General features: G+C 40.8%; 1 protein-coding gene across 1 annotated transcript; it reads left to right on the plus strand.

Annotated features, from left to right (window-relative positions):
• The first annotated feature begins 12,244 nt into the window (after positions 1-12,244).
• SCML4 (Scm polycomb group protein like 4) lies at positions 12,245-54,530 on the plus strand. The gene is made up of 7 exons (XM_026726487.2): positions 12,245-12,452; positions 21,168-21,297; positions 22,957-23,157; positions 25,131-25,322; positions 30,648-30,917; positions 46,329-46,474; positions 51,136-54,530. The coding sequence occupies exons 1-7, from the start codon at positions 12,252-12,254 to the stop codon at positions 51,259-51,261; spliced, it is 1,266 nt and encodes a 421-aa protein (XP_026582272.2). The 5' UTR covers positions 12,245-12,251; the 3' UTR covers positions 51,262-54,530.
• Positions 54,531-72,089: the final 17,559 nt, after the last annotated feature.

Here is a 72,089-nt window from a genome sequence, read left to right on the forward strand (position 1 = left end):
GCGCAGGCATCTTGTAATAAATGCTTGTCAGTATCCATTATGCTTGAATTGTTCATGTAGGTACCTTCTCTCAAGTTAGCTTGCTGGGTACTATAGTGAGTTCTCACTCTGCCATATAATGTTCTCACACAGCTCTTTTTGTGTGACAGTGGACGAAATTCAATCATCATTATCCTGAGACACATATATTTGCCTTCATTTGCTTCTAAAAGAATATGCACCTATATGCATGCAGATACTGGTGGAAGGCTATTAAAAATGCCATTGTGTCTTGGTCCACCTGAAGACCTCCCAGAAAGCACCAAGGGTTCATTACCTAGAGCAGGGGTCTCCAACCTTGGCCACTTTAAGACTTGTGCACAAGTCTTATAGTGGCCAAGGTTGGAGACCCCTGACCTAGAGAATGGCAGGCAGAACTTATCTGGACTCTCTCAGTATCAGGACCCTGGAGAGTTCAAGGCAGTAACTTTATAACCTGGATTGACAATCAAACTATGGCTCCAACATCTGTTATGGTCTAAAAAGACTCTCTAAGTGAAAGATGCAAGATATTAGAACACACTTGAAAAAAATAGGGGTAATACTGCAAAATTTGGCTTTCCATTGATCACAGAGCTCTGATGTCTTTGAAAATATTGCCTTTATTTGTAATATGCATTGCAGATCTATTGAGTCTAAACAGTTGGGGAAATGAGCATCTATATCTCTTGCTCTAGCTCAAAATATCAGGAAGCCATGCATTCCATGTTGCTTATCCTCAATTTGATTAATAGTCATTGGCTTTTATCTGTACTGACAGAAAAAAATCTATGGTTTGGAGTTTTGAATAAGAAGAATATGTTCATTTGTACAGTAAATATTTGATGATCTATTCCAGAAAAATCCATTGCTGTTTTCAAGTTTGTATTTGTACATTTTATATACAGTGAATTTCAGTGCTATACAGATATGAAAAATGTTATAAATGTTATAAGTGTCTGGGCATCATCAGTGTGATTCCATGACACTTTAAACTATTCTAGCTATTTAGCATGATGTTCAATACAGCATGGCCAACACCACTCCTGGTTACATTTAACTTGTACATTAAACCATGTAGGGGCTTCTGACTATGATTAAGAAAGCCATATAGGACAGAACTAAGAAGGTTGTAGACAAGTTCACATTAATCAACCAGAGTGGGTTAGTGGAAGTTGCACATTTTGCTGTATGAATGTGTTATCTGGAGTTTTGCAAAGGAAACAAAGAAAAGTATTTAAAACACTTCAAAACCAATTTGATACTGAAACCAGAATTTTCCCTTGATATTCACTAGGACAATACTGAATTACAGTTTAATTTTACATGATTAGCTTTTGCCTTTTTCAATATTCATTTTGCAGAATTCAAGTGGTGTTTTTAAAGTTCAAGATGTTTTCCATACAATAGCAAACTAATAATAGTTAACATACAAACACAATTAGAGGATATTAGTTCCAAATATATACATTCTTTCTGATGATTATTTCTCCTAAATCAGCCCAAGAAGTGTTTATTCAATACATTTGAACTCGATGGTATTTATTTCCAAATAAATGTGTTGGATGGTTGCAGCGTTCAGATTTAAGCCACTGAGCTGATGTTAGTTCAAAAAAAGACAACAAACACAATAAAGAAAAGGCAGATAAATTTCAAGGAGGTATTTATGATTTGCAGATTTGTGTTCTGGGCACAGATAATAAAAGCTGTTAGGTCTTTTGAAAAATACAGCACCATTTATTTTTATTTATTTTATTAGCTTGCTCAAACAGTGCTCTCACAGAGCAACGTAAATTATGCTGACACACTATGTGATTAAGGCCATAATAAGGTCCTTCGTGCTTGTGGTCACTTGACTGAGAACATGAAATGAAGCTTAACCATACAAGCCTTCCAATTTCAGTAAGATATTTTACAGGTCAGGTAAGGTTAAGATTTAAAGGCCAAAACTCTGTTTGTTAAAGTCCAAGTAGCGCTTTCATTTCAATGTCAAGTCATGAAAAATAACTGTCTTGGTTAAGTAAATAGTTCTGATTTCTTTCTTAAAAAGGCAGATGTTTAAGGCTGGCCCAGGAATTTAGTAGATGGGGCATTTGTCTCAGGTGTCAACCTTGACATAAGCATCCTTTAATCAGTTGTGAGGAGTATCCAGCTCCCAAGAATATATTTTTTATCCTTGCCCATTCATCTGTGAAATCCTGTTTCTTTTGGCTTCTCTTTTGGCTGCCAAATTTCTATATCTGGAGTATTTGCTTTATAAGATACCTTGTAATTATAAATAATAATCAGGGTTTCATTCTAGATGCACAGACCATCAACCATATATGGAGGTCATCCTGGTGGTTAATGCACCAGGCTAGAAAGCAGGAGACTGTAAGTTGAAGTTGTGCGATAGCCATGAAAGCCAGCTGGGTGACCTTGGGCCAGTCACTCTGTCTCAGCCCAATTCACCTCAGAGGTTTGTTGCTGTAGGAAAAATAGGAGAAGGAAGGTATGTTGGATAGTTCATTACATTGAATTATTTGTAAAAATAACAAAGGTGGGACACAATCAACATCCATCCATCCATCCATCCTGCTGGCGCACAGTTTTCAAATTCAAAAATAAATCATCAAAGAGAAGACCAGAAAAGAAAGACCAAGTCCCCAATCCCCAGTCAAATTCCCACAGAATAGGAAACAGCATCTTGGCAAAGCAATTCCTGTACTCCAACATTACATCAGCCTGAGGTTTAAGCTTGGGAACCAAAATAGAGTCTTACAACCCATTCCTGAATTAAAATGTAAAATCATAAGTTGAGCTGACTCCTGGGACTATACAGAAGCAGCTTGCTGTTACCTGTTCTCAGGGTTTTATTCAGCTTGCCAGACTACTCTACAGCCTTAGATGCTTTTTCGATTTAGTGATGGTGAAGACAGCTCTCTTAATGGTAAATACTCTGGTGGCAACAGTTGTCTGTCCATTTATTGCTATAGTGTCAATGGCATTATTATCTTTCTTTTCAACAGAATTCCTGTAAATTCCACCCCCATCCATGTTGGTGAGACTTAGTTTCTTTGACAGAGCAAAAAGTTCTGAATTATTGGTAGAGAAAAATTGTGCTTCATAAACCAAAGAGTTGCATAGAAAATACAAAGAGTCCAGCTGGAAATAGTTGGGAGTGAGGACTAGTGAGTTGAGCAATGAGCAAAATGACATCCTCAACAAAGTCTATGGAGATTCTCATCTAAGCCATGGTTGTCCCAAAGGTGCTTTTTCAAAAGGCAACTGGACTTCCTTTGTTTTTCCTTGAAGACATTTCTCTTCTCATCCAAGAAGCTTCTTCAGTTCTATGGATGAGAATTGAAGAAGCTGCTTGGATGAGAAGTGAAATGTCTTCAAGGAAAAACAAAGGAAGTCCAGTTGCCTTTTGAAAAAGCATATCCAGGATCATCAACAAAGCAGAGTAGTTGCTCCTTGTTACTGTAATGGAAGGTCATATGAGCTGAAGAGTAAAGTGATAGAGACATAATGTGAAAGAAGTATAAATAATCTATAGCCAGAATAACAAACCAGCTATAATCTAAGCTCTTTGTAGCTTCTTGCAGCTGTCAATGTGTTTAGAAAGTGCTTAAAATTCCAGCACTTCTAGTGCAGCCTGGTTTTACAAGACACTACATTTAGACCAAAAACATGGTCATGCGGGTTAAAACATATTTCAAGATAATAGAGTGAGGCATAAATGTTTACTCTGATGTGAAATCTCTGAGCTGTCCTTACACTTCTCCTGCATGTCTTTGTGAGTATGTGTGCATATGTGTACATGTATATGTATTTTTGAATAGCAGAGTGCTATAACAGAAAATAAACCTTGGAACTAGCATTGTGCTACACGTTTTTTAAAGACATTAAAATATCAGAAGATCTTCTGAACCTACATTTAGTGTATTTAATTTATAATTTTATACACATAGGTGGGTGGGTATATCTGAATTTGCATCTGTTTTCTTGTCATCCAAAGTAATGACTGAACATTTATTGAGCATTTATCACTGATTTTTTTAAAAAAAATGAACCAATAATTTTGTAATGAGCAATTTATTCAGATAACTTTTCATCCATGTATAACCTTCATAAGGGTGCATTCCAGAGCTTTGAATAAAGGTATAAAGGTAAATATTTAACATTCAGAATGAAAAGGCCTTTTGAAGAGTACATAAAACTATTGGGCAGAAATACTTGGTGAACACAGTCACTATTGTAATGTTTAGACAGAAAACATTTAAAATGATTAAATTAGCCTTATATTTACAGAAAACCAATAAAGGAAACTGTTTAGTTTGTGGCCTGAAATACTGACTCTATTGATTGACTGACCCATTGATTAGATTTAGATTCTCTTTTTACCTGAAAACAGCAGTCAAGGTGGCAAAAAGAAGGAGAAAATCTTTAAGACAAATTAATCCGCAACACAGAAACACAGAACACTGTCTAAGCTTTATGTGACCCTTATTAGCAGCACAAGGTTGTTTTTTTCATTTTAGTTTCTCCAACAGTGGTAAACTGTGAAATTTCAGGAAAATCACTGCTTTCCCCCCATCACTATCTATGAATACTTTATTGTCTTTCCATTAAAGGCTGGATACAGCCTCAGAGCCAGGCTGTCCAAATGTGGCCCGTTCCCTGCTTAAGTATAAATAAAATAACAATAATTTAAAATAGCAATATTAAAATAGTCATGAAAAAACTTTTGATGAAATTTTCTTGTAACTGAAGAAGGAAAAAAAACCATATCCTCTTCTTCCTCTTCCTTTATGTCCCTAGTAATATTGGTATTCATTATATATATATAAAACACAAAGATGCTGAGATGGTTTCTTCTTTAAATATTTTCTATTTTTACGCTCTCCCCCCCATGCATGGCAAGCATAGATGTCACCTTGTCAGCTATATTTTTAATATATTTACTTTTTATTAAAAAAAAAAGATTCTGTCTGCACCTTTCTTGCCTGTAGACTTTTATATCATCAATTCATCGCCATAGGCTGCTACTCTTCAATAAAAATGTCAGACCAAAAGAACAAAGGTAAATCTGCAGCGGTGGAAATTGGTCACTTCTACTCCTCTGAGTCTCTTCTTCCAAAGATGCTTCCCAGCTCTTCTGGCTCATTAACCAAACTTTAGTGAGAAGCATATTCAGTTGCATCTCTTCTTTCTGTCACCTGAATGTCATACTTCAAAGAAGCATCTCCTGAAGGACAGCAAAGTGTCATTGTTGGTGAATATGACTTTTTTAAAAAAAGTGCTGCAAAATGTCACCAAGGACCAGGGATGGTATTCAGCAGGTTCTGACCAGTTCTGACGAACCAGTAGCGGACATATTGAGTAGTTTGGAGAACCAGCAAACACCACCTCTGACTGGAGATTTTACAGTATCCTTCCCCTGCCACGCCCACCAAGTCACGCCCACAGAATTGGTAGTAAAAAAAATTGAATCCCACCACTGCCATTTTGTTCTGATTCCCTTCCACCCTGAAGAGCAGAGCAGAGATGTTCAGAAGTAATCTATCAGGAAGTCCTAGTACATCTAGGGAAGATTTGTCCTCCTTGGGTGTTGGGATGACTCGCCAGAGTTTCAGCTTTAAAAAAATCCTTTAATTGTGAAACCTGGGAGTGGATCCAGCTTCAGTACAATTACAGAACAGATGATTGGGGACCCATGCAGTGAAGACCAGAAAATACTTGTTAGCCAAGCAAGAAATAATCCAACACTGCCCAGGTGTTTGAAAGATCCCAGTGGGATCATAGAAAGCACCCCAGTGACTAGTTTAATTTTGGTAAATGGTCCTTTTAAGGCCAGTCATTCCTACCATGGCAGCCATTTTATAAACAGCAGCCATTTTTGAATGTATCTGTGGTAGGTGTTTAAATTTCCAAATATCCATTGTCCCCAAAAGTTGCCTATCACCCAGTTAGCAGAGAATCTGTGCAGAAGCCAGTTGGAAATCCATTCCTTTGCCAATGGGTTGTAACTCATCTTTGGTTTTGCAATATATACACAACAATCTTCATGTCTGCTGGCTGCTCTGGCTGAATGCTGCTGCTTGTTTTATTTTATCTCCTGTTAATTTTATTCTCCCAAATAAGTAAATACCCAAATGAAAATAGCTATTCCCAGTAGAGAGAGCTTTTTGCTCAGCGAATTAATTTTAGCTGCCTTGTCTACATGTGTTACACTTCACTATTCTACACTCACAGGGAGCTGTGCTCATGTTGGAATTGTAAGAGGCGAAGCTCTCAGTGTAGTGTCAATGTGCTTGGAAATTGCCAGTCAACCATGCAAGCACAATATGGGACTATTTAGCATTTTCTTAGGACTTCAGTTCTGGTCATTTGCTTTGTGTGCATCCCATTAAGTTAAAAGGAGGGGAACTAAATTGCAACAAGGAGGAAAAACTCATGGAGACACAGTGCATCTTCTCGTCAATAAATTACCAGCATCATATTTTAACGAGCTATGCCTGTACTGTGCATTTTCTCATCTGAAGATCTGAAGTAATATATGGTAGAAACCAGCCAGTCAAATATTTTGACATGACTATGTTTTAAAAAAACAACACCACAAACTCAACATCTTTAGGAAAACAGGAAATCTGGCTTGCATCAGGAGGAAGCCAGAAACACTGTGGCTGCACATCTGTCATGTACTAAAACAGTTGAATGGGTCAGGCTAAAATAAGGAGGAAATCACTGGTTTTACCATACGGACTGTCCCCCAGTTGAAAAATTCATAGTGTAAGTGGAAAAAGCTATTAAGGATGAAATAAAAACAAATATAATAGATTTTTCCCTACATTAGATCATGGGAGATTTCACAGGACAATGTGGTGATTGTAATTACTTCTTTAAAATTAATTTTCTGAAAAGAAAAATTAAAAAGGAGAGCTGCATACCTTCCAGCAACAAAACATCTGTTAGAGAATACGAGTCACATTTCTCTTGCACATGAATATAACCTTGAAATAAACTGTACTTTTCTTTGTTTAATATTATGGGATTTTAAAATGGCTGCAACATATAGACCTGTTTTTCCTCCCAGTACTTATTAACTAAGACCAAAAAGCAAAGAAAAAGAATGCACAAAATTGCAATATAATAATAAAGCTGTAAAAATAGAGAAACAATTCATAGAAGACATATAATCATAGATTTACATTACATGTGTGATGTACAGTAAATTGTTCAACAAATGGAAGTCATAATTCATTACAATCATCCCTAGATAATCTATATTGATAAGATATTGATTTGTAATTTGCTGCTAACATCAATTCTGCAGACTACTGAATATTGGAGCTACAGCCTTTGCAGCGCTGAACAATAGGTCTTTCAGCTGCAGGTAAAGTATGGAAAATCCCCATTCTTTCACCAGGTCAACTCCCATGTGATAGAAATAAAGTTCCAAAGAATATGCACATCTGAAAATACTGAATCTTGAAATTGAGTTAATGCATGTAATAACTTCTTTCCCCAAAGGAACAATTGCTGGACGTTGTAGAAACCCATATTTAAGTAAAGCATTAATTTCACTGCCTCTCCAACAGCATAATCATTTACTCAGGCTTTTCTATAGAAATTAAATAAAAGTCCCTTTAAAAGATATTATTAAGCTTCTTTAAATGTCTTCCCTTAGTAATGGGTTACTGTGAATCATATGGTTATGCATTTAGTGGAGGTTTCCCAATCTTGTCACAAGTGGATCTGGTGATATTTGCATCTAAATGAAGACCTTGGTTAGAGGACAATAATTCTGAGAGGATTTTCTCTGGCTGCTATTTTAAATTCTGTATCTCTTTGTTTTTGTCACAGCTTCAAATCCCATACAAATCCATCAGCATATTGGGCTACCAAGGGTTCCTTCCCAAAACTATTTTCAGATATCTATCTGTACATATTGGGGAGAGGGGGCTTAGCAAACTTCAGCAATCCTAGTATTTGACCCTTTAAATTTATGAATTAGCACTTTAACAGTTGAAAGATTAATGAAAGCTTGAGCAGAAGGTTATTATAGCTCATTTATAATTCCACCATCGACCTTTTGCGAATGATATCAAAAATCCATTAAGCCATTAAAGCTACCTATTACAACAGGTTAATTTATATAGCACTATTCACATTCATGAAATTCAGGAACATAAATGGAATACTCCTTTCATGTATTATTTTCTGCATATCAGATTTCTTGTCCTTTAATTCTGTTACACTAACTATATTAAAAAAAATCCCTGAAACAGAATTTCAAATTTAACAGTCTCTACCTTACCAGATTGGCCCTAAGATAGTTTTTTTAAGCTAATAAATGGCAATGTTTTTATTACTGAAAATTTGTGTTTACAGCAGCTTCAAACTGGCATATTTAAAAGAAAGGAGGAGGAAATAATGTATCTGAATGAAGGTTTGATTTTGAGGAGTGGAGTTGATGAAGTGATGTGGGGGTGTGAAGGTTTAAATATAATTACAAATGAAAGGGCAAAATTGTATGCCAGAAAGTATGAATGTGTCACTGAGATTGTTGTAAATGCATGTGAAAGTGGGAATTACTATATTGATGATAGCTGCATGTTACGTTCCAATGAATGGTAATGTAACAGCAACAGTAATAGACTTGGAAGGGACCTTGGAAATCATCTAGTCCAGCCCCCTATCCAGTCTCTTTTTAAAAGGCTTCAGTGTTGGGGCACACATACTCTAATGGAAGAACAAGAGTTCTCTAAATTCCATTAAATTATAATGGAAGAACAAAGGTTAAAATTTGTGCAACACTCTGAATGAATTGAGTTCAGGAAAAGTAATCATGTTAGATGACCTAAATGAGTACATGGGAACACAATGAGGGTACAGAAGAAAATAACTGGATCATTAGGAAGGCCAAGAATGAATAAATAACAGAGATTCTTTTGTAACTATTTTTTAAGTCTCTTTCTTCCAACTGCATAAGGCAAGAATAAGCCTGTATGTATATGTGTAAGTATATGATAGAGGTGGCAAAAGAATAAATGTAAATCTAAAAGCATCATTGATTGTTTATAAAATGGAATACTAATATTTAAGTAATTAGTGAAAGATAAAAGGTAGTTGGGGCCTTAGTTGTGGGATAGACCATTATTTGAAAGTATTAAAAATGGACCATGAGGAAATAATGGACATGGAAGAAGGAGGAAGTGAAAGAACTAAGAGTAAACTAGAACAATTGCATGAAGGTAAAAAAACAAGTCCTGTGTGGAAAATTATTGCAATTAATCTGTGAATCAAATGAATGGAAAGTAGACTGAAAAAAAGGGAAAGCGGACAATTTTTAGAATAGCAATTAAAAAGTTATAAAGTGGCACAGTACTGTAAACTAGGAAGGACAAAGAAGGATGTTTGGAGGAATGATGAAGAGAAAGAGGCTATGGATGAGTAAAAATGTTGAGAATGATTGTTAAGAAAATAGGGATGAAAGAAAGATGCTGCATTATGTGTACAGAGAGTAAAAGTTAGCTGAAAAGAACATAGTCAAACAAACCCAAACCAATATTTAAAACAGGCAGAAAAAATATGGATCCATTTTGGTGAAAATAAAAGAAAATGTTTCAGAAGTGGGTAAAGAGGATTAATCAAAATACCTCCAGCAGTATGAATGAAATAATAAATGAGCATGATGCAGTGGTTTGGGATGAATCAGAAATGAGGGAATGCTGAAATAATCTGCATGGGAATTCTGAGAACTATGTCTAAGGCACAAGGTTAGAAATGAGAAGATAGATCTAGTTATGCCTTAGGTACAAAACCAGTTGATGACTTTGGGCCAGGGGTGGGATGCTATTGGTTCTGCATGGCTCTATAGAACCGGTAGCTCTGAAGAGCAGCAGACACTGAACTGGTTCTGTGTTTGCTGCTGTTTGGCCCATCCGCCCGCCCGGGCTCTTACCTGTCCTTTTATTTCATGCTTTTTCAACCTCAGCTGTTTTGCATAGCACAGCTGAGGTTGAAAAAGCAGGAAAAAAGAGGCTTTTCAAATGCTGTGCACCTGCACACTGCGCTTTTCAGCTCTCCGGATGGCACAGCTTAAGGTTTTTTTACACACACACTCAGCAAAACGTATTCACCAAACTGGTAGTAACGCCGGTTGAATCCCATCCCTGCTTTAGGCCAGTCAGTCTCTCTCAGACCTGGGATGGAGACAAGGGCAAACGATTTCAGAAAATCTTATCAAGAAAATTGCAGGGACTTGTCCAGCTTGGAATCAAAAGGGAGGTAGGAATGTTAGTGAAATATATGCAAAAATATTAGTGTCCATAAAGACATCAAAAAAAATGTGAATGAAGACTCCATATAGGACAGACAATCGGAAATACAATGTTATTGTTCTCCCCATCCAAAGGGACGGCTAGCATGAGCAAAGGCAAAAACTGCATGGTAATGGCTAATTAAATGTGCCTGGGATTATATTTGGCAGACTTTGGATTGAAAGGATATGACTGATGGCAAAGAACAACCTTTAGGACATGCAGTGTAGCTTTATGTCAGAAAGGCAATGAGCAAGTCAAATTTTTGCTCTTCGGTGGGTCACTGAGAAGTAAGTGAAGGTGAGAAGGACAGTTTGTTGTTCATTTTTTAATTTAATTCAGGCAAATGATAAACCAAATGGGCTTGAAGTACAGAATGCGTGGAATGAATATGAAGTTGAAAGTTGATTGCTAGATGTAATAACAGTTTATCTGATGGAAATAGGGCATTTGGAGAGATAAACCGAATGCTTAACTAAAGGGTTAATGTTGAATATGGGCTAAGTCAAGTATTATGTTTGATTATTTAATATATAAAGAATGCTTGTGGTGACATTAGAGAGCCACTTGTTGGAGACATGAATATACAATTTCTTTTGTAGGCCGAAGATGTCATTTCGTTGGCTGAGAACCTGAACAGCAGATATTAAAGAAATGTATAATCCAACAACGAGTATGGATCTGAAAAAATCAATGTATCAAAGCACAGGATAATGTGGTTGTGTTTGACAGGGAAAACGATGAGCAATTGCAAGTTATGTATAAATGGTGAAAGTGTATACTTTGGTAGATTCTTAAAGATGAGAAAATCAGTGGAAAAATTTGAGGATGCACAAATGCTGTCAGAAAGATACGAAGTGGAATGTATCTGTTATGAGGGATACATGGCAAAAAAAAAAAAGAAAACTGATGGATATAAGAGCAGGTTTCTGACTACTTTATACCAGGGGTCTCCAACCTTGGCAACTTTAAGCCTGGAGGACTTCAACTCTTGCTGGCTGGGGAATTCTCGGAGTTGAAGTCCTCCAGGCTTAAAGTTGCCAAGGCTGGAGACCCCTGCTTTATACCATGGAAGTGAGGGTATATGTAGTTAAACATAAGCTGAATGTGGCGGGGAAAGAGTTGTTAAGAACTGTTAGTTGTCAAACAAGAGAGACAATCAAGAATCCAACCTGAGTTATTCACCGCGAACAGAGGTTTAGGCTTCAGATTTGTGCTGGACCCATCCTGAGGGAAATTCTGGTAAGAGAGAAGTTCCCTGAGGATGGGCTCCAGCACCAGTCCGAATGCCTAGAAGGCTAAACCTTTGGCCCCGTGACTGACCAAGATTGGATCCTGCACCACTATCCTGGGATACCTACATTCGCCTTGATTCGTGAGGATCAAGAACAGTGTGCGCTTGTTGAACATTAATGAATGTCGATGAGTGATCAGTACAAAAGGAATCTGTGCAGATGGTTTAGTCATATGGAGAAAGAGAATGAAGAGCAAATTGCAAAATGTATGTGCGAAGAGACAGTGAATGGGTTGAGAAGAAGGGAGACCAAAAATGGCATGGTGGGATAGAATGAAAGCGAGCCACAAAACGAAAACAAAACAAAAGACAAAAAAGTTTACAGGATAAAATTAGTATTTCAAACAGGGTATGGACATGATGAAAGAATGATAGTTTGCAAAGATCAAAAGAAACGGAGAAGTATAGTAATGACATCTGTGTGAACTGAATTTAGCTATTTCCTTTCCTTTTTTAAAAAAAACATGTGTCTTTCTTTTTCTTTTTTCTTTTGCTTACTACAGTATTTCTTACTCTTTATTCACAAAATGTCACCTATCATGCTGGGGAATAATGATGGTTGCATTATGCATGCTAAATATATCCTCACTCCTCAATGTTTTTTTTTTTTTAAAATTGCAGCTCCTTTACTTATGAATCATTTGCCGTTCCTGCCTCCAAGACTGGATTCTGTTGACATGCAGTCTTCTAGAATTCCAGGCCGAAAAAGAGGAAGACCTCCGCTCCATTCAAGCCCTATGAAAATGACAGTTCATAATCTTTACTCTTCATCTCCTGGTTCTCTGCCAGTTGTGAAGATCCCAAAGAAGCGAGGGAGAAAACCTGGATATAAGGTACAATATTTTCTACTTATTTTGTTGTTGTTGTTGTTGTTGTTGTTGTTGTTGTTGCTGTTGTTATTGTTAACTTCTGCTTAGATTCAGTCCTTGTGCAAAGCTTTACCAGAGTACTTTGTTCAGGGTATTATCAAAAGATGTAAAGGCTTCTAGCTGGCTTGCCCAGATCTAGGAAAATTTGTAACAACCTGTCTGTTGTGTTTTATTAAACCTTCCAAAAATGGTTGTATAGTAGAAACTACCTATTCTGCATGAATTACAATTAGTGGCTTAGGAAATGGCATAAAGATATTTCCCTCCACAGGACAATTTGCTGTTGCTGAACAAGCTTTTTGCTTCTATGACCCCCAGGCCATTTGACTTTCTTTGGAGCTGAGCTAGTTGTGTAGGGAAAGAGGAATTGGTTTTCAGCTGCAATAAAGAGAGGGGAGGGTCTCTGGAATTTGGATGCAAGCTGCTTCCCCATTGAGGGAATTCATGCCTCAACTTTCTTCCTCAGATCTGAGGTTCAGCTGCCCTAGCAAATTGTGTTGTGAAATGTTGGTTTGACAGTTCTGCAAATCTTACCTCAGTGATTCAGGTGAAATGAGCAGAGGTGAAATTGACAACATACTGCTCTTCTCTCTCTCTCTCTCTTTTGCAAGTATCAGGCTAGGTATTAAGCAGCAAATTGCTTTGGTCTTCCTTCCTTCTTTGGGCAAAGAAAGGCATGAGGAAATTAGTTGTTATGAACTGTGGAACAGCTTGGGCAGTGCGGTGTCCTTGGCAGGTCATTTGTAAAGGTTTTGAGGGGCAGAGGAGTGTACAAGTGCCATTAATATCTCTGCATAGCCATTGTTGAGACTAGTCATGAGCAGTTCTCTAGAGCTTCAAACAAATGGTGTGTTTTTTCAGCTCCATTTGCCATGAATTCATTTTGAGACTTTCCTACCACCAAACATGTCTTTGTTTTCTCTATAGTATCTCAGATTGCTGAAGAAGCAAAACACTACTTTAAACCAAATAAGAGTTCCTACATTTAACAATAAAAATGCTATGGTTACAACTATCTAATAAAGCTCTATTTTCTGATCAGATAGGAGAAATTACTTATTTTGAACTGTGGACCCGCCAAAAAAGTGTGTGTGGCGGGGGGGAAATGTGATATTAATTCTGCCTTTTTCATCTGGTTTTATTGTACCTTATTCTGAACTTCCAACAATTACCAGATGTAAAGATGATCAGAAAACAAAACAAAACAAAACATGTATGGATATTTATTTAGAGAATCAGTTTATGTGATCACCCATGATATTGCACAGCAGATGATTTAATAACAGAACACTGATTTTAATGGTAAATCCAGACTTTGAAAACAATGAGTTACTTCTAAACTAATTTCTCATCCAGATGCCATTGTTCCATTGTAGGAAGATTTTTTAATATGTGGAGTCCTTGGTACTCTGTCAGCTGGGTTGCTTGCTTGCAGACATTTCATTACCTGATTAGGTAGCATCATCAGTGCAAGTGAAAGTGGAGTTTGGTACCTGTTTATATATAATAGTTTGCTCTGCCAGCGTAGGTGGGAATGTGTGGTTTTCCTTGGTAGCTCCTTGATTAGAATATCTCATTAGTTTTGTCTGTTTGATTGTCTCCTTGGTAGCTTTTTTATTAGAATATTGCTTTCTGCTTGATTGTTTGTTTAGTATTAATCTCTGTTTAGCTGTGATAACCACCCCACCACTACACTGGCAGGGCAAGCCATTGTGTATAAGCAGGGAGCAAACCCCACATTCACTATATAACTGATAATATTAGTCAGACAATGAAATACCTAAAGGAAACCACCAAGATCAGAAAGCAACAAGAATTCCTCAGTTCAACCCTGAGCTACATATATTCTCTTCTATACATACTTTTTGATATATGAAGATGTCTAAGGCTGGACAGTAGAACTTGTGTTTTATAGGGAACAACCCTCAGTATTGTGGAGGCTTTAAGTTATTTTAGCACCTAAATCTTACTAAGTAAATTTTTACAAAGCTCTTTATTTTATATGGATTTTTAAAATATGTAATTATCTGATTCAACTTTTCTGCCTTATATTATTATTATTGTACCTATAAAAGGCTATATTATTTTGAAATTGGTTTGAATTACTACATAAAATCTGGTGATAGTCTAATTTGGCTGTAGATAAATTGGATATTGATGGTGCCGTTGCAAAATTCTTGGCTTCGTTGAGATAGAATCCATCCTCTAATCTGAAAGAGTACAATTTATGGCCACAATGGAGCCCAACATTTCTGTTGCTATGTAAGACATTTGTTAAGGGAGTTTCATCCCATTTTATGACCTTTCTTGCCATAGTTGTTAAGTGATTCACTGCAGTTGTTAAGTTAGTAACGCAGTTGTTAAGTGAATCTAGCTTCCCCATTGACTTCGCTTGTCAGAAAGTCGCAAAAAGTGATCACATGACTGCGGGATGCTGCAACCATCATAAATATGAGTCAGTTGCTAAGTGTCTGAATTTTTATCATATGACCATGGGGATGTGGAAAATGGTTTTGTGAAAGTCACTTCTTTCAGTGACTTTGTAACTTTGAATGATCACTAAAGGAACTGTTGCAAGTTGAGGACTACCTGTACTTTTCTGTTATGATATCTAACAACTCTTGACAGAAGAGGTTTTGACAGAGATTGTGTGCATCTATAAGATATAAAAATGCTTGATCGTGGTCCTCCTGCAAGGGACATATACAGCTATAAAAAAAAAAACCTTACATTTAGAATATGTGCATTACTGTTTACTTTGATTTCCTCCTATGTTGTTGGTAAAATTTTGTGTTAATCGCTTATTTTTTTAAAAAAACTGTATATTATGAGTGTTTTATTGCATCAAATATTACACACTTTTCAATTTATTGTTCAGTGGGTTTATTATAGATCCATTGTTAATCACCAAGTATCTTTCTGATTACAATGTGCATAAATTAAAACAAACAAGTAAGTAGGCGAGAATTTTATTGTTGTGAGTAAATGATGATCCAAAATGTTGCCAATTGTTCCAGAACACTGATATTGAATAAAGTAACTTCAAGGATGACTTATCATGTATTTAGTCTGTCTGTTTTTCTGTCAGTGTCTCTGTCTGTCTGTCTGTCTATCTATCTATCTATCTATCTATCTATCTATCTATCTATCTATCTATCTATCTATCTATCTATCTATCTATCTATCTTCTACCTACCTAGCTACTTTGGAAAGAATTGTAGACTGTTGAAACTCTTAAGAGTTGGACTGGTAAAAAAATAAAAAGTCCTTCCATTAATATTCCTTAACTTAGTTTTAGCTGTAACCATTCAGATATGCAGGGCATCCAATTTGGAATTGCCCACATTTTATTTATTTATTTATTTTTTCCATTTCTAAGGTCATCCATTCTTGGCTGTTTACAAGAATATTAAAGATATCAGCAGAAATGCAAAGGGAACTGTTTCCTAATTATTTCATCAGCTTGTCCCTACAATCTGATTTCACCCTAGGATAATAGGAGTGACAATTTTACCTACACATTTGATTACCACTTTGAGGATGTTATTTCTAAAACCAGTTCTGTTTTGATAGGCTATTGTTTATTTTTTTCTTGATTTTATTATCTTCTGCCTTTAGGATAGAAAAGCACTGTTTTAGTCGCTAATATTCAGCAAATTAGAGAAATTCTCAGGCTCCTCAGAGTACAAAAACCATTTTGCAAAATAACCGAATGACAATGTGAAGCACACAAGTTTACAGTTACAGTTGGATTCTGGATCTGCATTTCTGTGCTGCATTGTAACACATAACTGTACAGGTGCTATTTACAGTAGGTGGTTTTACTTCTTCCTTGTGAATTGATTTAACAATTGCATGTTATGAGGCATCCATGCTTACACATTTTAACACCAGTTTTGGCAGAAGATTTTTTTTAGCTGAAGGAATAAACATTTTCCCACTTTTTAGTTCAGTATATAATCACTATGAATGTTTGCCATTGCCTTCATGGTTTCCTTTAGTTCCCAAACATTGATTCCCTGGAAGCCAAAAAAAAAGCACTCATTTTGGTGGTTCTGCTGCATGTTGTTGGTTTTTTTGTCTTGCCACCTTGTGCTCTCACTTGACTGGAGCAAGTGCGTGAGTGTGTGTAGCCTTTTGTGTTGCCGTTCTATTTGTAAATTAAATATATCGAGAGTCACATCCCATCCACATTAAAACCACAAGTTCATCTAATCTCAATTTGGGGGAAAGATTTTAGCTCAGCTGACAGGGTTATATGCTGAGCTTTGCTCTCAAAGTTTTGCTAAAATAGCTTTTCACAAGCACCACTCTGGAGATCCAGATTTATTACACTTTGCCCCTTATCTACATATTTATGAAGCCGTCTGTTCCCCACTACCATCTCCACGCTGCTTATGCATACCTAATGCTATTTTCGTGGAGAAGCCATGTTTAATAAAGTAGTCTATTTCACTCCAACATAATAATTTCCAGTGACAATGATGGAAGAATGGCAATCTAGTTGAAGGGAAGGCTAAATGGGTCCATAACAACCTAAGAGAGGGGTTTCTATATCCTTGGGGGAAAGCATGTAGCAGTCTATTCATAATTTAAATAAAAAATAAAAATGTTAATACAATCCTTGTTCCCTCCATTCCCACTCTCTCTCCCTCTGCCCACTTTCCAGCACATTTATTGTCAAGTAAGCAGTGTGATTCACAACCGAAGTAATAGTTCTCCAAAGGGAACCACTCTAAGACCAGCCCAAGCTTCCAAGTGATCAGGTGGTACCACTGAAGCTGAAGAATAGTTCTGACAAATATGATTGTGCGGCAGTATTTCACTGAAATGTTTGTGCATGTGTATGTTTGTGTGTATATGGGCAGTACTTAGCATCATTTTCCAAATGTCTTCATTCAGGACCAAAGCTAAGTGAATGATTTATGCATTTCCATGAATATAAGAGATGTGGTGACTCAATGGTTTAATGACACCATGGAGGATGGTGTCTTTCTGCTTCAGCGGTTCAACTTCTGGTACTATGTGGTGCTCAGTGCAGTCAGTCAGATTCCTGTCCTCTGAACCTTCCTGATTGTGGCATCTTTTTGTGAGGCAGCTCCAGGGGAGGGAGGAGGCCTTGGATGATATGCAGGAAGACCATTTACTAGGTGGTGAATTTTAGATTTCGGAAGAGATTAGACCTACCATAAAATACTACTTTAAGTGGGTCCTTATCTTCCTAGAAAAAGCATTTCTATGTTTCTTTATGTATATGCACTCACATGAGAATGAGCGAGTGCAAGAGAGAGTATGTTGACTCAAGGGACAAATAAAACTGGGGTTCAAGTTGCATAAGTTTAAAAAAAAACCTATATGAGGTTAGGCAGAAGCATGTAAAGACAGATTGTTTGTATCTGGTGATTTTCATTTCGGCAGACAAAAGAGATCATTTCATTTATTGATTTACTGTGTTCTATAAACTCTACATCAGATCTAAATTAGGACTTCTAACATGCAATTTTCTTCTCCATTGCTTTTGATTGTCTCTGTGAAAGTCTGTTTAAATCAGACAAGGTTCCTTCCCCCTCCCTCTTTACTGGTCTGGATTGGTTTTGTGGGTTTATAGCTTTATTATGAAAATATTTAATTTTTTAAAAAAAAAGAAATATAAAGCTTAAGGAGTCAGAAAAATCAAGTGCCGTTACAAAGGGTTGGACTTTATTTCAGGATCTTCATCCTTCATTTCTTTCATGGAACAATATAAAGTCACAATTTCTAGACTCTACGTGGATCTTACATAATACTTGTCTAGCCCACCATTCATTGTAATTTGTCACAAAAACAGTTTCAGTGGAGGTCTATGGAGATTCTCATCCAAGTCATGGTTGTCTCAAAGGTGCTTTTTCAAGAGGCAACTGGACTTTCTGGCTTTACTTTGAAGACATTTCGCTTCTCTTCTTGCTTCATTTCATGAAATATATATATGGGTCTTTTTACCTGTATATATTCTGAAAAAAGTACCATTGGCCCAAAGCCAGCTGGGTGACCTCAGGTCAATCACACACTCTCAGCCCTAGAAAAGAGGCAATGGCAAACCATTTGCCAAAAGACTTTGCCAAAAAATATATAGGGGCAAGTCCAAAACAATTGCCAGGAGTCAACACATGAGCATGCATTCACACACACTGAAAACCTGGATAGGAGGAGAGGAAACTAGTTCTTTCTTTCTTTCTTTCTTTCTTTCTTTCTTTCTTTCTTTCTTTCTTTCTTTCTTTCTTTCTTTCTTTCTTTCTTTCTTTCTTTCTTCTTTTTGCAGGGAATGTGACTGAATACATTTTTATTTTTCAGGAGATTTGGCAGTTCAGGGAGTAAGACGCAGTATTCTCTGGTGGTTCTCAGCATTTCTAGCTGGGTAGAACTGATACTGATTAAAAATCTTCTGCAAATTTTGGATTTTGTGAGGGATTAAGGGTGGAAATAGAGTGAGAAGCATGCTTGGTGGAAGTGCCCTTTAGCTGCAATATTATTGAAAACCTAAAAGTCAATCTCTTTAGTATAAAGTCTAGACCACAGGTGGGGAACCAAGGCCCCTTTATGATTTGTGGAGTTCAACTCCCAGAATTTCTGAGCCAATTTCTGATGCCGGCTCAAGAATTTTGGGAGTTGAAGTCCATAGGTCATAAAAGGGCCCTAGTTCTCTACCCCCAGGTCTAGGTGATTACAGCCTACAGAATCTGAATGGTGGCCAAATCCGACTCAGGCTCAGCTACAGTTGAACTCGAGCTGTAGTTGGATATGGCATTTGTATTCATCTTGGACTCATTCATACTCTCGCAATAAGGGGTAATGTCAACAGAAGTTAAGAGCAAGGAAAGAAAAAGCTGCAGCAGATCCTTCCAATTTGCAGACGGAGACTGTCTTTGCCAAACTGCAGTGGGTTCAAATTCATTTTCTCCATCCTTGATATATGAAAAGCTGTTTCATATTATCCTGCTTTAACTTATGATATAATCTTGGCTTTGGATGCACATCTATAAATTACGTATTTGCTTCCCAAGTCCATCTCAGTAAATTGCTAAATGTGCCTGTTGTTTATAAAGATGTATGTCTTGTAGCGTTTATAGAAGAAAAAAACAGATGGATTTAATCATATCGGCTTTATCACTATTACTTATTGACACTTGTGGCAGTATAGTGGAAATATATTTACAGAAATTTCATCTAGAAGGATGTGGGGATTATGACAAGCATACAGTTTTTAACTAGACACAATATCTCTGTTTTGAGTAGTTCACACACTGTGCCAGACTGACATTTATAAAAGGGGGAAATACGTCTTTGAACATGTAGATTTTACATAATTGACTTTTAATAGGTCTCTTAGTAGCAGCTACATTGTATACCAGTATATATGAAAATAATTATGTTGATAAGAGTAATTGCAAGTTAATGATACTTTCCAACTAAGATATACATTGGGAGTAAGACTATAGGGAACTTGATGATTCCTCACTGTCCTTTTTATAAATTCTGGAAGAAATAAATTCTGGTACGAATTACATTTTAAGGTAGTGCATAATGTGCATGGTAATTTAAAATGCAATTTGTTTCTGTCTTCTTCTTCCTCTTCCTCAAATTAATCAACTGTCAGCAGATTTGAACATTGGGGCTTATCTAACAAACTGAAATTCAATGTAGAGCAGGCCTGTCACATCCTGTGGGCTGGATGTGTCATGCACAGGCCACACCCACCTTTGCAAAGGCAAAAAAGTCATGATATATCACATGACGTGATTGAGTTTGACACCCGTGATATAGAGAAAGAAAGGTTTTACATTTAAGCAAGAACAACCAAATGTACAAGTACAGTTTAGGTGAAACATGGCTCAAAGCAGTAACTGTGAGAGGGATCTTGGAATCCTAGTATAGTAGAGAATCATTTTCATATGAGCCAGCAATGCAATCCTAGGCTGCATTAACAAATGGGTAGAATCAAAATCATGTGAAGTGTTAGTACTGCTTTATAAGGACTTCGTAAGACCACACTTGGAATACTGTATCCAGTTTTGGTCACCACAATGTGAAAATCAAGTTGAGATCTAGAAAAAGTGCAGAAAAAAAGCAAACAAAGATGACTAGGGGGATGGAGTTAAAACTGGAGTTAAAAGAATGATTGCAAGAATTGGGCAGGCTTAGTCTAATAAAAAGAAGGACTAGGGGTGCCATTAAAGTTGCCTTCCAATATTTGAGGGGCTGTCACAAAGAAGAGGAAGTCAACTTATTTTCCAAAGTACCTGAAGGCAAAACAAGAAGCAATGGATGGAAACTAACCAAGGCGAGAAGCAACCTAGAACTAAAGAGAAATGTCCTGACAGTGAGAGGAATAAACCAGTGGAACAACTTGCCTTCAAAAGTTGTGGGTGCTCCATCACTGGAGGCTTTTAAGAAGAGACTGGACAGCCATTTGTCTGAAATGGTATAACGTCTCCTGTTTGAGCAGAGGGTTGGACTAGAAGACCTCCAAGATCCCTTCCAACTGTGATGTTTTGTGTTTTATTTCAGGGAATAGAATTTCTATTTCAGGGAAAGAATGCCATGCCACAGAATTTTGGGAGCTGAAAGAGCTCAAAGTTGTGGTATAACAGAATAGATTTGATATGTTTTTTTTCATGACCAACATCTTGTTGTGTCTTCCAGCTGAAATCTCGTGTTCTAATGACTCCTTTAGCAATCTCCCCACCAAGAAGCACCCCAGAACCTGATATTAGTTCAATCCCCCAGGATGCAGCTACGATTCCCAACTCGGCAGCACCACAAGCCCTCACAGGTATGTAGAATCAAACCCACCAAAATGAAAGCCTTTTTTTCACATTCAGTGTTTTTAAGAAAACTTATTTCCCTGTCCTTTTGAGAACCCCAAAACAGCTTTTCAATTAATTTGCCAGCTGTCTTTCCAAACTGATGTTTTCCTCTATTTTTGTTTTCAGTATTATTTGCTTCTTTGGTTGTACATAATAGAAAAAGAGATGCGCAGAAGTAACTTGTGTACTGACTGATTTAAGAGATCCTGTGCCACAGGCTGAAAGTAAAATATGAGTGCTTTTGAATGAATAGATTCATCATCAGAACTTAGAAAAGCCATCTGTGTCCCTCATTTGTGTTTACAATGGGTTCTCCTGCTTTGTTTATATCTTTCGCTTTGTTATGTAGGCTTTTAGTGGCTTACAGAGCTATGTGATGCTATTATTGCCATTATACCCCTATTTATTCAGAATAAAATGCTTTGAGACTTTTTATTGTTCAATCTGAGTAGCTGTTTAACACTTCAAGTACTACATTTTTATTATGGTTATAATAATTATGTATTATCCATAGCATTACACATCTATCTTCTTTGCTATGTAACAATTTCTTTGTCACCTTTCTAATTTCTGTCACAGGATGATGATATATGTTCTGAATGATGACAACTCTAATACTTTTGTGGCCAGCAATAATAATGTGTCTTGTTTTAATATGACTGAGACCAGGTCTCTTAAGACATAGTCATAAATAGACCTGCATACAATAGAGTATCTTTCTTAAAAGAAAAAAAGTTCTGGTATATCAACTGTTAGCATATTTATTCCAGAAAAGACCCAATATTGATATTATAAACTATTAATCTGTGCAACTAGATAATAGATTGGATTAAGGTAATTTTGTATTTTTAATCATAGTCATAAATTGCACTGAAAGTTTAAAACCAAGTAGTATGGAACATAGATACTATGGAAGCCTCAGTAACGGTCTTTATGCTGGCCTCTGGGATAATTAGAGAAGCATGGATGAAGAAAGAGTCACAATCTTCTTTTTTCCTCAGGAATTCTAACTTTAAAAAAGACAACGTTATTTTATAAGATTTTAACCATTTTGATTTCTTGCTTTCTTTCACATTTTATACTCATGATTTTCTTCATTATATAGAACCAAGGTTTTCATCTCATTCTATATGCCTAAATTTCTGGCTTCAGTTGGAAATCCTTCAGAATTGTAGACTGTTCTCTGGAAAGAAATCAACAAATACACACACACACACACACACACACACACACACACACACACACATATGGAGATTCTCAGTCATCCAGGTCATGGCTGTCCCAAAGGTGCTTTTTCAAGAGGCAACTGGACTTTCTGTTTTTTCTTTGAAGACATTTCGCTTCTCATCTAAGAAGCTTCAGCTCAGAGCTGAAGAAGGTTTTTGGATGAGAAGTGAAACATCTTCAAGGAAAAGCCAGGAAGTCCAGTTGCCTCTTGAAAAAGCACCTTTGGGACAACCATATTTCTATAGTTATCAGCGAAGCATTTCCCAATCTGATGTCAGATACACAGGATCTGCAAAGGCCTGAATCTCCAGTTTACAAAACAAAATCAGGATCACAGAAAGGAAATGATGTTTTATGAAGTCTTTTGACAATGACAACGACTTTTTCCTTCCCTGCAGTCTGCCTTTATGTCAACAAGCAAGCAAATGTGGGGCCATACCTTGAACGAAAGAGAGTGCAGCAACTGCCAGATCATTTTGGGCCTGAACGACCTTCCATGGTGCTACAGCAGGCAGTTCAGGCATGCATTGATTGTGCCCACCAGCAAAAGACTGTCTTCTCACTTGTCAAGCAGGGCTATGGTGCAGAAATGGTGTCAGGTAAAATTGGAGACAGTGTATTGCAGTAAATGTGTTTCTGCTTGCAAGAATGCTAACCAGGACCTTGAACAGTCTTCTATCCAGCATTCATTATTAAAAAAAATTAAGAGTAGAGTTGGTAGGGCTTTGTTTTATGCCTGTAATGATATTCCCCTGCATCAATTCCATATTTGGAAAGTCTGGTTTGGTTATAAGTTGCCTAGAGCAGTGATCTCCAACCTTGACAACTTTACGACTTGTGGATTTCAACTCCCAGAATTCCTCAGCCAGAAAGTCACCTCTGGGAGAGATGGGTGGCATATACATTCAATAAATGAATAGGTAGAACAAAGTCTGAAAAGCTGTTCACCAATGGAAATTCCTCTCCACTTTGAACTGTCATGCTATAAACATATAAGCAGTATGTTTTGCATTTCCAATCCACCTGATTTCATTGTTCAACTTGTTTCTGTGCCCCATGCCTGTTTGTTTGTGACAGTGAATAATTAGGCAATTCCACATTTATAATGTGCCATTGTTAAGGTAAAGTGTTGAGCTTGACTCCTTATGGCTATATGAAAAAGTACTTTACTTGTTTGTTCTCTTTTCTGATCTATCTTACAATCCTTGGATTTCTTAGTAGTATCCTAGTAGTACTGCACTAATCTGCTCTTACTCTGCTCAGCTTGTTGACATAAGCTAAGGTCAAGCAGATACAGTCACCTGCTGTGACAGAGGCAGCCATTTTATCTACCCTCAACCACAAAAACTCACTGAGTGACTTTGGACCAATCATTTTCTCTCAACCCAACTTACTCCAAGGGTTGTTGTGAAGAAAAATGGGACAAGGATATGTTGCTTCTACTGTTTGGAGCTTCTGACTAAAGATGAAATGAGATATAAATCAAATACATACATACAGACATACATTACGCTGATTAAAAGATCACCAGTGAGCACTCTAACTGCTATCCCTCAGATCATATTCTCTTTAAGAGATATTATGTATTGATTATACAATACTGGAATACTAGGATACTGACTCCTGTTTTTTGAAGTGTTTTAATTCACATTTCATGGCTTTAAAAATTAATCATATTTATAAAAGTTTTTAAATACATGCCTATGGAGATTCTCAGTCATTCAGGTCATGGTTGTTCCAAAGATGCTCTTTTCAAGAGGCAACTGGACATTCTAGTTTTTTTCTTTGAAGACGTTTTGGTTCTCATCCAAGAAGCTTCTTTAGCTCATTACTGTATTTTGAAATGCAGTAATAAATCACAATATTTATACCGTCCTTTTAAAAAGGATGGAAGAATGCTTTAAGAAATTTTTTTTAAAATATTGACAATTATCTTCTCCATTAACTCTGTTTTACTTCACTACAAGACTTGTCACGTTGTACAATTCTAAGCTTTATCCCACAGTGCAATATTGATTTATATTCTGTTTCCATTTTTGTTTCCCCTCTGGGCATTTTGGTCCTATTTGCACCTGGACTGAAAGAACAAAAAGCTAAACATACACATACAAAAAACACTTTAGCTGAATCCTGAAAATATGCCAGGTTGTTATATCTAGTAAAATTATTATTATTTTCTTAAGGCTGAGTTCCTATAAACGTGAATGCAGCGGCAGTTCTGAGATTCTGATTAGACTCAGTTCAATATAGCAAAAGTGAAATATAACCTCTGCTTTTAAGATCTCTGACATCTTTTTTGTTTCCATCAAAATTGACAGAATTGAGGAACCACTATAAACTCTAATCCAAAAAATTCTCTTACACAAGTGGTAGTATTTCAATAACGTAAATCAACATGAAAAAATGTATAGTTTAGGAACTGCTGATAGTGTAAAAATGGCCATGCTGACAGGAGATCATATTAGGCTGATATAGGGCATAATTTCACTATGCCAATGATGGGGAAGTACTCAGTCAAAGGGACATCAGCTTGATTTGCATCTAACTATCTACCCTTTTCTCTCTCCATCAGTTTCTGCCTCTTTTGAAGGAAAACAGCACCTCTTGAGCCTCCCAGTTGTGAACAGTATTGGTTACGTCTTGCGATTCCTCAAAAAGCTTTGCCGTAACTTATTATGCGACAATCTTTTCAGCAACCAGCCTTTTCCACAATATAACACTTCTGAAAATCCAGAAGGGTATGAAAATGGACAGATGGAATCAGGTAGGTTAAAGAGTTATAAAAATAATGAATCTTCCAAAAGTGACCCAAGTTGGTGCAGTGGTTAAAGGTATCGGGCTAAAAACAGGGGGACTGTGAGTTCTAGTCCTGCCCTAGCCAGAAAGCCAACTGGGTGACTTTGGGCTGGTCTTTTTCTCTCAGCCCTGGAAGGAGGCAATGGCAGACCATTTCTGAAATAGCTTGCCAAGAAAAATGTAGGGACTTATCCAGGCAGGCTTCGAGAGTCAGGCATGATTGAATGGAAGAAGAAAGAAAAGATCCCACTAAGTTAGTTCCAATTGACTATTTGACTATTACATCATGCCAAAATATGCTACTTTTTGCTCCTCACCAACTAAAATTCTTTTCATACATATTTAAGTTGCACCTCAAATCAGATATAGGAGAACTCTGCCTCTGCCTTCACTTTTAAAATATACAATATATAGGAATTGGGCTTTTGGGGAAGATGACATAGGAACCCATTTTGATTGCAGCAGCATATGGAAGAGTTTTGGCTGTCCTGCTGTGTGGTGGTTTCCAGCTCTAGGTTTCTAAAAAAGGCATTTAGCTCAAAGCTAGGGGAAAGAATAGATACTGTCATATAATTAAAGTCTTCTTTGAGTTGTGTTTCCATAAAGTTTCCTTGGCAATAGTAAGGTAGTACTTTGCCATTAGTTTGCATATTGTACTTTGCCATATTGTACTTTGCCATTAGTTTGCATATTGTAGCTTGCATACCAAAGGGATTTTGGATTTGACCCTGCTTAGCTTTTGAGATCAGCCAATGTTAGCTAGGTGCTACCTCCTAATTTAGATTCTCTTGCCCATATTTTTTGTCAATTATAGAATTAATGTCAGTTTCAGGAAAGGAAAAGGAATTTAATTGAGGACTCCTTTACCCGTCACAGACAATGCACTCTCCAAGTGAAAAAAACGGGGGTGGGTTGGTGGGTGGGAAGTTCATAGAAAGTTGTCCCCAACCATCCATTTTTCATTGCAAATTGTGATGGAATATCCAACAGGCCCTGGGAACAGAGAGGAGAGAGCCCTGCTGCAAGGGGAAACACAGGGAATTAAGATATAAAGATTCCCTAAAGATAAGGCAGAAATATGAAAAGGAGCTATAAAGTAATTCTGTCTTAAATACACCAGGTATAAGTTGAGCTGGAGAACTAATTGAGAAGCTTTCAAGATCGAGGTCAAGCTTTTCAAGGATAGCAGCCCCAGGAAACAATAAAGCTGGGGTCAGCTTTATTGATAACAGACTATTATAGCAGAATCTTGAATTAATTTCAACAGCACTGGGTTCTGCATGTTAGGCCTTGCTCTGCCATGTATTTAGACTTCTAGGCAAATATAATTTGAGAGATAGGGGTTATTTTTTTCTTCTATATCATCTTCAGGTCTGCCAAAAATGGAGTCTTTCTTAGAATGTGCTGGCAAAGGAGGCTATGAAATTTAAACTTTATAATGTCATTGTTTTCTTTTATCCAAACTGTAAAGTGCATTAAAATGCTTTGAGGAGTTCGTTAAAAACATACTTTAATGGATCAACATAATAGCCATACGTGTCTTTTTTCCTGACTTCGAAGTGTTCTTCTGAAGGCAGAAAAACACAACAAACACAATTTGAGTTCAGTTTCTTGTATGCTACAAATGTGCTGTTTTATTCTTCCTTTCACTTAGTCCTGTAGCATTCAAACTTCTTTCCCCCGTACAATAATTGCCGCACATAGCTTTGGAGTAAAGTCAAAATAAATGGTTTTTATGGTTATCAGTATTTCTGGCTTTGGTTCATCATTTAATTACCTGCACAATTCATTTATTGCCTCATAGATTCCTCTGCCTGGAACATTATCCTTTAAACAATACATAAAATATTAAGGTCAGGCTTAAAGGGGGAACAGGAGATCTGTGCAATCTAGTCAACCACAACAATATTTAATAGAAAGCTATTTGCCTGTCTAAAGCAGTTTGTGAAGGGAAGGCTGCGAGGTTGTCTCTAGCATTTGAAATGAGATGCAGTGGGATGATTTGAGAGACAGATTTTTCATTCTTTGTGAAAGCTGAGCTCCAGCCAAAAGTGGGGTGTGGGTCTGCTGCCTCTGCCTCCCCTGGACAGGTCTTGAATGACAGCAATAGGGTCAAGGGGCAGGCTATTACAAGGGCAGCTTTAAGAGAGTCAAACAAAAAAAAAGTCAAGATGGTGTCCATGACTACATGATTGAACACCCTTCTCTTTTTTTATATGGAACAAGTGGTGGTGTTCAGCCAGTTCACATTGGTTTGGACAAACCGGTTGTTAAATTACCCTCCCTGGGTGCGGCACTGCAATGGAGAAATAGGCAACAGTGGCCAGCACGAGGGAAGGAGAATGCCGCTTTCCCTCTTTCGTCTCCCTGCTTCACCCCCTTCCCTCATGCCAACCCCTCCATTGCTCCACGTACATGGGGGAGGTGTAATTTAACAACCGTTCCCCCAGGGTCAGGTTGACTGTCACGGGAGGCTCATTCTGCATGTGTGGCAGAGCTGGAGGATGGGGATGGGCCGTGCCTCCCATGACAGCCAACCTGACCCTGGGGGAACCAGTGGTTAAATTATTTGATCCCACCACTGTACGGAACACATATGCAACACGCATATCAGAAAGGTGGGATTTCAATTCAGCAGGCACAGAGGCCGTCTTCACTCTTTTGAAAGCGTTGTGTCATTCCCCCCAGACATTCCCCCCCTTTCTTGTGACCATAGCCTAATATGTCACTTTGTAAACACATTCCCTATACAAACCAGGCAGGTTAATGTACTCTGGTGCTTTCAGTTGATGGCAGATGTGCTGGGCTCTTCCGATGTTAACTTTTAGATAAAAACACATTCAAAGCTATATATTTCAACACTATTTAAAAGTTACTGTATATAAATAGAGCGTGAACCCTACATTTGTTAAACTAGGTAACGTGATACCCAGTCTGTCTGTCTGTCTCTGTTCTGTCTGAAAGAAATAGCAAATAGATTGACTCAGACTACTCTGGCCCATTTCCTAACAATAAGGAAAACAGATATCCAAGGGAAGAAGACGATAGAGCATTGAAAAATGGGGGTGGGGTTGTCCCACGATTCCAATTACCTCTTCCTCTACTTTCTTTCTTAATCTCCAGATTAATGCTGCTTGCATTTAAATTAATGGTCTTTCAATATCAGTTTCATGAGATAGCATAAACCTTTATCCTGATTTTCCCAAGGGCATCTGGGAAGAACAGAAAGTTGGGCCCAGTGACCCTTTTCTTATATCCAGCACCATATTTGTATATTTGCTATATTCCTTAGTAATTAGAGGAGGGGGTTTTTTTTTGACCAAGGAAAATACAATAATGGAGAAGGGGAAAAAAAATAAAGGAGCAAAACAATGTTATAACCCCAAAATGAATGCCAGGCCTGCTAGTTCCTATAGTTTGCTTCCAAGAAAAAATTTAGAGCAGCCTTTCACCCTCCAGATATATAAGACTACAACATCCATCTCCTAAACTAGCTCACTAGTCCCGATCTTGGGAGCAAACGGAGATGCATTTGAATCGCTACATCGGAAGGGAGAAGGGTGTTACGGAGACTGCTAATAAGAACATGGAAATATGGTCAGTTGCCAAACTGATGAACCTCAGTATGTGACTTTCAGATTTGCATATCATATTATGAAGACTCTTTCTTATCAGAGAGAAATCATCTACTGAGAAAAGCAAGATCTCCATTTGCTCCTGTAGCAAATTCTAAATCCCCAGGCAGTCTTTGTTTCTTTATTGTTTTAATGTGCATGTGCAGAAAATGTGATAACATTCTGGACATAATGCACAGTCTAGTTCATTCGTGTTTCTGAAATTAAACTGTCAAGAGCTATCTTCCCTGGTAGCATTTTAATGACTAATATTTTTGTCATAATGGCTTGCTAATGCCAATGAATAACAGAAAAGACTATGGTGGTACAGAGAAGACCGATGAAAAATAAAAACTGAAATATTACAACCCCTGCTTTTTTTTTTTTATCAGAGTATCAGTATTTTGCAGCAGCAGGTATCTGGGAATTAGTCTTCAAGTGTAATGTGAACGATAAGAAGCCTCTCCAATATTTCCATGGGTCCCACTCTTTGATTCTGCTTCACATAATTATAGTATCATGCCTAAAGCATTCTAAAATAGTAACTTACACCAAGATTTTTCAAGCTGTTTCACAGAACACCATAAAAACTTGATGAGACTAAAGGCAAAAGAAACCTCAATCCACACAGACAATTTTCTATCATTAGAGCTTTGCCTCTTTAGCCTGGATCCCAGGATTTTTTTATTTTTTAATAATCAGGTTTTACAGCCTGAAAAGGTTTGAAAACTCTAAATTAGACGACTGCTGCCAAGGAATCAATGCAGTGCATGATCACTTGGCTTCCTTTTCTGTAATTTGCTAGCAAAGGCCAATTTCAAATAAGACATAGGGCTTGTACCAATAGCAAGAACACTTAGACTTATATACCGCTTCACAGTGCTTTACAGACCTCTCTAAGTTTACAGAGTTAGCGTATGGCCCGCAACGACCAACTAGGTCCTCATTTTACCCACCTTAGAAGGCTGAGTCAACCTTGAGCCTGGTGAGATTTGAACTGCCGAACTGCTGGTAATTGGCAGTTAGCAGAAGTAGCCTACGGTACTGCATTCTAACCACTGCACCACCACGGCTCTTAAAAATAATAAGCATTTTATCTGTGGAAGATTAAAGATCTGTCAAAATCCATTTTGTTTATTCTCATGACTCAAAATCTAGCACAAGGTTTTACCAATCAAGTGCCCCCTTCACACCTTCCTGTTGTAAGGTGCAAGCAAAGAGGAGACTTAATAAACAGTAGTCACCTATCTGCTGTGTGATTTATTTTATACCATGGAACCAGGATGGGACCTCTGCTCCATCAGCCCAGAAAACTCTTGAACTTACATATTTATTTAAGCCTAATCATATCTTTTTGCACATATTCAGATAATCATTCCAAAGCCATTTAAACTCTGAGTCTCAGATTGTCAGTGATGTCCATATTAATTAATTTCCAAACTAGGTTGCTACTGCCTTAAAATTGAACTCCAACTTATTTTAATTATAAGTCCTTATTAATAATTTGTGTATAATACAACTCTTTCCATTTGCAGTAGCTCACACTTTAATTTGCTAGGGGATTTAAACCATTTGCCCGGTCTTTAAAACAGAATTAAAAACAAGAAGTTTCAAAATCAATGTTGTTGCTTTAGGAAATAGCACTGTGTTCCATGATAACCTGATGCTTCTCTTTCAAGCAGAAACAGTTATACCTGAAGATTATCTGGTTGATCCACTGGCTACAAAGCATTACAGCATTGATCCCTCCGATTCAGCATTTAATTGCATGGGATCATTGTACTCTATGAGGCAGAGTTCTGGAGAGGGACGGCATGGTGGAGGGTCATCTTCCACCTGCAGCCATCGTTCTGCTCAAGTGGCTTCTGGAGGACCATCAACCACTACTCTGAGGCATCAAACATCAAGCCCAACCAGAAACGGAACCATTCTGGAAGGAAACAGAAATGGTAACTGTCGTATATCTCATACGAACAAATAACGCGAGTCAGTGACTTGGTTCAGCTCGTTTATTGGGGTCAAAACACAAGTGGGGAAAGTGGGAAGAAACGCGGCTTAAAAGACCTTCTGCTGAGTGCTGCGGCCAATCGGGTCGTTTTGAATCGCCCGCGATCGGCTCAGCCAATCGCGGCGATCGGCGACCAATCAGTGCCGCGCACTCAACCAATCCGGTGGCAGTGCGTTTTAGCCAATCCGGGTTGCGGTTCGAGTATGTAGATTTCTATACAGAACACCCCTCCCCTCTTGGTTTGGTCCTACGTGACGTAGTCCCGTAAGTAAGCGGGGCTCCGTATTTTCCTACTTGACTTGCGTTGGTCAGTTGTCATCTGGTTGTCGGCCGGTTCGGGTGGGACTCCTGTCGCTCTCCGCCTCGTTGATGGAACCGCCTGGAAGGTGAGTTAGGCCTCTTGCCGCGGCTCCCTCCTGGTCTTCCCGGGTCGGTCGAGCTGCTGGCTTCGCTGCTCCCGCTCGGCTTTTCCGGGCTGGTTGAGCTGGCTTGGCTGCTCCCGCTCGGGCTTCCAGGGTCGGTTGAGCTGGCTCGGCTGCTCCTTCCAGGCGAGCTTCGAGTGGGTCGCTCTCCGGTTCTTCAGATGGTGAGTACTGCTGGTTCCTTTTGGGTGGGTTTGTTCTTTGGGGTCTTCCCTCCCCTCTTGGTTGGTGTCTTGCCGGTTCCCTTCTGTACCTGGTGTCTGCGTGTCGGTTGTGTTTCCAGCGGTGGTTCTTGATCTCAGTTGGTCGATGTGGCGCTTCCACGCTCGTCCGTCAGCTGTTTGGAGGCGGTACGAGAGTGGCCCTGTTGCTTGGGTGATCGTTGCCGGTACCCAGAGGGGTCTCGGTGAGGTTTTTGCGTAGACCTTGTCTCCCGGTGAGAATGTTCTGTGTTTGCTGGTAGAATCAGGGGTCTTTCCGGGTTGTATGTGGGGTGCAGGCGGTCGACGGGGATCGCAGTTTCTTCCCATTAATAGCTCCGCTGGGCTCTTGTTCGTTGTGGTACTCGGGGTTATGTGTTGAATTAGGAGCATTCGATTTATCTTGTCCTGTATGTCGCGGTTTCGATCTTTTGGATGGTCTTTTTGTAAATTGGACCATTTTCTCCGCCCTACTCGTTCGCCATGCGGTGTGCCGGCGCTGTTAATCGTGTCGGATTCCTCGTTCTGCTAGGAATTTCTCGAGCGGTAGTGCGGTGAACTGGGGCCCGTTGTCCGATACGATGACATCTGGGAGGCCGTGGGTTGCGAAGAGTTTGCTGAGTTCTCTGATGACGGAGTCTGTGGTGGTCGTCTTCATGTTGCTTACCTCCAGCCAGTTTGAGTAAGCGTCTCACGGTTACCAGGAAGGTGTGTCCTTTGGTTGGTCCCGTGAAATCTCGTGGATTCGGGACCATGGGCCCCTGGGGGTTTCCCACTCTCGGCTCGGGCGGCGGGGTTTGGTCTTGATTCCTGGCACTGCTTGCAGGAGGCTACCCAGGCTTCGATCTCTTTGTCCATCCCTGGCCACCAGGCGTGGCTTCTGGCCAGGGCTTTTGTCCTAACGATGCTGGGGTGCCCTTCGTGTAGCATGCTTAGGACTTTTTTGTAATTTTCCGGGATTACGACCCTGTCCCCCACAATAAACAACCTTTTTGTGTTGACAGTTCTGTTTGTCGGCTCCGGTAAGCTTTGAACTCGCTGTCTTCCTCTTTTTCCGCCAGCCTTTCCCCACCCATCTCAGGACCTCGCCAGACGTCTGTCTTTATTGGTTGCTAGGGCAATGTCTGACGCGGTCAGGGGTAGGTTGGGTAAGGTCTCGATGCTCAGGGTAGACGCGTGGTTGGTGCCGGGTCGTCGTCCAGGGTTGGCAACGGTGTGCGGCTGAGGGCGTCTGCATGCGGAATTGTTTTGCCGGGCGGTGGATTAGCCCGGTAATTGTGGCGGCAAAGGAATTCGGACCACCTTGTCATCCTTGGGAGAGGATGATTGGTGTGGCCCGGTCTCCTGCCAGTATTCCCAGCAGTGGTTTGTGGTCCGTGATTATGGTGAAGGTCCTGCCGTAAAGGTATTCGTGGAATTTCTTTACGACCGCGGACGATGGCTGAAGCCTCCTTATCCAATTGGCTGTAGTTTCGTTCGGGTTTTGAGAGGGTCCTCGAGAAAAAGCGATGGGCGCTTCTTTTCCGTCGGCGGGTGTGGCTGAGGATGGCTCCTACTCCGAAGGGGATGCGTCGCACGTTACCGTGATGGGGAGTGTCTCGCTGTACTGGATGAGGACAGCGTCTGATGTGAAGGTCCTTGGTTCTGTTGAAGGCGTCCTCTTCTCGTCTCCCCACGTCCAGGTGGCTGCCTTGTCGAGCAGCCTATGCAATAGCTCCGCCGTGATCGCCTTTTGGGGCAGGAAAACATTGTAGAAATTTATTAACCCCAGGAACGCTTGTAATTCCGTTTTGTTTGGGGCTTGGGCTTCTTTAATGGCTTTTATTTTGCCTCGGTGGGTGGATTCCATGCTGATCTAGTAAATACCCCAGGAACTCGACCCTTGTTGTGTGCAGTTGGCACTTCTCTCTCTTAACCTTGAGCCCGCGTTTTGGAATCTCCTCAGTACTTCCCGTGGCGGTCCTCTAATTGTTTCTGATCAGCCCGGCTACCAATACATCGTCAAAGTACGGCACCACCCCTTTTATGCCCCGGAGGAGTCTTTCCATCAGGCTTTGAAATACCCCGGGCTACGCTGACTCAGTGCAGCCTCTTGCAGCGGAAGGCCCCCGGTGTGTGACTATTGTCTGCGCTTGGCGGTTTCCTCGTCTACCGGCAGTTGCTGATAGGCTTGTGCCAGGTCGAGTTTGGCAAAGACCCTGCCTCCTCCCAGTGAGTGCAAGAGGTGTTGCACTACTGGGACGGGGTAGGCGCTTTGTTGTAGCTGCAGTTTAGGGTGGCCTTATAGTCCCCACAGATTCTCACCGACCCGTCTGGCTTTATCGGGGTGACTATGGGGTCTCCCCATCGGGCATGATCTGTGGCCTCGAGGACTCCCTGTTCGATGAGCTTGTTTAATTGCTCATCGATTTTTGGGTCGGAGGGCGAAAGGTACTCGTCTGGGTTTGAGGCGGATGGGTGCAATGGTGGGGTCTAGGCTGAACGATATTGGGAGGCCCCGGTACTTGCCTAGGTTCCCGTCGAAGACCTCCTGGAAGTCGCGCCGAGCTGTTCCTCCCAGTCTGCTTCGGCGATGTGGTTGGTGCCGGTCACTTCTAGTCCCAGCGGCGCAAACCATTGTAGTCCCAATAGGCTGGGGCGGTCTCGTTCGACGACTGTTAGCGGGAGTATCTCGGTGCGCCCTTTAAAGGTGACCTTGAAGTGCCCGGTCCCCACCACGGGGATGCGATTCCCTGGTAATCTTTGAGGGCGAGTGTTTGGCTCTCCAGCTCATGCCGCTTCATGGAAGGTACTGTAGTCGCTTAATTTCCCGCCATGCGACCATGGACAGAGTACGACCGGAGTCGACTTCCATTTGCAGGGGCGGTCCTCGATCTCGACCTCACGTGGACCTTCCGGCTGTCCCAGTTGGAGGAATGGCCGGCGATGACCGTTTGGTGGGTTTCCTCACGCTGGCGACGCCTTCGTGTAAGCGGCGGTTCCTCGCTTCCCGGCTCCAGCGGCTCTCGCTGTCCCGATCGCATGTTTCTTGGTGGAGTGTTGTTGCGCCTGGTGGTGTCGCGTCTTGAGGGTTGTGTCTCGGTGGCGGGGCTGTGGTTCCTCTTTGGCGGCAGACCTTTGCAATGTGTCCCGTTTGTCGCAATGGCGGCAGATCGCGTCTAAAAAGCGGCATTCTGACCTTGGATGCTCACCCCCGCAGCGGCACTGGAACTTTGATCTTCGGTTCCGTGGGTCGCGCCCGGTCGCGCCCGTCTGCATGCGATGGACATCTTCCTCGTCGTCTTCTGAGCCTGAGGAGGACTCGAGGTCGCCGTGGTGCGTGGAGGTGGCTGTTCGGTAGTTGTCGTCGGTCGCGGCTGCGGTGGTCCGTTCTGCGGTGCCGGTTTGCTTCAGTTGGGCTGCGGATCTCCGGGTCGCTTCTGCCGCCGTGGCGTCTGCGAGGGCATCAGCGAGGAGATGTCGCCTTGCCATGATCCGGCTTTGCAGGACGGGATCCCGGAGGCCGAGGGCGCCGCGGTCCCTCAGGGCTTCGTCTAGATCGGTAAACCCGCATAGCCCCCGAGGTCCCTGAGCTCTGCCACAAACTTGCTGGCGCTCTCACCTTGCTTCTGGTCGCGGCGGTAGAATTCGTGCCGACGAATGAGGGTGGGCACAGCGGGTGCGTAGTGGCTCCTCAGCAGGGGTTCGAGATCGTCCCAGTCCATGACCTTCACATCGGCGGCTTGGCAGGGCTTTAGCCATTTTGAAAACCGCGGGGCCGCAGTGCGTGAGAAAGGCGGCCCGTTTCCTCTGTCCGTTCGCGTCCTTGAGATTGTTGCTCTCTAAGAACATGAGGAATCGGTCGATGTAAGATTCCCATTCTTCAGTAGCGGCGTTGAAAGGAGGCGGGTGGCACGTTGCCGCTGGCCATGTTGCGGTTGCGGTTCCGTGGGGCCACGTGCGGTGTGGGATTTGCTAGGATCCCACCTTACGTGCCAGTGTCGTATATCTCATACGAACAAATAACGCGAGTCAGTGACTTGGTTCAGCTCGTTTATTGGGGTCAAAACACAAGTGGGGAAAGTGGGGAAGAAACGCGGCTTAAAGACCTTCTGCTGAGTGCTGCGGCCAATCGGGTGCGTTTGAACGCCAGCGATCGGCTCAGCCAATCAGCGGGCGATCGAGCGACCAATCAGTGCCGCACACTCAACCAATCGGTGGCAGTGCGTTTTAGCCAATCCGGGTTGCCGGATTTCGAGTATGTAGATTTCTATACAGAACAGTAACATAACACGTTTCCCTTTCTTCTAATGATTTTTTTTATCACCTTGCTGATTTCTGTGGTCTTATTTCGAACTTCCTCCTGAGAAAGCAATTATGTGTGCAGTAATTGCAATCAGATAACAGTAGGATTGTGTCAACACATCTTGACAGCCCCCCAACCTTTGTGCAGTAACTGTGCAAGGATGGGATTCCTGTGCAAAGTCTCCAGACACGCAGGACTTATTCTTGCAATCTAATGCACACAAGTCCTTAGAAGTTTTGCTTAGTGCTGTGACATACAGTAAACCAGCACAAATTACAATAGCTGTATAAGTCACAATTATGACAGTAACTTTAGATTTCCCATTCAGTTCATTTGACTGCTCTGATGAAAACCATGATTTGGGGCTCTAATTTTGCTCCTTTTGTGTTTCATGTAATAGTAGAACATTTCTGAAGTTTGCATATTTTTTCTTTCTTATAAACCAGATGTCATCAAGAGGTTATTTTATAAAGACCCCGGGCAGCACCAAATGTAGCCCTATCTATCTATGCTCTGCTCTGAGGTTGGAAAAGGTAGAGTAGGAATCTCACACCCAGGAGAAGTAAAGATGCCGGCTGGGGTCAGTTAAACATAATAAGACATAGATTGTTGATGTACCTATTTAACTTCCATGCAAGTCCCTCCCCCACATTAATCTTATTATGGGAGAAAATAACATTGTAAATAAGAATATTTAAAAGTTCAGACATCAGATTCAGATATCAACTATCATTTGAAAATAACAAGCAACTTTTTTTCCAAAATGAAGGAAAATTAGATCTTATTGAATGAATATAGTATTTCCTCCCCAGTCTACCTTTCAGAAATTGATGGGATCTATTATACCGGTTGAGGCTAATAGGGGATGAAATCCCCTCTGCTATTTACAGTACGTGAAGAAAACTTATTGAAATAGGATTACCAAAAATCCAAATGATCATTAGATGGCACCAAAAAATTAGAATTTTCTGTATCTCGTTATTGCACTCCAACCTATGTCTGGGTTTTTTGTAGCCAGGGTCTTGAATCAGACAATATAAACAGATATTATGAGGTCTTTGGTGCTCTCTGAGCTTGGTGGTTTTCTTGCAGATGTTTCATTGCCAAACTAGGTAACAATATCAGTGCATCAAACTCAGAGATCCAGGACCCCATACTTCAACCCTGAGCTACAAATATTCTCCTCTATTGGTTAAACAGATATTGTCCAGTTGAAGAGCAGATTTTGCTGCTACAATAAATTTCTCTCATTGGTAAGTGACCTGCCCCACAGCTTGTTCACACAATGTTCTTGCTAGATACAGTTCCATCAAGAGGTAATCAATAATCAATCCTCAGACGAGATAAGGAACAGGCCAGAAGTATCCTCTCTCTACTCCTACTACCTACCATGCCTAAAATACTAAGCCACGAGGAAAGGGATTGATAAGACAGGAGATACCTTCAGTATAAGAACCCAATGTTATCATTTAGCCTAGTGGTAGCAAGATTTTAAACTGTATTTATTTAATCACCAAAATAATATTATGCAACTTCTGACCAGATAAAATCAGTTTTGGTACCCAAGAGAAAATGCAAGTCACTAATATTTAACTTTCCTAAAGGTACAAACATCTTTTTTAAAAAGGGGAGTTAATCCAGTAGTGGGATTCACTTGGTTTGCACCAATTCAGGCAAACTGGTTGTTAAATTACCCACCCACCCCTTATCAAATTGGATCTTTGGCGCTATGCTGCAGTGGAGAAACGGGCAATGGAGCAGCCAGCACAAGGGAAGGAAAAGGCTGCTTTCCTTCTTTCTTGTCCATGCTCCTCCTCCTTCCCTCATGCTGGCTGCTCCATTTCCCATTTCTCCATTGCAGCACAGCGCAGTACCCAGGATCTACTTTGAGAGTGGGGGGCGGGCATAATTTAACAACCGGTTCACCAAGAGTCAGGATGGCTATCGTGGGAGGACCAACCCACATGTATGGTGGAGTTGGAAGGCCATCCCTCCCATGGGCCATGCCTCCCATGATAGCCAACCTGACTCTGGGCGAACCAGTTGTTAAATTATTTGAATCCCACCACTGAGTTAATCTGTTGTAGTGGTTAAGGCTTCAGGCTAGAAACTAGGATACTGTGAGTTCTAGACATACATATGATTGAAGCCTGCTGGGTACCTTTGGCCAACCACTTTCTCTCAGCCTCAAGGGCAAACCATTTCTGAAAAAAAATGTTGCTAAAGAAACTGCAGGTACTTGTCCAGGCAATCACGAAGTGTAAATAGTAATTTGAAGGCATATGCACACAAGGTATAAGTATAATCCTAATATATTCTGCCTGGAGACTGCTCCAACTCCCTCCTTTCTTGGCGCACACAGGACTCAAGATTTTGGTGGGCACCATATTCAGAAGCCTGATCAGTGCAGCCCAAACCTCTTCTGATTCTTAGGCTGCCATGTGCTGAGCAACAAAGGAGGCAGGAGAATTTCTCCTTGATCAGTGTGCTTTTAAATGGTGGATGATATGCAGAAATACTCATGCTACATAGTGTTTTCTGGTAGTATGAAGGAGATCCAGAATCTACTGCAATGTGAATGCTATAGAACTCTCTTACCTCCAGGGAAACTGAGTCCCAGGTGAGCCATCACACACCTATAAAGACTGGACAACCAGCTGCTTCTAGGACAGGAGCAAGACAAAACAGATCTTGTTCACTAAACCAAAGAGTTACATTGAGTAACTGCGCAAGAGATGGACTGAGAAAGTAAAATGGAAGAAGTTGACCAAGCCTTTAATTATTTGCAGCACCTCAATCTTTAGGATTTGGCTAGAGGAGACAGTCATTTCATTCATCAATGCTAGCTGCTGTATTTTCTGCAGAGTTGATTATATGGGCTCTTTCTTCTTGTGGATATTGTAAGTCTGCAATTCCCATTCTTTAAAAAAAGGAAACTTTGAGAAGTTCATTGCATGGAGAGTGAAGGCACACAGTATCAATCACTGTACTATTCTTTACAGGAAAAAAAGCATCATTAATATGGGAGCTCTTGAAATGCTATGAGTCAAGTTGCTAAATTCTAACTTCATGCAGCTTTTGATTCCCAATAACAGATTTATGTAAATCTAAATTTGCTAGTAGCTAGTTAATGTTATCACGTTCTGTGTACACTGTTTAAGAATGGATAAACAGGTTCCCTTTCCTTTTGAAATGCTTTCTAAGTTTTTAAGCACCTCATAGTTCATTTACATTTTTCCTTCCCACCTGCCAAAGCCAGGAAATTGGATTTTATCTAAATTATGATCTTTATGGGTAATTATTGGTGGCAAACAGTCCTCTGTCTTTGTAATTTGAGTATTCTTTATCATCTTGATTAATTCTGATGACAAGTGCCCTAGGATACCTATGACATGTGAGAGATGAGATTGTTATTAATGTATTTAATCCCTGGTGTGAATAATTTCAGATGCATAAATGCAGGATTTATATACAGGAAGAACTCCTACAGCAAGAAAAAAAGCAAAACAAAAAATAACTGCATACAATATTCATGAAGAACAGTGGTATCAACCAGTTTTGCATCAGTTCCGTTGACTATCAGTTAACTCAGTTCATGATGCTGAATTTAGTTTCTTAAAGTCTTTATGATGTGAGTCCAAAATTCTCCTGGAAGGCCTTTTATGGAATTCATTTTCTGGGTTGGTTTATAAGCAAACAGCTGGGCTTATTTTGTTCATTTTTTGGCCTTTTTGACGTTTAAAGCATGTAAATGCCAAACAGAGGAAGTCTTCAGAATAAGACTATCTTTATCAGTATATTGCAGAAATGGACCATAAAACTTGATCATTGTAACTTTAAATAGGTAATGATCTCTTTTAATCTCTATTTATTTAACAGTTTAAACTGTGCTTCTGGATCTTCCATTTCTTAATAATATATTTGAGCCTCTTAGCTCTCCTGTTCTTCATCTACTAGACATTTTAATTCCTCCATATCTCTCATACCCTTAATGTATCTCTTACTCACTTATATTGTATAATGCTCTGTCAGACATTTTGATGCTGCTTTGTACAGCAGTAGTAGAGTAGAAACATAGAAAACTGCAATATAGAACATCAGGCCATTGGTCTGCTTTTTTCAGAATTGTTAACATTACCCAACACAGTTCTGTGGTCTCAGACAGGACAATCAGTTCCACCTCTATAAGGAGAAAGTGGAAATTGCATTTGGAGTCTTTGGTGGGCTGCTGTCTACAGGGATCCTGCCCTTCCTTGACTCTTATCAATGATGTACATCCATGCTGATGTCCAGATAGTTCTTGTAGCAGACCACAGACCAAGCAGGCTAACACAAAGTTAGCACTGTTGCAATTCCTGAAGATATTTTACACTAATGGCTACTCCATCTCTGGTTTTGTGCTAAGATGTTAAGCTAGAACAGGGTGTCGAACCTGATTTCACTGAGGGCCACATCAAGATTGTGTTTGACCTCAGGGGGTGTGTCAGGGTGGGTGTGGCCAAGGTGGCCATGGCTAGCCAATGTACTCATGTCATGGGCGCTTGTGGTGGCTCGAGCACTCTGTCAGTGAAAACGGGCTCCCAAGCTCCATTTTTGGTTGACACGGCCTCCTGCAACCCTCTGCCAGTGAATACGGAGCCTGGGGCCAGTCCTTTGCTGTTTCCAAGGTGGCCCCACGGGCCAGATCTAAGTAGTGGGCTGGATCTGTCCCCGGGCCTTGAGTTTGACACTCTTGAGCTAGAGGTTTCCTGAAAATTTCTTTCCCGTAACTACTTAGGATTGATAAACCAAATAGTATCACATAGCCAATGTAATGAATTGGAATTAGGGAGAAAATATATGAAAATCCTTCTCTGTTTGAATTTTAGTTAGTTCTCATCTCCTCAAGCTATCATATGGGATTAATTTTAGGATAAATTAAGGTGAGACTTCTTCAACCAAATCAATGGTCTTCAAACTTGGCAAGCTTAAGTTGTGGACTTCAACTCCCAGAATTCTTGAGCTAATATGACTGGAGCAGTGGTGGGATTCATTATTTTTTTTTACTACTGGTTCTGTGGGCCTGGCTTGGTGGGAGTGGCAGGGGAAGGATTCTGTAAAATCTCCAATCAGAGGTGATATTTGCTGGTTCTCCAAATTATTCAAAATTTCCACTACCGGTTCTCCAGAACTGGTCAGAACCTGCTGAATACCACCTCTGGACTGGAGGAGGAATTCTAGTTTGAAGACTCCTGAACTAAATTATGCAACTAACGTTATGTCCCATTGTCTAAGCCTTTAACCTTCCATTCACTAGGTCAGTTTGGTCTAGTGGTTAAGGCACCAAGCCAGAAACTGGGAGATTGCGAATCCTGGTCCAGTCTTTGGCATGAAAGCTAGCTGGGTGACCCAGTCACTCTTTCTCAGCCTAACCCACCACACAGGGGTATCACTGTGGGGAAAATAGGAGGAGAAAGAAATATTAAGTATGTTTGTCACCATGAGTTATTTATGAAAATAATAAAGACTAGATAAAAATAAATGTAAAATTAAATCCCCCCTGGATACATACCCATAAGCACATCACAGATATAGCAACAGCTAAGTTAATATGGCATTTTTCTCTTCTGAACCAATGACCTATTTACACTTTTTACCAACAATATTAAGGTACTGTGAATTAGTATTATCAATACTATGAATAACTGTCAAGTATTAATTCTATGTATTGTACTGTCAAAAAATGATGCTGAAAGATTTTGACACATCTTCTATTATAGAAATTTTTGTAAATTTTTAAAATATTTTGAATTCTTGTAAACTTTTTAATATTTTGAACTTCAATAAAGTATTTAATTTTTTTTAAAGAACAACTAAGCAGGTATCATTTAACTCTTGTGCCATCTGGCACTTTAAAAGAGAAGAGGAGTAAACAAAAAGGGAAATGCTCAGGAAAGGGACAGAGCATAGAGACAACAGTCAAGATGTATAATTCTGCAGTCTTAAAATAAAAACAAAAATGCACTTTCATCCCAAAATGCTTTATTGCTTTGATTAAATGCCAAACGACCTTAATCTGCCCAGGTTGGGTGTCATTAAAATGTATGTCCACCACATTCATCGTTGTGCTGTTTAGTAGCTCTCCAAAGAGGGAGTCATTACATCTAAACTCCTGATTAAAAAGGCATAAAACCGGAAAGGATTCTGACTTATATACACAAAGGTTAGGCCTGTCCCACATGTAATGTTTCCTTTCCTTTATATGGTTGAAGGAAAATATTGATGAAGCAAATATTGGTGAAAGGAAAAGTACAGCCATGACGTATCCTATAATGAGAAATAGAGAAAAAGATATCATTATCAGGACTTTCTGAATTTGTCAGCTGCCAGGTTCTAGTTTCATATACACTTTATCAGACTGGGGAAAAAATAGGAATAGAGATAAAGGATAGGGGATTTCCACACTCTCCTCTAAAATATAATAGGAAACACCATAGAAATGGTTTACTTTTCACCATGAGAAGTGCAGCCAGTTGAGATTATTCCAGGGGTGGGATTCAAATTTTTTAACAACCGGTTCTGTGAGCGTGGCTTAGGTGATCGGTGTGGCTTGGTGGTCATGTGACTGGGTGGACATGGCTTGGTGGTCATGTTATTGGCTGGATGTGGCCAACTCAATATCACTCACATCGAGTCACACATCTTCTTGCCTGGCCTCTCAAGACTGTGGGGATGCTGCTGCAACAGTCGTTAAGTGTGAAAAATGGTCAAAAGTCACTTTTTTCAGTGCCATTGTAACTTTGAATGGTCACTCCACACAAGCAAAGTACCAGCAAAGGAGGGGGAAAAAACTCCAGAGATGTTCCTGAGACAGGAAGTCTAGTCCTGCTAAGAATATAATAAGAGTTAACAGAGAGGCAGTTTCTGTAAGCAACACCAGAATGTTTCCTTCCTGCCTTCCTTACAGGATTAGGCCAGTAATTTCTTCTAACAACTGGTTCTCCGAACTACTTAGAATGTTAACAACTGGTTCTAGCTAATAGGTGCGAACTGGTAGAATCCCACCCCTGGATTATTCCCTGGTTTAAATGACATGTTGATTCCATGATTTACTAAAGTCTTATTTTGTCTTTTCGATGACTGTTTTGATCAGTCACCTGTGATGATAATAGCTGGAGTTTATTTATTTATTTATCATATTTTTATAGTTGTTCATCTCAGGTAGTGACTCTGGGTAATGGACATAATAAACCTATCCAAATATCTGAAACCATCAATAAAAACAAAATGGTGAGATCTTGTTATTGATAGAAGCAAAAGAGTTCTGGACGAAGTCCATGAGTTTCCACACTTAAAGTTCAGAAAACAATGTCAAAAAATGGAGCAGGGTAATAACAAGTAGGATATGGGGATAGGATCAAAGCAGACTTATGAAATAGGTACTTTGCACACATGATGCAGAATTTGGTATTTACTATTTTCAATCAACAACTTGGTAGCTAACATTTTTTTTTCTTTCATGTCACAAGAAATGGAAGCATTTGTAGCTGACCTGCCTTCTACTTCTTGTCCCATCCTATTAGCATCTCTCTTTTATATGTACTGATCTGGAATCACACAGGGTACAATAGAAAAACAAATACTAAAGATCGGAAATCAAATAAGAAATGAGGGAACTGACAAACTAGCTGCAACAATGTCATTACTATAGCATTAAAACAGAAATATAAATGTGCAAGACACATTGTCCGTTTATCAGACAGAAATGGACACAAAAAGTAATGTAGTGATGGCCCTATAAATAACACATGTCCACTTGGATTATCTTGGATGGACTATGAAAAGATCTCAGTCTCAATTGGGATGCCATAGCAAAAGATTGAATGAAGCTGTCATTTCATATATTATCTGAACTTCAACATTATCTGGATGAAAATGACAGTGAAGTGATAAAGTGAACATGATCTAGACTAGATGCAAGTTCCTTTGAATTTAATTGCAAGAAGATATGAAGTGGCAATAAAGCAAAATATGCATAAAAATCAATGGCTGAATATCTAATTTAAATGTTATTGCTTTTAGATATGTTGAAGGCATAGAATTGCGCTTCCACCAAACACTAGGAAAAATCCTATCAGAAGAAATTATAGGCTGTTTTCACACAAGGAAACCTATAGTTTAATTAACCCTAATTAACTAATTCAGCCTAATTGATTGGATTCACATAACATACTGTGCCACGATCTGCCACAATCATTTTAGGTTGGTATATCAGCCATAGATATTCATGGATAGGCAAGTTGCAGCCCTTCAGTTACTGCTGAATTAAAATGCTCAGCACCAGAGGTGGTATTCAGCAGGTTCTGACCAGTTCTGGAGAACTGGTAGCGGAAATTTTGAATTCAGAGAACCGGCAAATACCGCCTCTGACTGGAGATTTTACAGTATCCTTCCCCTGCCACGCCCACCAAGCTACACCCACAGAACTGGTAGTAAAAAAATTTGAATCCCACCACTGCTCAGCACCCTTCATCCTTAACTACTGAATGCCTAAATAAGGGAGACTTTAAGATATGTGGACTTCAACTCCCAGAATTCTATAGCCATCATGGGAGTTGAAGTCCACACATAGCATTTGCGTTATTCCTGGAGTGCTACAGGTTCCTCATTTATGCTTAGGCTATAAAACAGAGATTGATCATTGTTTTCAGGCCCTGAATTCTTTCCCCAAATTACCTGAAACCCTGTGAGATGTCTCATTTCAGGACTCTTTCCCACAGCTTAAATCTCATGAGACTTGGTGATCTTGTGTCATTATAGCTATTTAAAAATCCTATAATTTAATTTAATTTACATTAGTGCATTGCCAAGAGTGGAGTTTCTAAGCTGATATCTTTGGATGTGTTGGGATTACAATTCACAGAATTCCCAGCCAGTCAGTCGTGGTTATTCTGAGTTGGAATTTTGAGCTGAACTTTAAAACAAGGATGGACAGCTTAGAATTATCTAGATAATGTGGGTCTGTGACTTCTCCAATGTGTTGTGTTTGCTTCTATTAGCTGATGGAACTAAAATCTCCAGGGACTTGGAGACACCAAATTTTATGCTAGTTCAAACACTTCTGTCAGGTGCAAGATTGGGGAAAGTTTCTATAGAGGAGGGAGAGAAAGAAAAAAGAAGACACAAGCCTTTTCTATGGAACTTGGATTTCATTCGCATCCCCCACAATTATTAGTCCCAAAAAAATTCAACAACCAGAGATGTCTGGCAAAGATATAAAATGTGGGCTTGTCAAGGTTTATTCTGGAGGACAGAATAGAAGAGGACACCTGCATTCTCAACATTATGGAAGCATGGTGGGGGGGAGATGCAAGAACAAACAATGACATGTAAGTCATGCAGCATATATACTTGTATCAGATATCACAATATAAACTACATAATTAGATTATTTGCACAATATTATGCTATAGATACTGTGTTTTTGATGTTATTTTGACTGTGAAAATACTGCTTGTTCCTGAATGCAATATTACGTTTTGGACTTGCCCTGACCTGGTTGTTTAGAAAAAAAGAGCCTTGGACTGCATTGGTCGTGAAAGGAATAACTTTAATAAAGCCAAGTGGTTACGAGATAGAAAAAGCCAGATCTGAGGCTTAAGCCTACTTGCTTTCCCCTTTCCCAGGTCCCCATCCCCGCAACTATCTCTCAAGTGTCCAATTAGATTAAAAACAAATTGTTTTGGTCACAGTTCTGATGCTTGGCGGGCTCGGTGATGTTTCCGCATTCCATTCCCATGGTTGTGACCTTGAAGTCAGCTGGCCAATCTCTTCCCCTGTCCCAGGATTCATGATAGTCTGGCATCAATGAAGCAGTGGTGAGGCAAAGCAAGATGGCAGCACTGACATCATGTTTCCGTCTTGTGCATTGGTCAAAAATTAACAGGCATTAACATTATAAAAACGCATTTATTACCTTATGATTGTACCTTATGATTCGCGACTCTTGACGAATGTATCTTTTCTTTTATGTATACTGAGAGCATTTGCACCAAGACAAATTCCTTGTGTGTCCAATCGCACTTGGTCAATAAAGAATTCTATTCTATTCTATTTATTAAAACCTTCTTGTTAAGTTCAGACAATAGGCTCAGCCATGTTTTGTTTAATTATGACTTATTGGTAAACCATAACTGACTGGCTTCATACAAAATGATCAGCTTTGGAACATGCTTTACAATTTACAGAGGTTGAGTTCACACGCTATATTAAACCAAACCGAAAGAAACTTTATTACACCTTAAAATGACATGCAAACACAGTCATTGTATCAATGTAACCTACCGTAGTTATATAGACTTCAAATTGTTTGGTATGGCTGGTCACAGCTGACACACTACTACTGAAACAGTGAATGAATTGTTATGTGTTATTCTCTTTCACTAATTGTTGCTTCACTCCTATAGCCTCCAGTCCATCTCCAGAAAGACAGGATGCCACAAGACCCACGAGCAAAAATCCTTTGACCTGGACGGTTGATGATGTGGTATGGTTTGTTAAAGATGCGGATCCTCAAGCTTTAGGACCCCATGTGGAACTCTTCAGGAAACATGTACGTAGAAGGCGTTCTGTGATACATGACAGGACCAGTGGTGGGATTATTATTTTTTTAACTATCTGTTCTGTGGGCATGGCTTGGTGGGCGTGGCTTGGAAGGCGTGGCAGGGGAAAGATACTATAAAATCTCCATTCCGTCCCCACCCCACTAGCCTGCTTTCCAGGTCCGTTCTCCTGTGCAGGGCAACAAAAGAAGACCCATCCAATCAACTGGCGCTCGGGAGGCAGAGAATAGATGGGGGTGGAACCTGTCAGAGGTGATATTTGCTGATTCTCTGAACTCAAAATTTCCGCTACCGGTTCTGCAGAACTGGTCAGAACCTGCTGAATACCACCTCTGGACAGGACCCAAATATAAGCAAAGTGCTTTGGTCTGTACTTGAAGCAATGTAAATTGAAATGGTTTGACAGCTGACAAAAATTAGTCAAAGTGAGTCTTCCTCCAGGCAAATAGAATGAATCTAGGGCAGTCTTTCTCAACCGTGGCAACTTGAAGATAGGTAAAGTTCAATTCCCAGAATTCCCCAGCCAGCATGGGGAACTCTGGGAGTTGAAGTCCATGCGTCTTCAAGTAACCGAGGTTAAGAAACCCTGAACCCGGATCTCATGCACAACTTGACGGCAGCCATATCTTAGAGAGCCTGAGGTGGGGCTTGGATGGATTCCAAGATGATGGTTCTAAAACGCATTATTAGTGCTACAGCTAAAGCAGGACTCCAGGGCCAGGCAGCCTGCCGCTGAGGGTCAATTGCAGGAGAACTGAATGGCAGAATCATCTTTTTGTGCACTCCCAGAAATACCACTTCAGTCGCTGTGGGGAAAAGTCTGCTGAAGAGCTAGACTAATGGGCTGACCTTGCTTGGCTTTTCGTTTTCAGCCAGAAAAGTATCCAACAACTAGGTTTGCTAGCATTTTTGTAGAATAACAATCCTTTGTAAGAAAGATGAGAATTCAAAGATGGTTTTAAATCCTTCCCTGCCCCCTTCCTGGCACTCATTCACCTCCTGCTTATAATTCAGTCAGTTTCACAGGGAAACCTACAAGAGGTCTAGTTGTTGATTAAAACTATCATCATGTTCAGCTCAATTATGCCTTTGAATTACTCATTTCTGAGCAATTGTTAACCTTCATAGCTAAACTGGATTAACAAGAAGACACCAGAGGTGAGAGACAAGTGATTACTCCATTAACCTTAACCACAGTTTTCAGCATGTTAAATCATTTTAAAGAGCAGGTGCATCATTTAAACTGATGTCCTGAATGCCGCTGACATTCCCAACTCCTGACTTCCCTTCCTTGCATTCAGCTAATTTGGCGGTGACATGCCACCACTGTCCCATGAGAAGAATTATTGATTTAACTTATCACAACAAAGAGAGATCAGCAATGTATATACTGAAAACAATACCCGTGACATCAACACGTCGTGTCTTAATTAAGGCATGCTTCATTACTCTTGGGATGTCTGATCTTCACCAGATCCTAAATCCCTACATACGGTAGATGTTCCTCCCTCGCTGTGCTGATCTATGCACTTTCAAAGGAGAAGTAGAACAATATAAGGAAAGTTTGGGCTGTATTTAAATATTGGCTGAGCATAACAGGCTTTCTTTGGTCATAGCTCAGGTTATGTAAACTCTGCCCTTACTGTTTCTAAGCCAGGATTGATAGCTTAGTATATTGTATAATCGCCAACATGACTGCCAACATCCGATAACGGATATGGCACAAGAAGAAGAAGATATTGTATAAACTCAATAGTTTGTGGTTTGCTCAACAAGCTGTACGTAAAACAAATTGTGCTTGAGTGTGGAAATGGAGTCATTGGGCTAACTAACAAGTAAGAAAGCTAACCCCAAAGTGAGATTTTGATGCAAGAGAATTCTCATTGAATTCTGATTTGTGACCAAAAAAATTAATACAGGAGAAAAAGTGCAGCTTTTGAATGAAGACAGATTGGACCTGTTCATTCAGAAATGGATCTGTCCCCTCTGTTGATGCATAGAACAGAATGAGTATGTATTTCTTAAGATCGAACCATCTTTGCACGAATTATTTTAGCTGTACTTCCAATTAGTTAACCCTTTACCTTAATAGAGTGATTGTACTGCTGGGCAGAATAAAGTTTGCCTTCCCACTTGTTTTAAAAACAGAGCAAGAGGAGAGAAAAAAAGAGATGGCAAAGCAATCCTTCCATTTCTGTTCAATTACCAAGCAGAATGTTTTACACTTTAAGAAGCCACAGCAAAATCAGCCTTGTGATTTAGAGCTTGTTTGCATTGGTTAGTGGCTCTCTCAGAGAGCTTTACACCACTCTTGAAATATTAAACCTGACAGTCAGTGTTCACAGGATTAGACTGTAATAAAGCAACATGAAATGTTTCCAGTTGCTTTATACTTTTGCAGCCTCACAGAGTTTGAGAAGCCAATGCATGTTATGAGCTCCGGTGGCCATTATAAACCACCCCTGAAATGATTAATATAGTTCAGCTTTATAACTGAACCAAGCCTGTGACGGAAGAATATGTACTCAATCACTGCCTGGCATGCTGTTTCTGTTTTACAAAACTCTCCAGAGCTTTTTTATGTTAACCCCAGATTGCTGGATGTTATTTAGCCATACTTTGGGATTGCAATGCACCCTAGCTTTTCTAGTTGATGCAATACACCCTCCGTGAAGGAGATCCCAGCAAGTGAATCATGGAGAGGAGTATCTGAGGAATGTGTTCCCTTTACAAGAAATGTTGGGTTTTTGGGACAATGCACGATCCTCCTGGTTGTGGGAACTTGTTTCTGCCTCTGTGCCTGGGCTTTGGAACTAGCTGGTAAGGGCCCCTTGTCCTTCCTGCTTTTACTAGGGGTTGCAATCTTCCATTTCATGAAGAGGACAATTTTTTGCACTGTGAATATTGTCCCCAAATTCTTTCAACTTTAATGGAAGCTGCTCCATTTATCTTATTGTTACTGGCCAGGCATGTTTGGTGTCTGGTGACAGCCATGAGGCTTGAACTGAAGTCCCCATCCCTTTTACCTGCTTTCAGACACAGGACATATAAAAAGGGGAAAGAGGTTCAATAGTGCAGCCAAGGTTGCCATCTTGACTTTATTTTTGACATCTCCTGCAAAGATCCTGTAAAGGCAACTTATATAGTTCATATTTGAACTGTTTTGCTTTAGTCCTTTCCTTTGCCATTCATAGTCATCTGACTATGAGCTTAAGAGCCGTGATGGCACAGTGGTTAGAATGCAGTATTGCAGACTAATTCTGCCAACTGCCAGGAGTTCGATTCTGACCAGGTCAAAGTTGACTCAGTCTTCCATCCTTCTGAGGTTGGTAAAATGAAGACCCAGCATATTACCCAAATGAGGGCAATATGTTAACTCTATAAACTACTTAGAGGGGGCTGTAAAACACTATGAAGCCAATTATGGGATTCAAAAATTTTTATTACCGGTTCTATGGGCATGGCTTGGTGGGTGTGACAGGGGAAGAATACTGTAAAATCTCCATTCCCACCCCACTCCACTAACCTGCTTTCCAGATCCGTTCTCCTGTGCAGGGCAACAAAAGAAGACCCAGCCAATCAGCTGGGACTCGGGAGGCAGAGAATAGATGGGGGCAGAGCCAGTCAGAGGTGGTATTTGCCGGTTCTCCGAACTACTCAAAATTTCTGCTACTGGTTCTCCAGAACTGGTCAGAACCTGCTGAATACCACCTCTGTATGAAGCCGTATATAAATTTAAGTGCTATTGCTATCAGGGGCTTGTAGATCTTCCCATCCCTGTAACAGAGGTGGTAATCTGCAGGTTCTGACCAGTTCTGGAGAACCAGTAGCGGAAATTTTGAGTAGTTCGGAAAACTGGCAAATACCGCCTCTGACTGGAGATTTTACAGTATCCTTCCCCACCATGCCCACCAAGCCACGCCCAGAGAACTGGTAGTAAAAAAAATGGAATCCCACCACTGCCCTGTCACCTGATTCGTCAGTTTGTAGTTGCTGCTCCTGCTGCTGTTCTGAAAGATCATATTTCCTTGTGATTATGTAGTCCTCCAAGCACAGACATCTGACACTGGCTCTGTACTTGGAGGACTTGATGGAAGCTGGACCATCAAGAAAATCAAACAGCTGCTTCTGAAACTTGATTTCAGTTTAGTGCAGGACTGTCAAATTCGCGGCCCGACGCATCACATGTTGGCCACACCCACGCCTAGCTTTGCAAGATGGGGGGAAAGTCCCAATATGTCATGTGACACCGCCATGACAATGTGCATTTGACACCCCTGGTTTAGTGCTTGTCTTTTTGTGTGGTTCATTATTCAGTGATCTGGTTATTACTTTTGTGCTCATTTACATTTTTATGGAAGGCATTTTAATATTGTATTCTGCCAGCTGTTGCATGGCATGGCAGGTTGCATGAACATATTTTAAATAAATAAATTCACCAGCACTTCAGTTAAATAGATCCAGTTCTGGAATGGAAGAACATTTGGGAATTGAGGACCTACTTTGTTGAATTTCTCAAAAATGTTTAGTATCATCAGAGACCAATTCTTTCTACAGCATTTCAGTAAATTGTTTTATTTCTTCTGCAAACACAGTTCCAAATTATGATTTATGCTTTTCATTCCATCTTCTATCTTTCTTTTTGTATTAGGAGATTGATGGCAATGCTCTCTTGCTACTGAAAAGCGACATGATCATGAAATATTTGGGTCTGAAGCTGGGACCAGCACTCAAACTCTGTTATCACATCGATAAATTGAAACAAGCCAAGTTCTGATGCTTTTTTTAAAAAGACCAAACAATTCCAATATAAATCAAGGAAGTAGATGAAAGGTAACAAGTTGCCTTATGGAAAGATAATCCATTTTCAAGCTACTTCTCCTCTGTTTTGTAGAACTTGGCCTTTATAAAAGTGTTCATCTTCAACCATTTTAATTCAATGAAGGGGGGGGGGGTGATGTGTTTTGCTGATTTGTGTGAATACTTTTCCCAAAAAGTATACAATTATAATTATTTTGTATTATTCATATTGTTATTATTAATATTATTATTAAGTCCTATTTTTGTAATCATAAAAGAAAAATTGTACGCCAAAAGATGTTCCCTACTTTTTCTAAAAGAAGAAATTTGAAAAGCTTTCTTCTGGGCTACTTCACATAAGTCTGGTCATTTCATCTGGCTACATCAGGTGACTTGCCTTATGAATTTGCTATCAGAGTCAGAGCATTCTCATATCACCTCAAACAGAGTGGTTTTCAATTGGAATCAATGAATGCATTTAGCTGCCAGTCATCAATTGTAATCTAGCAATATTCATGCATCTGCGAACAAACTCATAATCTAATTCTTTTGTGTAATCACACATGTATTCCTTTAACAGAAGACCCATCTATACATTGCCCAGTGACCTGGGAGGATCGCAGAATATTCTGGGAATATGAAGATAAAAATTGTGCTTTTACTTGGGAGATACACTGTGAATTTAATCATGTTTATGTGGCATTCAGCCTGTAAACCAACTGGAAGTTAACTGTATGCTGTTCTCCAGGTTCTTCCTTGCAACCTTGAATCATATACTTTCCAATATAGCCATCAGCATGAAGGTTTCAGTCATGTGATTTTGGATATCCAGGAGCATATTGGCAACAGATTGTTTTATAACATGATAAATATACAACATGCCACCAGTTGAAAATAATGAGCAAATATCCCTTTTCTAGTCTGCCCCCAAAGTCTAGGAAGTAATGTAGAAAGTTGCTTAGCGTTTGTCTTTAACTGTTGGCTGCATAAGCTCTAGATGAAAGGTCATGGCCAAATATTCGTAGTTCTGTTCCACACTCTTTGAAAGTGTTAGGAGACAATTGCTAACATCACTAGAACAGAAGGGGCTAATTTGCTTAGTCATTCTTTGGTGGTTAGCTGGCTTACCAAAGCTGTCCTGAATGTGCAGAGAAACAGACTGCCAGAGGTCACATACCTTCCAAAGCTTTGAAGTGAATAACATCTGCCTGCTCGGAGCTTGAAGTAACGCAAGGGAAGTATATGTTTTGGCAACTTGTAATAGAAAGTGCTTGTTGCTGGCCAGGAACCATTACCAGTGACTGCTTAGCAGTTCCAATTTGTGGAGTAATCCACTCTCAGCCACATTTCGTACCCAGCTTTGATGTGATTTGGTTAACTAAAATAATACTGCAGTTACTTATTTGATGCATGCACAGTGATCATAGGTTGATTAGAAAAGAGCCAGGAAACCTACAAATCTAATTAACTGAACATATTATGTCATACTATGGTATTATGGGAAATCTGTCCCGTGGTTTGCACTATTTTGAAAACTTGAATTATTTCAGTAGACACAGGAACATTTCTCTCTCTTATCTGAAGTATCCTGTTTTGTCACGAGAGGATTTGATGTTAATCAACTTCAGTCTTAAGCTGTTGATAGCATCATTGCACTCTAAAGAGCAGCTTTCCCTTGAGTGCTATCTCACCTTTAATCAAATATGGGTTTATAGCTTCCACTCTAATCAAACCTTCCTGTTGCAGATAGTACTTCTACTTTTCACATGTAGAAGACAGTTTTTGGAACAGCAAATGAGAGTCCGATGGTCAGGAGTTTTGAGTTAGAGAGTCTACAAATCTAACAAATTGCTTGATCAACAATTTTCCTTCTTGATCTGGTCCTATTCTTCAAATATTGTGTATTTGGAATGGGGGAAGGGGACATTCATGCAGATTATGCATCAGGAAGAAAGGTAAAATAATTAAACACTGTGCTGTAAACTTACAAGGATGTTTACTCTAGAAGAAACATACATTATCATTTATTTTATCTTGTGGCTGAAGTTAGAAAAATTCCATTAATCATCAACAGCTGTGCTATCCTATACAGCTGTACTGCATATCTGCCATCATTCCATCTACATGCTACATCTGATAAGCTGTGGGAGAAGGCGAGGACAAGATCTTTTAAGTGATAAATTGGAAATGTTGAATAATATCTTCTTTTTCTCGGTTTAAAAATTGCGTGTAAGTACATCTCAGAGAAAAAAAGATAGTGTTTTGCCCTAATATTAGGAATGTATTGGGAACATATATTGGGAATACATTCCATTTATTTGTTTAGATTAAAATAATCTCAAATATCCTGGAAATATTCAGAGTATTGGTGTCCAAAAATAGAGCAGAGACATATATTCTTATTGTTATTAACTTGAATAACGTTATGCCTTGTTGCTGCAAGGCATGGACCTTTCTACGTGCATCAGATGTTTTACAGATAGGGAAAGAGGCCACTTGGAGTTTGTCACACACACAATGTCAGCATATCCACAACTACTGGTCCTCAGAGGTGCGTAACTTGGCATCGTGTTAGCATAATTGCAGGATGGGTCTCTCAGGAGCCACCCGCATGCAAATGAGCAGTTGTCTTTCAGAACTGTCTTATTATGTGTAGATCACCTTCTCATTAGACTGGAGGTATATATACATATCTTGATCTCTAGGGGTTTAAACTATTTTTGTAAGCACATTTAAATCAGGTCAAGTCCTCCGAGGTTTGGTCAATTAAACCAAAATACATATGTGAATAAACTCAACAGTGTATCCAATAACCGAAGACGTAAGTGTTTGAGCTTACTATAAGTCTGAAGTGGCCTAGAGGATTAATTCCTTTAACTTGAAAATTTGTGAACACATGAACAAAATATTTGTACAGTTGTACAGTTAAGCACAATTCTTGCTTTTTAAGAAAAAGGTGTTCTGCTTCATCTGAGTGTATATAGAGTTGAATATAACTGTATTGTTGAATTCTGCAAATCCCATGACAATCTTGTCTCATTCTTACTCCTCATTGGGGACATGGTTTTGTCCTTTAAGTGCAATTCTTTGTTTTGTTCCATATGTAAATATTGTTCCTCTTCAACAAGCATTCAACTTTCATTAAGAATGCCTCCCATTTTGATGAACCCTTGTGATTTTTTTAAATTAACAAAGATATCCACCTCATTATGTTAGCTTTTCCCACATTAAAAACCTGTATTGCTTCCTCTGAATTTAGATTTTATTTCCTTTTTTTTCCAACCAATGAATGACTCACAAATCTGAACTGCGCCACAAAACCACTCTTATGGATTTGTTGCCATTTATTCCTAGCTCACAGTGGCTGCTAGCTCTACAGTCTACAGTCTTCCTACCTATTGTATCACTGTACAATTCTGTGCTTATTTGAAAATAATGCCTATTGAGCTGAGGGCAGTAAGTTCTGAAGAAATTGGATTTCTGTGCATGAGACCTAGTGTATAAAATGACTACTTCTGCAAATACATATGGAGCAATGCCATTTAGATGCTCTTAAAATAAAAAAATGCAGATACGCATAATATCATAAACTGGATTTATGGCTTTGCACACTCAGTCATTAGTAATAGAAGGTGGGAGAGAATTGTGTAGATGCTGATGCAGTAATTAAAGTGACTTAACTTTGAGATGGAGGCAGCTGAATAACCCATGCACGTAGCTTGATTCCCACAACATGCTAAGAAAAATAACCTAAGAAGTCACCCTGCTGGACCCAGTTTGTACAACTATGGAAATATATATTTTTACAATTACACATTGCCAGACTTCAGTGTATTTGCTTCCCTTGCCTTCAGGAGCAGGAGTGAAATAACAGAGAGTCCTTGACTTACAACCATTTTAGTCACCGTTCAAAGTTACAACAGCACTGAAAAAAAGGGACCTATAACTGATCCTCGCATTTACAACTGTCACGGCGTCATGTGATCAAACTTCAGGAACAGGGCAACTGGGACATATGTATGATGGATGCAGCATCCTGGGGTCATGTGATCACATTGGTGACATTCCCAGCCAGCTTCAGACAAGCAAAGTCAATGGAGGAAACTGGATTTACTGAAGACCACGTAACTCACACAACAACTGCAGTAATTAGCTTCACTGTGCGAAAAAAGGTGGTAAAAATCCAGAATGACTCTCTTAACAACCACCTTTCTTAGCAATGGAAATGTTGGGCCCACCTGTACTGAAATTATCCTTAAAGCAGAATATGGTATTTGCAGGGGGTGGGCTGCTCAGGGTTCGCATGGGTTCGGGCTGGTCAGGGTTTGCACGCACTCAGAGAACCTAAAAAAAATGTTGAGACTGTAGAAAAAGTGCAGAGAAGAGCAACCAGGATGATTAGGGGAATGGAGACTAAAACATATGAAGAACGGTTACAGGAACTGGGCTTGGCTAGTCTAGTAAAGAGAAGGACCAGGGGAGACATGATAGCAGTCTACCAATATTTGAGGCGCCCCACAGAGAGGACAGGGTCAAGCTATTTTCTAAAGCGCCTGTAGGCCAGATAAGGAGTAATGGATGGAAATTGAACAAGGAGAGATTTAACCTGGAAATAAAGAGAAACTTTCTGACAGTGAGAACAATCAACCAATGGAACAGCTTTCCCTCGGAAGTTGTGGGAGCACCATCACTTGAGACTTTCAAGAAGAGATCGAACTGCCATTTGTCAGAATTGGTGTACGGGTCTCCCGCTTGGGCGGGGGGTTGGACTAGATGACCTATAAGGTCCCTTCCAACTCTGATTATCTGTTACCTGATGTGAAACTGGTAGAAGCCCACCACTGATATTATGTATGTGTTTACGGATCAGTTCATTAATTCTATTCCACTGAAGTGAGCAGCACTTGATCTGCCTTCAGACCAGTGGTGGGATTCAAATGTTACTACTAGTTCTATGGGCATGGCTTGGTGGGCGTGGTATAACTTGGTGGGCGTGGCTTAGTGGGCATGGCAGGGGAAGGATACTGCAAAATCCCCATTTTCTCCCCACCCCATTAACCTGTTTTCCAGCTCCATTCTCCTGTGTAGGGCAACAAAAGAAGATCCAGCCAATCAGCTGAGACTTGGGAGGCAGAAGATAGAGTGGGGCAGGGCCAGCCAGAGGTGGTATTTGCCGGTTCTCTGAACTACTCAAAATTTCCACTACCGGTTCTCCAGAACTGGTCAGAACCTGCTGAATACCACCTCTGCTTCAGACTATCATTCATTGGTGGCTCTTGAATACAAAACAAAGGAAATACACCAGGCTGCACTTCTATTATCCCAAATGAAACCTGAATAACTTGGCTTTCTTTGCATTGGTTTAATTTGTAATACAGAGTAAAATAATGTTCCATTAAATGCATTAAAGAAGAGTGGCGAAGGCACGGATTCTATCTATCTTACATGCATCAAAATGGTTTAACCTGTGTTTGCAGGCGAGTAGTTCCTGTTTAGTAGTTCTCAAGAGTGCGAAGCATCTATTGTGCTTTCCCCTTGGGAGCTGTTTGGTTTCCCAAAATAAACTGCCAGACTAAACTTCCTCATTTTTAATATAAAATTCTGATTTTGTGCAGATAGCAATAGCAATTAGACTTATACACCACTTCACAGTGCTTTACAGCCCTCTTTAAGCGGTTTACAGAGTCAGCGTATTGCCCTCAACAATCTGGGTCCTCATTTTAGCAACCTCGGAAAGATGGAAGGCTGAGTCAATCTTGAGCTGGTCAGGGTCCAACTGCTGGCAGTTGTCTGAGTTAGCCTGTAATATTGCATTATAGCCACTGAGCCACCATAGTTCTTTAAGATATCTAGTAGTGCTGTTTTTAAAACTTTGTGAAAATTGAGGCAACAATGAGAGTGTGAAGATGATTTTATGCTTTTGTGCTAAGGGAGAAAATTTTATATATGTGTGTGTGTGTGTGTGTGTGTGTGTGTGTTTTCTGAGGTTCTTGCGGGTATTTGTATGTGGATCTTTGGTTATTTGGGTTTTCTCCGGCGTAAGATTGGCAGTATCTAGGCACCGTTTCGATGAAGTCTCATTCATCATCTTCAGGCTTGTGTCTTCGGCTCTGTGCTTCTCAGAGTGAGAAGCACAGAGCCGAAGACGCAAGCCTGAAGATGATAAATGAGACTTCATCGAAACAGTGCCTAGATACTGCCAATCTTACGCTGGAGAAAACCCGAATAACCAAATATATATATATATATATATGAATGAAAGGTTTTAATGATGTATTGTTAGCATGTGCCATGTTCCTACATGTTACGAATGGAAAAATATTAATTATAAAATATTAATATTTAGGAGCCTGAACTAGGGGGTGGGCTGCTATGGGTTCGCCCGAGTTTGGGTGGACCCATTGCTAACATTATGGCTGGTTTGGCAAACTGCCAAATCCAACCCCTCACTGGCCCCTCCCACCCCAGCCTGCCCCTCCCAGGAGTCTCCACGCAGCCTGTTTTAGATGCAAGGTAAGTGCAAGGGCCCCACAGAGGCTCAGGGAGGTGGAAAAGGGGCCTCCGGAAAGCCAGAAACGGGCCTGTTTCCATGCTCTGGAGGGCCTACGGAGCCTGGGGGAGGCAGTTTTCACCCTCCCCGAGGCTCAAGGAAAGCCTCCAGAGCATGGGGAAAGCGAAAACTGCCCCCCCCCCGTGGTGCAGGAGCCCGACTAGACCACACCCATCATGGCCATGCCCACCCAGCAACTGAGCAGAGAACTGATTGCTGAAATTTTTGAAGCCCACCCCTGGCCTGAACATCTATAAACAGCATAGAAATTATCTCAGTTCCTCCCCATCCCCCTTGTGAACCATGACAAAGGCATTTGTAGTTGTTAGATATGCTGGTCAGGCCATTTCTTGTGAACGAATGGTGCTGAAATGTGAGAAAATCCTTCTCATTCCTTTTTAAATTAGCTGCTGTTTCAGACACAGGCTGTACAAAATTTGTGGCTGTTTGTTGGTCAGCCCTTTGCTTTACTCCAAACCAATTCTTGATTCTTCCAAACAGGTATGGAGAACAGGCATGTGTTCTCCAGTGCAATTAATTTCATCAGTCTAGGTTTCATTTGGTTTTTATGGGAGATCTCTCCTGTATCCAAATCCCTTGCTTGCAACAAGTTTTTAAAGACATTTTACTTCCTACGGGATTTTGTTGCCAAGCCATGGGGAGGAATGTATCATTTGTGATGCCACTGCAGTGTCAATTAATTGGATTATTTCCTATCTTTTCATAGTTTGGGCTGTTTGTTCTATTGAAATCAGGAAAATAAATGCCTGGATTTGAACTTCCCACCCAGGATTCATGGACTACCTGGGTAGCAGTGCTGCAAAGAGTGGTTGCCACCTGCCCACAAATATCTACAAGCATTGGTGTTCTCAGTGGTACTTGCCACAACAGACAGCTGCCATGCCCATTCAGATTCTCTTTGACTTGGGCTATTTTAACAAAAACATGAGAAGCCAGAAAACGAGAAGACAGAACCAGCTTTAAGCATCAATATTTAATTCCAAGAAGGTGGGGATATCATCTTCAAAATACAAAAAGGAATAAATGAATGAATAGATGGAGACTACTTGGATATTTTTTTTGCTATAATGCCTTTTTTCAACTTAATCACTGTATCAAGGCCCAACCTTTGAATGTTCACTTCAACCTGCATGTTAGTACAAAGGTCCTGTAGCATAATTTGTAATAATATTAACAATCCAACCATAAATAACAACACAGATACATTAGGGATTCCAATGTTATGCATGCATCTTTTTTAAAAAAAAACCTGTTGCTTTTCTACTTAGTAAAAATTAGAAAAAGGAAGGGGGAGGGCAAGCAAAAACCATTGGTCGGAGCAGCCCAGTAATTTCCTTGGACCTGGGAGACCAGAACAGGTAAGGTAGTTACTTAACAACCACAACTGAGCCTGGATTTTCCATAATAAGTCATTGCAGTAATTAATAAGTCACCCTGTAACCCAATTTGATTTTATGATTGTTTTTATGATGGTCATAAAGCAAAACATGCGGTCATTAAGCAAATCCATTTTCTGAAATGGGTAAGGTTTTTTTTTTTTTGCTAGGTGCAAGCAAAAAATGTTGCAGTCATGGTCAGCTCTCAACAACCTCAGTCCATTTGTCCACTGCTGCTAAATGTTTTCAGCAATAACTAGAGGACCATGTTATCTTGATCCCTGCGCTGGAATGTTAATAATCCCAAAGGTTTTGCAAAATTAAAAAACAACAACCGTAAAAGCAATACTGCCAAATATGAACCATATACAGAAGATAACGTAGGAGACAACTGGCTCTCATGGGAAATCTAAATTTGATTGGTTTTCTTGGATCTGCTCAAAACATGACTAGATCCAACCCAAGGAAATTTATTTACAAATCACATGAAGCCGGGATAATGGGATAAACTGGATATAGGGTGAAGTTAGAGCGGGGGAGAATGTGTGGGCTGAATCAGGGGAAAGTAATTGTAGTGCCAGATTCGTTAGTTTTTGGGTTATTGTTCTAGGGTTTTAGTGTGTATTTGTGGTTTTTGTTCCTGATCCTAAGTTGCCCAGAATTTGGTTGAAGATGGGAGGCTATAAAAATATTTGAAAGAAATAAATCTTAGCCTCACCAATGGAATGTCCTAATGACTAGGACTGTAAAAGCAGCAACCTCCACGTGTTAAGAACACCGTATATAAATCCACAGACTGGTGGAGGGGAAAGCAACAAAATAAGGATACATACAAATACTTCGGATTTCTTTTTACATGTTGCTGCTGGATTGTACTCAACTGTTTGTGGGCAATTAGCTTTCTCATTTTTGGAAACTAGACATTTCTCCTCTCTTCCCACCACTTTTATTCATTGCTGTAAGTTAAATATTATGGAAACAAGTCTGCTTATTATTTGCTTTGTAAGATTTGAGCTAATGCTAATAAGCAGCAGCTGTGAAGCATTTCCTCACAAATGATTTTTAGGCTGTGGTTCTATTAACACGCATGTTCTAAGAAAGTATGAAAAATGTGCAGTGCCCCTTATGTACCCCCCCCCCCCGCATAACACAGCATGAATTCTAATTTGATTCAAAATTCAAATGGAGTTAAGTAATACATTAGAAGATGAGAGCCCTTTGTTACTCTTTGCCTCTGTTGCACAAAATAATGGATTCTCCCCCATCCATATTAAGGAATTTCTATGCTGTAGTTAGAATAGTTTTTTTCTGCCTCAAGATTGTGACCCTGAATGTTCTCTGTGCTTTTTTCTTTTCCTCTGCTAAAATATTTGGAATCACCCCGTGATATTCAAAAGCAACATTTTTGTTGTTTGACGTTTCTTTTCATTGTGCCGCCACAGCCTAGATTTTAGTATTGTAATTATACAGAATTCTATACTGGTAAAAAATTGAATTCTTTATTGTCATTGTATGTATATACACAGTATACATACAATGAAATCCTCATAACACCCAGAGACCAGACTCAACATGCACACACACATGACAATCCCCAAACACCTCCCCACCTGCCAAAATTCCCTGCCTCCTAAAAACACACAAGCATCCACATAACTGACCAAGTAATACTGTCCAACAGCTCACTGATGGTGGTCCTTAAGTTCATTGTTAAGTACAATTATAGTTCTGGGATAAAAGCTATTCAGAAAACATGTGGACTGAGTTTTAATTGTTCTGTATCTTCTGCCAGAAGGCAACAGTTCATAAAGATTGTAAGCAGGATGGGAAAAGTCTCTGAGAATGTTGTGCAACTTCCTCAAACAGCGAGATGTGAATATGTTCATCCAGGGCTGTAGCTTGGAGCCTAATGATATTCTGGGCAGTTTTAATGATTCTCTGTAGAGCTTTTTTGTCCGCTACAGAGCTGCTCCCATACCATACAAGAATGCAGTATGTCAGGACACTGTAATATAAACAATGGTTGGTAGGTATAGATTATTGGTAGGTATAAGATGCAACATTCAGTGCCATCACTTATTCCCATGTACAGGTAGTCCTCAACTTACAACAGCTCATTTAGTGACTGCTCAAGGTTACAACGGCACTGAAAAAAGTGATTTATGACCATTTCTCGCACTTATAACCATTGCAGCATCTCCATAGTCACATGATCAAAATTCAGATTCTTCGCAATTGACTCGTATTTATGACAGTTGCAGTGTCCCAGGGTCATGTAATTACTATGTGATTTTTTTTACCAACCACATAGATTTTTTTCTTATGATAATCTGCCCTTAACTTGGTCCTTCATATCTTCCAATACTGCACCTTTTGTCACTGTAACTGGGTCCATCCATCTTCCTGTTGGTTGTCTCCTTGTACTTCTCCGTCTCCTTTTCCTTCTTCTTCCATTTTTTTCATGATTAGAACCTTCTCCGGTCTTTGCCTAAGGTGTCCTAGTTATGACAATTCGAGCATGATTATTTCAATTGCTATCATTGTTATCAACTGAGAGCTCTGAACTGATTTGTTGCACAAGTCATTTGTTTATTTTCTTGACTATCCATGGTACACTCAAGAGTCTTTGCTAACATCAAGGTTCCAAAGGTCATTACCTTTTCTATCTTGGTTTTTCAAAGCCCATTTTTTTCTGTATTGTCTTTAATCAGTATGAAAGTTGTGGGTACGTAGTTAAATTTATAAAAATAATCATTGCTGAATTCTTCCAGATGGGAAAAAGAATATACCATGTATTGGGGAAATTCTGATAGCATCTGTTTGAACATTAATTCTGTAGAATGTAAGTCTTCCTCATGTCTTCCAAATCTGTGTGTATACTCATCCAGATTATCTATTAGTAGAATTATATGCCTAATGAAGAAAAGTAAAAAAAAACCTTTTTTCACACATGAGTTTTCTATTATAAACAGATTTATAACTTTAACAAATCTTCCATTTCTTCTACTCAAAAGGAGTGGTGTAGTTCATTTGCACTTTTAAAAACCTTTAAACTATTTAAGGACTGACAATGTGCTTACTACTGTACACTGATGCAGAACTGATTGCACAGGCACCATAAATACTCTTCATATATTTCTAAACATTTAATTGGTATCTATATTCTGCTTTTTATATATTGTAAAACACTGAAATCTAGATGACATTTAGCAAAACTATTTATCAACTTTTAAAAAACCCTCAAATTGAAATGTAACACGAAAGCAATAGCATTAAAAAAAGACAGCAGCAATCAAAATATTAAAATGTGTGTGTGGGGGGGAAATTGGTTAAAAGAACACATTAAAATGATTTACTCAGACCTTTCCTAAAAGGGAAGTCCTTTAGAAGAAAACAGAAGTATAGTAACTGGGTGAAGTTTAAATTAATAAACGTTAATATTTCTAGATCCATGGATTCATCTGGATCTCTTCTATTTGGCAGCCTGAATAATCCTTAAGGAGTGAGACCTTATACACATGGCAACAAGCCAAGGAGGTCAAATATTCTGAGATCTTTGCTTCTCTTGGATAGTTTCTGCCCATCTGGTAAGATCCAAATGACTGTGCTGAAGGGCCCCCCCCTCAATTAAACAATGCCATCCAGTAGGATCCTGGAGGTGTGCTTTTTCTGTGGCAGCCACCAGAGAGAAAGAGAGAGGGGGGGGGAGGGAGGGAGGGAGGAAGGAAGGAGGGAAAGAAAGAAAGAAAGAAAGAAAGAAAGAAAGAAAGAAAGAAAGAAAGAAAGAAAGAAAGAAAGAAAGAAAGAACACCTTGGAACCAGTCCAGAACGCATGTAAATGAATAAATATAAAAATTCTCTCGTGACATCAGGTTTGGCCCAAGTTTGAACAGGATTTCTATTAAAATGGTATAACTCCCTTAAGACTGGGTATTTTATTTTATTTTATTATTTATTTATTTATTTATTTATTTATTTATTTATTTATTTATTTATTTATTTTTATTTGATTTGTCAATTGCTTACAAGATAATAGGTATAAGTAAAAGCATAGTTATGAATACATGGATACATATAAGAAGAATAAAAGAAACAATAGGACAGGGATGGTAGGCACGTTGGTGCGCTTATGCACGCTCCCTACAGACCTCTTAGGAAAGGGGTGAGGTCAATAGTAGACAGTCTAAAGCTAACGTTTTTGGGGTTTGGGGAAAGTTTGCAGTTTTACAGATTTTATGTCTTGGTCATCTTTCCATGCATGTCAAAGTCTTTGAGGATTGCTTTAAGCAGGTCCTTGAATATTGATTGCCATGGGTGTGCCATGAACTGCTACATGAAGGAAAGATAAATGAAAGCATTCATTTTAAAAATAATTCCTCAGCATTTAAATATTCCTTATTGAATGTTCAAAGTGTTTTGCAAATAGTATGTATAATATTTGTACCTGTACGAAATAGATAGTACATAAAACACTTGGAGGATTCACTTTGTCTGTCTGTCTGTGTCTCTCTGTCTTTCTCTCTCTGAGAAAGCAACTGGGATTTTAGGAGGCATCAAGCGGGGGGGCAGTGAGGGAAGGAGCATTTGGTTTAATGGTTAAGGCACCCGGCTAGAAATCAAGAAACTGTAAGTTCTAGTCCTGCTTTAGGCATGAAGCCAGCTGAATGACCTTGGGCCAGTCACTTTTTCTCAGCCCTAAAAAGGAAGCAAGGACAACTCACTTTTGAATTCTTGGCAAGAAAACTACCGGGTTTAATCCAGGCAGTCACCAGGGATCAGCACCAACTCAAAGAAACCAAAAAGAAAAAGGAAGAAAACTAAAATGGAAAGTGCTTTCCAAAAGTTGCTAGTAAGTTTCTTAGACTTATGCAGCCTAAAACACCGTTTCAGAACGGCTTTGGATTTTGCTTGCACAGCACCCCTCTGCTATTCATCAAAGCAACCCATTTTTTTAATTTTAATTTTTTTTTTTGCCCAGGCTTCTGCACAAGCTTTAAAAAGAGGCATTACTTTATAAGAGCTGCAATTACTTTAATTAGCTGATGGGCTCCTGAAAGAATGAAATCTAATTTCAGGCTCCCAAAGAAGCCAGAGAAATAGATGAATTGCTTTAAGGTGGTACTTTGCTTATGCAACACTGGTGTGCTTTTTACAATCCTTTTCAAAGCTTTCACGGCGCAAGAATTCACGTCAGAGATGAGATTGATTGGCTAGCTCTATAGCTTACACTCAGTGGTGGGATTCAAATTTTTTTTACAATTGGTTCTGTGGGCGTGATGTGGCTTGGTGGGTGTGGTTTGGTAGGCGTGGCAGGATCCTGTAAAATCTCCATTCCCTCCCCATCCCACTAACCTGCTTTCCAGGTCTATTCTCCAGTGCAGGGCAATCAAAGAAGACCCAGCCAATCAGCTGGGACTCAGGAGGCAGAGTACAGATGGGGGCAGGGCCAGTCAGAGGTGGTATTTGCCGGTTCTCCCAACTACTCAAAATTTCCACTGTCAGTTCTCCAGAACTAGTCAGAACCTGCTGAATTCCACTTCTGCTTACACTTCATTTTAGCTATAAGGAGGCCTGGAGCTTAGTGGTGGGCTCCACAGGGCTGAATTACAGAAGATCCAAACTTTCATCTCTGGAGTCTCAAGGATGGAGCTACAGGTAATCCTCAACTTGCAACAGTTGATTTAGTGGCCGTTCAAAGTTCCAACATCACTGAAAAAAGTGACTTGTGACCGTTTTTTAGACTTATGACAGTTGTAGCCTTCCCACAGTCACATGATCGAAATTCAGATGCTTGGCAACTGACTCTTATTTATGATGGTTGCTGTGTCCCAGGGGCATGGGATCTGCTTTTGTGACTTTCTGACAAGCAAAGTCAATGAGGAATTCAGGTTCACTTAACCACTGTGTTACTAATTCAACAACTGCAGTGATTCACTTAACAACTGTGTCAAGAAAAGTCATAAAATGGGGCATAAAACTCACTTAACAAATGTTTCACTTAGCCACATAAAATTTGGGCTCTATGATGGTCGTAACTCGAGGACTATCTATAGTGCTAGCCATGTAGTTCTTTAAGCTACAAAACAGTCTCTTATGTTCCCTTGGTCATTGATACCCTAACTGAAATTCCTCACATGCTGAACTGAGAAATCAATGAAACAGAGGAGTGCAAACGAGAAATGCTTTCACTCTTTCATATCTCTTTTCTATGTGTTGCTTTTCTCAAACTGGTGTGTGTGTGTGAATGTGTTAACGACATTGAGGTTCAGCCAATAAGCCAGGGGTCCCCAAACTTGACAACTTTAAGACTTGTGGACTTCAACTCCCAGAATTCTCCAGCCAACTGGCTAGAGGATTCTGGGAGTTGGCCAGAGAATTCTGGGAGTTGAAGTCCACAAGTCTTAAAGTTGCCAAGTTTGGGGACCTCTGCAATAAGGGCTACCATATCTGGGCTGCCAAGATCCAGTCAACAACTAGAGGGCAGCAAAGAAATACAATTTTGACATCTTTTTGCTGCCATTTAATGATTGACTGGATTTTTGCAGCCCCAATACCATGTACGTATAGGTAGCCTCTAGATTTATCTAGTCATGTGTCCTTTGTCAACTTCTCATACTGTTTGCTTAGAGCAAGGGTAGGGAAACTTGGGTCTTTTATCACTTATGGGCTTTAACTCCCAGAATTCCTGAGTGATCCATAAACGTTTCCCCATCCCTAGCCTACTCGTTTTTCAGTTGTGGGGGAAATCAATTTTTGAGTTGAATGGGACTGTTTAATATACAAATGTAGGACATATAAAGAATAGGCCAGGGATGAGGAACCTTTTATGGCTCACTCAGGAATTCTGGGAGTTGAAGTCCATAAGGGATAAAAGAGCCAAGTTTCCCTACCCCTGGCTTAGAGCGCTATTCATGCTGAGTATTTATTCCATTTTTTAAATAATTACTTACAGTATATAAAAATGAAGAAGAATGCAGTCCGCCATTAAGCCTTGACCAAACCATCAAAAATGTCTAAAAATATTCATATATTCCAATTTCCACTATTCTGTAAGGGTACAGGGATGTCAACACAGCTATTCTGATCTACTTATCAGCTCATTGTTTGTAACTAAATTTCTCAACTAGGAATACTTATTATTTACGAGTTAAAATGTAATGAAGTGATCAAATCTCTCTATTGAGAATAATACTCTCAATTTATACATTAAAGATATACATAAATGAGATTTACCACAGATTTGTTGTAATAAGAGGATGGTGGCTCCCAATGCCTACATTTCTGTGACTAAATGTAACATGTGTTCCATCTTTGCTTTATTTCTTAACAAATGACTGATTCTGTTATCTTCTAATTAGATTCACATTTTTGTTGGAAAATTGCATTGCAGTTTCTCTATATTGGTCTCCTCGGCTTGCATCATAGCAACACCTACTGCATATAAAAACCAACTAAGAGGCTGTTTATATTTTGAAACCAAAAGACTGCTGCAGAACTTGCATATAAATAAAACTGGCTCCAACTTGAGTCTTTGCATACAATGATAGTGTTTTGTTTGAGCAATGAGAGGCTGAACCAGAGCATGAGTGCAACAATACTTTATTTTACAATAAAGGGCTGACCGTGCTTGCCAAGCCTGGAACTGGCTCGCAGCAATCAGCAACCGGTTGGACCCGCAGCCTGCTTTTATAGCTGGCTGCTGGGGAGAGCCAACCAATGGGAATGGGGGAATAACGCCCACGTAAAGTGAGTGGACCTGAGTGAGAACTCCTTGAGTCCTCAGGACATAACACCCCTTCCCCCAGATGCGAACATGCATAGTCCTTGAGGTAGACGGGGGTTTGTGTTGGCGCCCGGGCAGGCGCAACTCGGGAACATTGTCTGTCTGTTCGGTACCAGTCTGTGATGGTCGAGCCGGCATAGTGTCGCCAACACTCTCTCTGGACTGGGCATCCTCGGGAAACACCGGGTTGGTTACTGGGGTCGAGCTCTCGTGGGTTGGATCAGGCTGGTCAACTCTCTGGGCGCTGTTGTCCGAGTTTGGGCTGACCGGAGCGACCGCTGGTGCAGACTGGTCGCTGGGTACGATGTGGCTGGGCGGCGGATGAGGCGGTTCCCTTCGACTGGAGACTCTGGACTCTTGTTGGCAAGGGTGCTGAGGCTCCTTCTAAGCTGGTCTATATGTCTCCTCCAGACGCGACCATCCTCCAGCCTGACTCTATACGATCTCGGCCCGGTGATGGCGATGACCTCGCCTGGAATCCAAAGTGGGTCCCGGCGAAATTCCTTGCGAATATCGGTTCCTGTAACAAAAAATGTCTAACCCCCGACGTAGAAGCGAGGGAGAGTCAGGGCAGTATTGTGGGTGCAATCTGTCCAATACAGTCCTCAGGCGCCGGCCCATCAGAAGTTCTGCTGGGGACTTATTGGTGACTGCACAGGGGTTGAGTGTTGGCTCATCAGGAACCGTGCGAGTTTGTGGTGCCAGTCATCCCTGCCAAACCTAGCGAGGGCCTCTTTGGTGGTCCTGACGGCCCTTTCAGCCAACCCATTACTGGCAGGGTGAAATGGGGCTGTGAAAATGTGGCGAATGCCCAGGTTGGCAGCGAAACGGCTGAATTCTACTGATGCGAACTGTGGGCCATTATCGGAGACAATGGAGTCGGGTAGTCCATTGTGTAACGAACAGGCGCGTTAACACGTTGGTGATTGCTAGTGTGGTGGTCGTGGATAGCTGCGCCACGTCTATCCATTTGGAATAAGCGTCCACGACCACTAGGAACATCTTTCCATGCACGGGCCTGCCAGATCGATATGGATTCTAGACCAAGGGGCGTTGGCGCTCTCCCATCTGGTAGGGTTGGCGATGGGGAGCAGGACGGGATTCCTGGCAAATGCTGCAGGAACTTACCCAATTGACAATGTCCTCGTCTAGACCCGGCCACCACACGTAGCTGCGCGCTAACGCCTTCATTCTCACAATGCCGGGTGTCCCTCGTGCAACGCCTCCAGGACTCGGGTGCACGCAGCGAGGTCGGAATGACCACTCGAGTGCCCCACAGTAGACAACCCTGCAAACTGGACAGCTCCTGCATGCGAGTCTTAAAGGGTGCGAATTTGTTATCGACGTTGCCTCCCGGCCACCCCCTCCTCACCCAGTCGAGCACCTGCGCGAGCGTTTGGTCTGCCTTGGTTTTAGCGGCGATGTCAAGGGCGGTGATGGGCAGGTCCAACTGGGTGATTTCAAAAATGGCGTTGACAGGAGCTGGGTCTTCAGCCGGAGCGGGTAAGGGCAGCGACTGAGAGCGTCGGCGTGGGATAGAGTTTTGCCCGGGCGGTGAATAAGTTTGTATGAATAGGCCTCTAGGAAAAGTGTCCACCTTGTCATTCTAGGGGAAAGGACTTGAGGTGTCTGTTTGTCGCCGGCCAGTAGGCCCAGGAGGGGCTTATGGTCGGTGACCAGTTCAAGAAATGGCCAAAAAGGAATTCGTGAAACTTTTTCATGGCTGCAACAGCTGCTAGGGCTTCCTTGTCTATTTGGCTGTAATTTCGCTCCGTGGCCGAGAGCGTCCTGGAGAAAAAGGCGATGGGGGCCTCGGCGCCATTGGGGAGTCTGTGACTAAGGACCGCCCCCAATTCCAAAAGGGATGCGTCTGCTGCCAGTACTAAAGGAAGGTTGGGGTCAATTGGATGAGCACTGCCTCTGACGTAAGTAGTGATTTGACGGCGTTAAACGCCTGGTCTTCTTTGTGCCCCCAGTGCCATGGTGACTTTTTGTCTAGTAATCTGTGTAGGGTTCGGCTACTGAGGCTTTATGGGGCAAGAAGGATGCATAAAAGTTTAGGAGCCCCAAGAAAGCTTGTAGCTCCGTTTTGGAGGTCGGTGTGGGAGCTTCGTGGATCGCCTAACCTTGGACTCCAGGGGGTGAATGCCAGAGGCGTCAATTTTATAACCCAGAAAGTCCACCTGTCTAGTGGCAATGGCACATTTTTCTTTTTTAACCTGAGGCCATGCTGTCTGAACCTCTCTAACACTGCTCGCACTCTCTGGAAGAGTTGGGCTCTGTCCCTGGCCGAGACCAAGATGTCGTCGAAGTAGGGTACTACACCAGGGAGGCCCTGTAAAATCCGCTCCATGAGGGACTGAAAAATACCCGGGGCAACACTTACGCCAAATTGGAGACGCTTGCATCGGAAGGCACCCCTGTGAGTGATGATGGTCTGAAGTTCCGCTGTTTGGTTATCAACAGGGAACTGTTGATATGCTTGAGACATGTCCAATTTAGCAAAAATACTGCCCGGTTCGAATGTGTGCAATAAGTGCTGAATGACGGGCACGGGGTAGGCGCTAACTTGTAAATATTTATTGATTGTTGTCTTGTAGTCCGAGCAAATTCTCAGGCTACCATCTTTTTGAGGGTGTGACAATGGGCGTCTCCCACTTGGCGAAATCTGTTGGCTCAATGACCCCTTGTTTTAGTAGTTTATCCAATTCAGCGTCTAGTTTTGGTCGAATAGCAAATGGAACTCTACGTGGTTTTAATCTGATTGGGACTGCCTGGGGGTCAACGGTGAACGAGATGGGGTTCCATTATAACACCCCAGCTCCTCGCTGAACACATCTGCGTAGTCAGCGAATAAGGAGTCAGTGTCTGAGGTTGAGACAGCATGGACTCCTGTTAACCCTAGGCCGAGGTGGGGAAACCAATCGAGCCCCAATAAGGTGGGTAGATTGCCGTTAACTACCACTAGAGGTAGGTGGCCTTTAAAAACTCTAAAACTGACAAAGAACTTGCCTCTGCCGATCACGGGAATGGCCTTCCCCTGGTAGTCCTTCAGACCGAACTGGCATCTCTGAAGCCGGGTAGTAGATAGGCTGGGGTGGAGTCTCTTGAGGGTGTTCCACGAGATTATTGAGAGCGCTGACCCTGTGTCAACCTCCATGTGGCACGGTTTACCTTCTAGGGAAACGGAGAGAGAAATTTTACTAACAGTGTGGCAAGTACGCCTGGCAAGGCGGTGCGTGCGACAGTTTAATACTTGCCTCTGTGGTCCCGAGTGCGAGGACGGGGTCTTTGTGCAGCGCTTTGGGGGCTTGGCAGACTCTCGCAATGTGCCCCTCTTATGGCAGTTGTTGCAAACGGCTCCTTTAAACTTGCAGGTGGCCCTTTGATGTGATCCCCACAGGCTAGGCACAGGGTGATGTGCTTGGGTGGACCGGTGTATTCTTGTTTGGCCCTTACCTGCGACCGTCTGTCATTGGTGAGGCGATGGACATCGTTCTCATCGTTGTGGGCTTCCTCCGCTTCCACCTCTTCGGAATGGACTGGGAACGATGCTAGCTTGGCGCTTGGGCCCTGAATTTCGGTGGCTGAGTTCGTTGCTAGCTCGGCTGCTAGGGCCTCCTCTACGCTTGCGCGAGGTTGAGGTCTTTTTAGCTAGCAGTCGCCTCTGTAGGTTGAGATCCTTGACCCCACAAACTAATTGATCGAGGAGCATGTCCTCCAGGTATGTTCCAAACCCGCAGTGCAGGGCTGCTGTTCTGAGGGCGGCCATATATTGGTTGATGGTCTCCTTACTTGATTGCTTCCTCATTCGGAACGTGAACCTCCTGGCGATTTGTGAAGGCCTGGGAGCGTAGTGGTTAGTGAGGATCTCAAGCAACTCGGACCACGGAACATTTTTCAATTCTCTCGGCGCCACGAGTGCTGCAGCGGTATCATAAACGGTGGCTCCGCAGTAGATTAGGAAATAGGATTTTTTCCGATGCTCTCCCGCATCCGCCAGGCCGACCGCATCGATGTAATGATTGAAGCGGTTCTTATACGATTCCCACTTCTCTTCGTCTGGTTTAAACGCCGGGAATACTGGGTTGGAACTCATGGTGCTGGAACGGCTGGGCTACCTGCGGAAAAAATCTCTCTGGGACTACGAGCGCTCGTGAGTTACTAGTGATATCAGCTCTGGAGAGGTTTTTTTTGCTACCCTCTCTTTCTCTCTCTCTGGGTTACCACGTTGGCTGCTAGCCGTTGGAGGTGTCTTGATTCGCGCCAAAAAAAGTGGGCGTTAGTGACTCTCTACAGCGCTGTGCTGTGATTCCTACTGGCTCGAAATTCAAATGACACCCGTTTGAATTTCGCGCCAAATGCAGAGCGGCTGCGGCTCGCAGCGCTTCACTTTCCCCGTGCGCGGGCTAACAAGCGGCTACAGACGCTTCTAACTATTTGACTCAGACCGCTTTCTCTGGCTGCGGATCTGCGTTTGCTCTTTTTGATCGCTCGTTTCGTTAGCTGACCGCTCTCTCTGGCTGTGGATCAGCGTTTCCCTTGTCGCCAGCCGATCGCTCTCTCTGGGCTGTGGATCGGTGGCTAGTGACTCAGCGGTTGCAAGGTGCTTCTGGTAGCCATCCCACCTTCGTCGCCAGTGTTTTGTTTGAGCAATGAGAGGCTGAACCAGAGCATGAGTGCAACAATACTTTATTTTACAATAAAGGGCTGACCGTGCTTGCCAAGCCTGGAACTGGCTCGCAGCAATCAGCAACCGGTTGGACCCCGCAGCCTGCTTTTATAGCTGGCTGCTGGGGAGAGCCAACCAATGGGAATGGGGGAATAACGCCCATGTAAAGTGAGTGGACCTGAGTGAGAACTCCTTGAGTCCTCAGGACATAACAGATAGCCTTTCTCCCCTCATGTCACTCAGCAGTCCAACTGCACAACATCATTTTCCTCACTATTCTCGACCTTCTCGTTTAATGGGGCAGTTTCTCCGCTTTCCGTTTCATGACACAATTGCTTTTTCATTTTTGAGGTTTATTTTCCCCTCTAATTAGGATACTGTGGAAGTAATTCCTCTCATCTTG

Source organism: Pseudonaja textilis, chromosome 1 (assembly GCF_049901715.1).
Source record: "Pseudonaja textilis isolate UNSWEBS1 chromosome 1, rPseTex1.2, whole genome shotgun sequence".
In the NCBI taxonomy this organism is placed as follows: domain Eukaryota; kingdom Metazoa; phylum Chordata; class Lepidosauria; order Squamata; family Elapidae; genus Pseudonaja; species Pseudonaja textilis.

Bases quoted from the DNA above. Each gene is read 5' to 3' on its own strand.
- SCML4 (XM_026726487.2), top strand. From the start codon at position 12,252: ATGAATCATTTGCCGTTCCTGCCTCCAAGACTGGATTCTGTTGACATG. The intron at 23,158-25,130 runs GTAAAATTGGAG...TCTCTCCATCAG, and splicing joins TGGTGCAGAAATGGTGTCAG to TTTCTGCCTCTTTTGAAGGA. The intron at 25,323-30,647 runs GTAGGTTAAAGA...TTCTCTTTCAAG, and splicing joins AAATGGACAGATGGAATCAG to CAGAAACAGTTATACCTGAA.